The following is a 60,948-nucleotide window of genomic DNA, read 5'->3' as shown; positions in this document are numbered from 1 at the left end:
AGAACTGTCGATAAAATATACGAAACCAGTGACATCGATCTTACTTATATTGTTTAAGCCAAATTTAAAAAACGTCAACGACTTTCGTCACTTTAGGCCTTTCTCCCATATTTACACAGACACGATCTTATTTAACTGAACTACCGTTCAAACTCATTAGAAGTAGATGCATGGAAAACTGCTTGTCTACCCATTTCAAAAAATGCTTTATTGGCAATGGCACGACCATAGATGTGAATTTAATAGAAAACGTGTTTCCGATTATATTCGACGCTTAACAAATTTTAAATTTCGCGCGCTGAAAAGTGGGCCGTGCAGTTTCGTAGTCACGTGATTTTGTATACCATCAAAATAACCGGAAGCACGCTGGCATTCCCGCGTCAGACAACAGATGTGAATGAAATAGAGAGTGGCTATATCAGCGGCGGAGAGTGCGGGATGGTCACAGTCGGCACGGCCTCATTGTCACAACAGTAACAACGTGCGTTTGTTTATCGCCGAATAACGCGGGATAGCAGTGAACGATCGCCAGTGTAGTATCATCATGGGGGAAGAATACGAAGAGGTCCCTGAAGTTGAAGTTGAGAATACTACCAGCCAAGGTGTTAAACTTAAAAAACAACTGGGACTTTTCAATGGAGTGGCTATTATTGTTGGAATTATCATCGGCAGCGGAATATTCGTGTCCCCCAAGGGGGTGTTATTGGAAGCAGGGTCCCTCGGCAGTTCTCTCATCATTTGGGGGTTGTGTGGTGTCATTTGTCTAATTGGTGCCATTTGTTATGCCGAGCTTGGAACAAGCATCTTAAAGTCTGGAGCTGATTATTCTTATATCTTTGAGGCGTTCGGTGACATGCCGGCATTTCTGTATCTCTGGGTTGCCATAGTTATTATCATTCCAACCGGCAACGCGATTACGGCAATGACTTTTGCGAACTATATTCTCCAGCCTGCGTTTCCAGATTGCGGGCCTCCGGACACTGCGGTCAGTCTACTGGCCGCGCTCTGTATCAGTAAGTTCATTTAATTACTTTGTATATTATTTAACCCCGACATACATATGTTCAAGGAGAGCGTTAGTTATACAAGATCGTCAATGTTTATAGGCTTTGTTGTTCGTTTCGTTGCCATTGCATCATCGTGCTTCCGTGTCCACGTGGGTAAAGCTGCACACAACGTTCGACAAGAGCGGTGCCTGTTTTCCTTTGATATTTTCAATACCTGCGCTGTAGGGAGTTTTATGGCTCACAATTGCGCGTGTTATAAACAAAATCTGAGCGCTAAAAATGCGGTTCAACAGGTGGTTGATCTATATCTTTACGAATCCCTTGAGAAAATGACCATGTTTGTAGCCCTCTGAATTTATCAGTGTATGCATGTGGATCTATTTAATTGTTCTCTCGGGGGGCAGGAAGTGGCGGTGACAGCTGGCTTTTTTTCTCTTTCTATATAGTAATAATATTGAACACTTACTTACATAGGTAATATACCATATACAATGGTAAGAAGTTTGCTATGTATGTTACCCTGGGTATACATCAAAGCTATTATTGAGATATAGAAATGGTACCATATGGAAGGATTCTGCTCTAATTGAGGTCTTCTCACATAAATTTTTTTTATCTGTTTTCTTGCATACTCAAAATAATCTGGGTTTCATTGATCAGTGATTTTACTTGAGAATATGAATATTGAAATTTTTTTAAAATTTAAAGTTTGATCATTGGTTTAAAAAACAATCATGGTGGACTTGACGTGCTTACTGTCAGTCATGGATGTTACGGCTATCACAGACAGATAAAAAATACATAAGTAGGGCTGGGTTGTGTCAAAATGTTTTACCGCTGTAGGTCACATGCTCATGATATCAATCACTGGATTGTCTGGTCCAGACTTGATTATTTACAGACCGTCGTCATATAGCTGGAATATTGCTGAGTGCGAAGTTACACACACACAAAAAAAATAGACATGCTAGTCTAATGAGACCATTTCTTTTAATTAAAATGAGTCATACGATTGAATAAAATAGATCAAAATGAAAGCTTGAAAAAGAACTCTGAATGTTGATCAAATACAATAACATTTCAGAAAAGTAATAAGCATAGATACATATTAAGAACTTGATGTTTGGATTACACCTTAACCATATTTAACATATTTATTATGAAAAGATAAATAGATCTATTTGTACATTATTTCTCTTTGTGAATTAAAATGCGTCGGGTATTTGAGTCATCTGTTAGTCACTAATCCTCAGCTGTCACCTTACGGCTTCATTCAGTGTGTAATTAGCCCAGCTGTAAATAGAATGGACTCTGGTAAGGAATAATTTAACCTACCAGCTTCGTCTCATCTACAGCCATATACGGTACTATATTGGCTCAGATCCCAGGAAATTACAACATCTGGAGGATGTGGTATTGTTTAGGCTTTACACTATGTACTAAATACTTGTTATTTTAGTTTGTCTGAATATTATATTTAATATTTGGTGCTAAAATAAACAAGATGAAAGCAATACTGAAAAGTAGAATCTATTGTTAATGGATTTCCGTATTTAAGGCGTTTTCTTGACCAGGAAATATCGTTTGGCCAGATTCAGAATGGTGCTTTCTACGTGCAGTTAATTATAAAGGGGGACTGGGGAAATATTTGGTCTGAGACTTAAAAACTGCGCCTCACTGTGTTTCAAAACAAATATATTTCTTAACATATTTCTTTTCTTATAAGCAGCAAAATCTCTGCACTTGTACACAGCAGAAGTAAATCAAAATTAACTTATCGTTTTTATTTCAACAAAATCAGTAATGGTACTCTTGTGTCATTGGATTTTGTGGTTCATCGATCACTTGATTGTCTGGTTTGTTTACAGGCTGTCTTATAGCAGGTTTCAGCTGTGCTGCGTCAGGCAATAAATACTTACTTTTTTATGCAAATTGTATGAATGGCGGGTGCTGCCGGTAGGGCAGGACATCCTTACCCTTTTTTGCAAACACCTGATATCATCACTGATTTTCAGTGGTCCATTCATATTATTTCCTCAGCTATTTGCCCTTCATGCCAACTGGAATCTGTTTCAGCAGAAAATCTAGGCTGGTTATTCTCTTGCCTTGACGGGGCACGGGTGGCCCAGTCGTCTAAGGCGCCGAGATTCGCTGTGCAGAGTTGTGTCCCTTGAGCACGCCAGAAACCTATGATTGTGGGTTCGAATCCCGGTTCGCCCCGATTATGTTTCTAGGTTTGTCAGCACCATACCCGTGCTCGTGGGTTTCACCGAAGTGGTAAATGTCTGAGACCTGCATCACTTCGGGCTTTCCTCCCACATTAAGCTGACACGCTGTGATATGACTGGAATACTGTTAAAAGCGGCGTTAAACCCAACTCACTCACTCACTCACTCTTGCTTTGACAATTTATTTTTACAATCGGTTTTCTCCCCAGCTATTTCCAACAAACTCTTCGCTTACTGAGCACCATCAAAGAATCTATTCATTTTCACTATTATCATGATGAACACAAACTGTTTGACGTTTGGGTATTAAGGAATTCTTCATGTTTTTCTGTTGTTGGAGGGAGTATGGTTTTACGCCGCTTTTAGCAATATCCCAGCAATTTCACGGCATGGGACAGAAATGGGCTTCACACATTGTACCCATGTTGGGAATCGAACCAAGGGACCGCTTTAACCAGTAGGCTCCCCAGCCGTCCCTCTGTTGGTGGAACACCATATCATCTGAGACAGATATTGCAATTAGAAGTAAACTCTTTCTTTATTAAAATGACAGTGAGTACAGTGGTTCAGTGAACAAGAGACATACCGTATTCGACGTAATAAGCGCCCTGCTCTAATAAACGCCCACGGCGATATTTGCTAATTTATTGGCAAGTGAACAATCCCAATTAGCATCCCTTCCGATTGATCAATGTACACAAGACATATTTATTCGTGTATAATACGCACTCGTGTGTTATATGCACCCTTAATTATGGGCAATTAAATTCTGGAAAAATATATATCTGTCGTATATAAACAGTTCAGACCGTCAGCATAAACTACAAAATTTATCTTTCAATTCTGGTTTTTTTCAGCCAAAATAATATTCTAATAAGAGCCCCCTATTTCTAATTTTGAGAGCGCCCTGGGCGCTTATTACGTTGAATACGGTACTTGTTTGTTTTTAGGGTTAAAGCTTGCAGCAACTCAATCACAATCCGTTACATAATTTTATTAATTACTAATATGATTTCAAGAAAGTGTTATTACAAGCAAAAAATTAAAATTCAAACAATCTATTCTTTTTTACACCACTGTTAATCCGACAGTCTTGCACTCCAACACATCTAATTTGCAACGAATTTATCTGAAATCACTCAATTTTCAGTCTTGTTAATCTGACACAGTGATCAACGTACTCCATGGTCTTCTGCCCACGAGTATACCGACAAATGTTTTCATGCAAGACGAGTTGGCTAGTAGATGCATTTTACATCGGCTGCAGAGATAAACTCACTAAACAATAAACAATTAATAATTAAAATAAACAAAACAGGAATAATCACATCTTTAGAATACCTCTATCTCATTACAAAATGATATGATATTGAATACGTCCTATTATAGGTATCACAATTGAGCATTAATGGCTTGGTGATTATTTTGTTTGACTCAAATGAGAAATGTGACATCTTGGTATATAATTATCCCATGCCATGGAGTGGGACGGGGATATAGGAATGGGTGCTGTCCGTTACCTTTCTTCTCTCCATCACATTTTGTTTCCTGAGCACAACTTAAAGACTTTCCAATATTTCTTGTTTCACTTTGCGCAGCTGTAAGTCCAGCCATGAAACTGGTGTGTTTCGTTTTTAAGGAATTTTGGACATGCATATTAAAGTCAGTTCTTATGAAATGATACATCAACAACAATAATTTTACAGACTGTTGATTCATTAAAAAAATGTCGACAGCGGTACGAAACTGGAGACATCATGCACAGGATTGATGCAACACAATCCCGCCACTTATTATCAGGAATTAATATTCCGTTTGTGGGTGAAGCTTTTCTTTTTTTTTCTTGGTAATCAATCAAATGCCACAGAATCACTTGCAAGGAATCGTGGAAAAATAAACTAATAGTATACACTAGTTATGTCCCAGATTTTTCTTCATTTTTCTTCATTTTACTTATATTCAACCAGAGAGTTGAAAAGTGGCGGAAATGTGTTTTAAAATTTCCATAATCATTATAATTGGTTGGTGGGTATGTAACAAAAAAAAGAAAAGTAACTACAATGTCTAAAATAATCTTTATTATTTGTAAGATGTACCAGCTGAAATCAACGGGTATTTATTTTCAACTCTTTGAACAAGTGACTGTTCCTGCTTGACTGGACGTTTATCCCTTTTTGTTCCCACCGTAAGTCCCTTGGAGATAGATAGTTTCCTATACGGCTGTTGACAACTATAAACCCATGTGGGGGTAATTTTACCTTGTTTGACAAGCCGGCCCAATTACCAGTGTTTAACTGCAGCATCTGACCTGAGCGCTGGGGCTTTCATGGTGGGAAACTAGTGTATCTGAGTTTTCATGGGACCTCTTCGATATCTTTTGCTTCTTTGGTAATGTACTTAGATTTATGGAATCACTAGAAAATACCGTCAACAAAATGTCATAGCTTTGTTTTCTGCATGAATCAAATTCAGGTAGTTATGACTGTCAATTCGCCAGGGAAATTAAATTTGCCTGCTGTTTTGTGAGCCACGCTGAACTGCACGAGTTGGCTGACCTCCAAGTTGAAATATGGCGCCATTGGGGACTTTATTTGAGTATGCCAAGTCAGGCTTCACATGGTTTAATAGCCGCTTGTAAGTGCACAACTCTGCATGTTGTGTATGTCCGAAGCATTACCTTACCCATTTCTGGTGTCCCCCGCCGTGCTGGAATATTGCTAAAAGCGGCGTGAAACCATACTCACTCACTCACTCATAACCTTACCCTGGTCAGTGGATCAGTGTGCTACCGGTTTTCATTGTCAGCTCCCTGGGGAGTATACGATACCTGTGAGGCGCTAGAAGGTTAACCGTCACATTACTCTCTCATCCTACGTGTGACACATTCACTTTGTGTGAACAGAGGCATATTTTGAACACTCTTGCCTAAGGAGACACAACAGCGGGACTGAAGCTCTGGAAACTCAGGCTTAGGAGCCAAACTGCCAAACACGATCACCCCTCAAAGGATTCTCCACGAACAAAGTCGCGTAACTTCGCCATGTTCACCTGATTTGTGACCTTTGTGAAGTACATAATAGCACCTTGACCTGTAGCGGGAGTTAACTGACCTCCACCTTGAAATATGGCGGCATTGGCTACATATAGTTTGACAAAATATTAAACATTCATATAAAATCAGTTGACAAGTTTCTTTATCAATATGAATAATTTGTTTATCGGTTTCCAAACATAGTCATGCATTTATTCAAACCATTTTTTGGTGTTAAATGCCAAACTCAGCAATATTCCAAATATGTGATGTCAGTCAGGAAATAATCAAGTTTGGACCAGACAATCCAGTGATAAAATTCATGTAAATCAATCCATGCAATTGGGATTGAGGCTTGTTCTGTCTTGTCTGTATCAGTCTAAGTTGTATTCCGTGGATCTGTGGTGTTGGAATACTTGCAGAATTGTCCTCTTGATGCAGAAACATATGTACCTATCTTGCAGAAAGTCAATTTTTGTGCAGAACTTGCACAGAATTTTTTATTCTGTGCGGAAATGTACAAAGCAAATTTTTAAGCTGGTCGTCACTATATTTAATTTGCATAGACCCACAACAGGACTACAGAAATGAACCATCACATGTGAATTACTTTTTTTGTATTTTGTGTTTATAAAATAATTTCAAACAGTTTTCTTAAATATTTGTTGAATGTTAAAATAACAAAAGAACATTTTGTGCGATTTGATTGTAGCTACTAGCTACATTTGAATTGGACTTGCATAAAATTTCTGCATGAGCTTAAAATTTGCATTGCCAAAAGTAGGTCAATGAACTGTCAATTCATAACAGATAACTGCAGTTGAAACAATACAGTGATGTCATATAGCTGTATTTTAGTTCATGTTAGTCAACAGCCCACATGGACAGAAGAGATCCTCATGCTTGTAGCTCCTCATGCGGTAATCTGACCGTGGTTGCTGTATCTCTTCACACACGATTTCACCTAACTTAATGAAAACAATATTAATTGAAAGTTTGAATAAAATAAATAAAATATATTACGAACACATGTCCAGATATACAATGAACACGTTTTAATAACAAGATAGTATAATGATGGTATTGAATTGCGTACTTCAGTTCGGTTTTGCAGACTGGTATTTCCGGTGTTATGTGCTTGAGGTGATCAGCTGATAATGTTATTTGAGATGAGGAAAAACATCTGTCAGTGTAAAACCTGAGCTTATTAAAAATGTAAGTACGTTTTGGGGAGCCATGCATTACAGTGCGCTATTACCAAGTTAGCGGTTTATTGAAAGGCACAATAGCGAGGAAAAGCTGTACTTGAGATTTGCGTTCCGTATCGTGGCGTATCGATAAATGGGCCCACATTTATAGTATATCGTACCGTGGGTCAAGTTTCGCGATGCATCGGAATATCGGTGTATCGTTTCACCCTTACAGACTGGGCAGATGATGGTCATCTGTCTCAATGAGCAGAAGAGATCTTCGTGCTTGTAGCCCCTGGTCTGCTGTATGTCAGACTGGGCAGATGTTGGTCAACTGTCTCAATGAGCAGAAGAGATCCTCATGGTTGTTGGTCATCTGTCTCAATGGGCAGAAGAGATCTTCGTGCTTGTAGCCCCTGGTCTGCTGTATGTCAGACTGGGCAGATGTTGGTCAACTGTCTCAATGAGCAGAAGAGATCCTCATGGTTGTTGGTCATCTGTCTCAATGGGCAGAAGAGATCTTCGTGCTTGTAGCCCCTGGTCTGCTGTATGTCAGACTGGGCAGATGTTGGTCAACTGTCTTAATGGGAAAAGAGATCCTCATGGTTGTTGGTCATCTGTCTCAATGGGCAGAAGAGATCTTCGTGCTTGTAGCCCCTGGTCTGCTGTATGTCAGACTGGGCAGATGTTGGTCAACTGTCTTAATGGGAAAAGAGATCCTCATGGTTGTTGGTCATCTGTCTCAATGGGCAGAAGAGATCTTCGTGCTTGTAGCCCCTGGTCTGCTGTATGTCAGACTGGGCAGATGTTGGTCAACTGTCTTAATGGGAAAAGAGATCCTCATGGTTGTTGGTCATCTGTCTCAATGGGCAGAAGAGATCTTCGTGCTTGTAGCCCCTGGTCTGCTGTATGTCAGACTGGGCAGATGTTGGTCAACTGTCTTAATGGGAAAAGAGATCCTCATGGTTGTTGGTCATCTGTCTCAATGGGCAGAAGAGATCCTCATGCTTGTAGCCCCTGGTCTGCTGTATGTCAGACTGGGCAGATGTTGGTCAACTGTCTCAATGGGGAGAAGAGATCCTCATGGTTGTTGGTCATCTGTCTCAATGGGGAGAAGAGATCCTCATGGTTGTAGCCCCTGGTCTGCTGTTTGTCAGTCTGGGCAGATGTTGGTCAACTGTCTCAATGGGAGAAGAGATCCTCATGGTTGTTGGTCATCTGTCTCAATGGGCAGAAGAGATCTTCGTGCTTGTAGCCCCTGGTCTGCTGTACGTCAGTCTGGGCAGATGTTGGTCAACTGTCTCAATGGGAGAAGAGATCCTCATGGTTGTTGGTCATCTGTCTCAATGGGCAGAAGAGATCTTCGTGCTTGTAGCCCCTGGTCTGCTGTATGTCAGACTGGGCAGATGTTGGTCAACTGTCTTAATGGGAAAAGAGATCCTCATGGTTGTTGGTCATCTGTCTCAATGGGGAGAAGAGATCCTCATGCTTGTAGCCCCTGGTCTGCTGTTTGTCAGTCTGAGGTGATGTTGGTCAACTGTCTCAATGGGGAGAAGAGATCCTCATGGTTGTAGCCCCTGGTCTGCTGTACGTCAGTCTGGGCAGATGTTGGTCAACTGTCTCAATGGGAGAAGAGATCCTCATGGTTGTAGCCCCTGGTCTGCTGTACGTCAGTCTGGGCAGATGTTGGTCAACTGTCTCAATGGGAGAAGAGATCCTCATGGTTGTAGCCCCTGGTCTGCTGTTTGTCAGTCTGGGCAGATGTTGGTCAACTGTCTCAATGGCAGAAGAGATCCTCATGGTTGTTGGTCATCTGTCTCAATGGGGAGAAGAGATCCTCATGGTTGTTGGTCAACTGTCTCAATGGGGAGAAGAGATCCTCATGGTTGTTGGTTACATTTTGTTACATCAGGGGTAGCTTTTGTGAAACTTGCCTTACAATATAAGCATACCGGTATATCATATATCATATATATAGTTCCCACAACCCTGGCTAGGAGGATGCAGTTTTGACATTTCCTACATATACACACTTGCAGTCATGTAAACAACAAAGAGCACGAAAAAATATCACCCAAGCACTGCTCATATTACAGTAATTCTGCAACATAGCAGTGTTGAGAAGAAAAGTCGCCCCACATAACCTTTTCTTTATATTAAGGTTTTTGGTTTTGTTTGATGTTTAACACTGCACTCAGCAATATTCCAGCTATATGATGGCGATATGTAAATAATCGAGTCTGAACCAGACAATCCAGTGATTGACATCATGAGCATCGATCCACAGCATTGTTGGACATGATGATATGCAGCGAGTCTGACCCCCCAATCCTGTTAGTCGCCTCTTACGACAAGGATAGTCACTATTTATGGCAAGCGTGGGTTGCCTAAGACTTATTCTAACCCACATCTTAACGGGTCTTATATTAAGTGTATATTAAGTGTAATTTGAACCACAACATTATTTATAGTAAGTTTTACATTGTAATGTGATATACTTTCGAAAATAAAACCAATCGCTCATATACTGCACAATCAATTGTCCCAATCAAATATCACAGTCAATTATCACAATCAATTTTGTTTCCAGCTCTTCTGACATTTATCAACTGTACGAATGTGAAATGGGCCACCCGGACACAGGACATCTTCACAGCTACGAAGGTGTTAGCCCTAATCATCATCATCATCACTGGAGTGGCCAAGCTGGGCATGGGTAAGTCATAATCGGAGTTCATCATCACCCTATGACAGGGGGCGTTCCAGGTTGTCACCTGTCTGTTTGTTGTTTAACGCCACACTCAGCAATACTCCAGCTTTATGAAGGCGGTCTGTAAATAATCGAGTGTGAGCTCATCACCACCCCATGACAGGGGGCATTCCAGGTTGTCACATGTCTGATTGTTGGTTAACGCCACACTCAGCAATACTCCAGCTTTATGAAGGCGGTCTGTAAATAATCGAGTGTGAGCTCATCATCACCCCATGACGGGGCGTTCCAGGTTGTCACCTGTCTGTTTGTTGTTTAACACCACACTCAGCAATACTCCAGCTTTATGAAGGCGGTCTGTAAATAATCGAGTGTTAGCTCATCATCACCCCATGACAGGGGGCGTTCCAGGTTGTCACTTGTCTGTTTGTTGTTTAACGCCACACTCAGCAATACTCCAGCTTTATGAAGGCGGCCTGTAAATTATTGAGTGTGAGCTCATCATCACCCTATGACAGGGGGCGTTCCAGGTTGTCACTTGTCTGTTGGTTGTTTAACGCCACACTCAGCAATATTTCAGCCATATGAAGGCGGTCTGTAAATAATCGAGTTTGTTGGGGTACACTGACACGTGATCAACCGAGTTGCGAAGTCTGACCACCCAATCCATCCCAAGAGCATAGGTTGCTGGTAACCAAGTCTTACCCAGAATTCCCGTGGGGTACTCGTATGTCAATAATTGGGTGGGACTGATTGTTTTTAACTTAAAATGTACAGATCATGATGAGACCTAGTTTTAGGTTGGAGGTCCAGCTTATCTTGTTTGTTGTTTAACGCTGCACTCAGCAATATTACAGCTATATGTCTGGACCAGACAATCCAGTGATTGACATCATGAGCATTTATCCATGCAATTGGGATACAATGACATGCATCAACCAAGTCAGCGAGCCTGACCACCCGACTGTTAGTCGCCTCTTACGACAAGCATAGTCGCTTATCTACCGTACATAACATTTTGATACAGATTTGAAGGACCATGTTAATGCCTTGACTTACCTATGAGATCGGCTTATCTGTGGTCATATACGGTAGTTATTTTACACTAGTATGGGATGAATAGCCTTGCTTCAAGGCTGTTCTGAATGATAAGTCCATTGGTGTATAGTAATGCTATCCTTATATAATTGGCAAGTCTAGATAAGATAAACAGGCAGTACATCTTAAGATGCCAGTTTCTTACAGGGACAACTTGTTCTTATTGTTTATATAATCAAGAAATGATGATTTAGACTAATAGTTTAGGGACTTTTGCAAGTCTATGGAATGAACTGGAGACTAGTTGGATATGACAAATGGCGTCTACCACCTATGCTTTTCTTATGAGGTGACTCGTCTGATCTGAATTGGTATAGGTCCTCGGAACCTGCTTGTCGTAAAAGACGATGTTCCTGTCGAGATTCAGGCTTACAACCAACAGGTTCCCAGTACATGACGAGCAATCATTGATCATGTTTATGCATGTATTGGTTTGTTTTGACATAATCTAACGATACGATACTCAATTCTTGTCACAAAGTTGCACAACTAAATTGTAACAGCCTGACTCGGCTGTGTTTGTTGACTCTGCCCTAGAGGCATGGTTATACAGCCATTAGAGTAGTGGTTATCTCATTGGCTGTTATTCTAGCCTTCGGGTTCATCGGTCAAATCAGTCAGAAAACAATTATTCCTGACAAGTCAAACCTGAATTTATTCTCACTATTCAATCAGATGTAACAAGCTGTGAATTTTCTTGTTGCCAGTGTATACATTCATGTAAACATTTTACAATTGGTTTCGGTACAGAGAAATTATCAAAGGTTTTTATTATGTTTGGAGTAAAATAGCAGTTAAAGGCAGTGCAACACAATGCAGCACCTGCTACAGTGAGAGGTGTTTCTTTTATGATCATTTTGTTACGTGCACCCAGCCTTTGAAATTTTGCGCTGGTCTGCTTGCCTACTTCAGAGCTAAAGATAAGCAGCGTATTTGTGTAAAATACCCCTAAAAAATATTCAAAACCCAATTACTTTAAATTAACTTGCTTGCAGAAACTCATGCATTAAATGAATAAAAAAACAGCTCGTGTAAATACCCAATAAAGCTTTTTCAGCATGCATACAAAGGAGCTAATTACCAAAACACAGTTACGAGCTAATTTACTTTCCGAGTCAAGCCTATATATTTCGAACAGTTATATACATCTAAAACATTTCATTTTTTAAAAATCTTAAACTGTTCTCTAATTTGGGGAAAACCCCAAAAGAGTGATGAATAGATGAGTGAAAAAAAATTGGTAACGCCAATGAAAAATGTAATAACCAAATTAAAATAGATACCTTAGAGTAAAAACTCAAATGCTCAAAAAGTTATCTGGAGCTCTGCTACTAAATTGTGCTGAGTGCAAGTTATAAGGTAAAAATGTGGTCCTCATTGATAAGCAGCATTTGAGGGCTATAAATTGAACCAGTTCTCAAGGCTTCAAGTTTGTAACAAGTTGTAACTGAATAAAACTGATAGAACTTTTACGATGATACGATACATGATACGTTTTTTTCTGTATCGATACAAGATGATACACTTGCTGAAATAAATTACTTACTATTTGTTTAATGTCCCTGGCATTTTGGTCAGTCAGATATTGCAAAATGTGTTTACAGCCAGCTTTTCCTTTTGAACCTGAAATATTTGCGATTTGATGGAAATATGTGTATCATGACCTATGTATCATGATACGTATCGTATCATGACCTTGCTGTATCATTTCATTCCTATTTTCTAAGGCTGGCAACCAATATTTTCTCTTTCTGGAGTATATAGAGTGGCGCCCTGGATTGAAAGTATATGAATAGGGGCACAGTTGGCACAGGTGTCTAAGAGTTGTGTCCCTTATGAGTGCCAGGAACCTACGGTCGTGAATTCCAATCTCAGATTCATCCTGATTAAGTTTCTTGGTCTGGCGACCATTACCATGCAGGTTAGCTTTAGGAGAGTGGTTCACGTGTGAGACTTGAGTCACTTGAGGTTTTCTTCCACAGTCAAGCTGTGATAGAACTGAAATATTGTTCAAAGCGATGCTGAAGCAAACTCACTCACTCAAAAGTTGAAAATGCCCTGATTGTATAGTATGACTCTATATTACCTTTGGCTCTGAAATTGATTTGAAAAGAACCCATTTGTCCCTTGACCCAACCTAGGGCGTATGCACACTAATTATTTATAATCCAAAACAGGAAGTGATGTAAAGCACATGTTCCACATGTATCGTACCACAAAGTAGCCACACTCAATAAGAGTTGCCCGCCCTTGAGTTGCTAATGACAGGTACTTTGTTTACCGAACTTGGTAAAGAAAATTAACATCAATCAATCCTAACTGATGTCTCATAAAAGTTCAAAAGAACAAGAAACATTTTGCGTATGACATATTTAATAGGTTTGTAAGCATGCGCCATTATGATCCATTATAAATTAACTACCACGATAATATAGGGTACCATGCTATTGCCTATATTCATCTTAGTGTCATTAGTCTGTGTTAAAGTATGGGATAATGGTCTTGGTGCTAAGGTTGCTTTGTGTAATGGCCCCGATTGCATTCGGCTGTGGTTGGACAAGCACTCTGCAAAATTGACAAATCAGTCAGACATAGGGTCGATCAATCCTTGGTAATAAGCTTGGAATTGAAGTGAACCTTTCCATTAAAAGTCTGATAACATTTTGTAATTATTTTAAAAAAAAAATGTTCTCAATAAATAAGCTGAAAGCAATAAGGATGTTAGCAGGTGTTCTACATGTGGATGGTAGATTGAATATTTCCATGTATTGCATGAACTTATTATACCTTCAATTGATCAATACATGCTAAATATTCACCTTTATGGTTATTTTTTTCAACCTTTTCAATAGTTAAATGTTTTCTTTTTTAGTCCAGATAATTGTTTGTTGTTTAACGCCGCACTCAGCAATATTTCTGTTATATGAAAGCAGCCTGGGAATATTTGAGTCTGGACCAGACAATTCAGTGATTAACATCATGAGCAATGATCAACGCAGTTGGGATAAGATGACATGCATCAACCAAGGCACTAAGCCTGAACACTCAGTCCGTTTAGTCTTCAGTATGACAAGCATGGATTGCTGAGGACCCCTAGTCATGATATTGGAAGGTGAAATCTGGATGAGCAGTCACCCTCATTTCTCTTGATCCAAAAGTATTCAAATCGATTTGAACCCTGTATCCGAATCTGACTTATTCTGAAACAGTTCTTTGCTTCTTCGAGATATTTTCAACAGACGGTGATTTACGCTGATTGTTATATGCAGGCTGGTGATGACTTATTCTGAAACAGTTCTTTGCTTCTTCGAGATATTTTCAACAGACGGTGATTTACGCTGATTGTTATATGCAGGCTGGTGATACACACAGCCATTGTGGACACATCTAGTAATTGTGAAGCAGTATTGGGGCCATGTAGCTGTTGCTTGTATTATGATAGGCTTTTGTAGTATTGAAAGCTCGATATGCAGTCCTTCGAGTACAGCTTGGGTCACACACAGTTCATCCTTTGAAATCAAGCAGACTAGTTGTGTTGTGAAAGTAAAACAGGGGACGGGATTAACAAACAAAATATCTTTCGTCCCACAGAAGTTTATTCTTGTTTTTATTCCCTCAGAAGTATTTATGCTTTGCTAGTTTCTTTACTCCAACAACAGAACAACTAGCCACCATATAATGCACTTGCTTCACGTGCATGTGCATGTCTCGAGGACATTGCCCAACATGAAAGTGTTGTGAATACATTATTGATCAGGTGCAGATAAAATGTTAGAGTGGTTAAGTTCATTTAAGTGCGTTAGATGGGGATAATTTACTAGCTTTTCGGCATTATAGAATCAGTTTTTTAGGAACCCATCATTTTCCCGAGGCAAGACTGTCCACTTGCCTATATCAAAGCCTAGCTTCCATCCCTCCCATTTCACATTTTCGCACATATCCGTTCTCCAATCAGAGAATGTTTTTTCAAGATCAGTATCCGAAAACATGGTTACTGCTATAGCCACAGACATCTGTTGAATTTGCACTAAAATTATTGCCCAAATTATGTGAACACAATTTTTTTCAAAGTGGTTCAAAGTTTTTCATCAACTCGTCAAAGTACTTATATATATATATATATGACCACGGCATCAATTAAGTCACCTCTTATAACAAGCAGAGGTTGTTGAGAATCAATAATGTTACCCTGAATCCATATAGGGAGACGAGCGTAGGTTGTTGGTAACAATGATGTTACCCTGAATCCCCATAGGGAGACGAGCGTAGGTTGTTGGTAACAATGATGTTACCCTGAATCCCCACAGGGAGACAAGTATAGGTTGTTGGGAACCATGATGTTTCTCCGAAATCCCCACAGGGAGACCGGCAGAGGTTGTTGGAACAATGATGTTACCCCGAATCCCCACAGGGAGACGAGCATAGGTTGTTGGAAACCAATAATGTTACCATGGATACTCCCCAAAGGTCCCATCTTCATCTCCAGCATGCTGCTTGTCTCATTCCACATTTTATCATTTCAGGGTCAACTGAGAGTTTTCAAGAGCCATTTTCGGGCTCCACAACGGATCCCAGCCGTTTCGCCTTGGCGTTCTACTCAGGGTTATTTTCCTACTCAGGATGGTGAGTAAATGTCACCAAGGGTCAACGCAGGGCCACAAACATACGCCTGATTTATGGCGGAAATTACAACAATTGACTCCTGCATTCCACACCCCATATAGGTCACATAGTCAGTTGTCGTACCTTGACTCCTGTTTGCTTGTACAAGTGTGAGAATAATATGTCAAGCCCTGTAGGAGAAAATACACTGGAAGGGGGAGACATTTGAGGAAGGCAGGGATGGAATAATCTTTAAGGACGTTCTCAGGGAACTTTGAACCTGGCATCTGAAAGGGGGAGCAAACTTGTGAATAATCTGTCCTTATTGTCAGGCCACTTTTGGTTTTGGGTCAGATCCTATCTTGGATATTTTAGTGATTTGCCTGAGCATGCTAAAGCGCTCATGCACAATTTTTTTATCACGTATGCAAAATTACACCATACAATTTGGCAACCATTCTGTATACTGAAGTTGATGCTGTTCTGTATACAGCAATACAGAACTGTTGACAATTTGGTTGGTGTTGGCAAATCAACAAATGTATTAGTTAGGTTATCTTCTGGCGTTGGTGTAAACGTTCATGTAACAACATATACATACGGTGCAAATTTACATTTACATTTGCACCTGCTCCAGACATGATTCAAATTTGCTCCTGGTGTAAATATACACCCGAGTAAACGCGTTCCCAAGAAAAGTATGCTCACGTATGTATATTTTACACAGGTATGCAAATATACACACATATGTATGGAGGTGCATGTGAAGGGGGTGTTATACACACGTACGTATAGTTACACGTGCAAAATTACTTACGTGAGTAAATGTTGTGCATGTTTTGTTTGTTTGTTTAACGTCACACCTGGCAATATTCCAGCTATATGACGGTGGTTTGTAAATAATCAAGAACATCGATCCACGCAATTGGGATAGGATAACATGCATTATTAACCAAGTCAGCAAGCCTGATCACCAGATCCCTTTAATTGCCTCTTATGACAAGCATAGCCCCCTTTTACGGCAAGCATGGGTTGCTGAAGACCTATTCTACCCCGGATCTTCACGAGTCTGTTGTGCATGTAAATGAGCTATAAGTTCCAGGTTGGGTCTACAGCAAATCAGAGATGTATCTAGGATCCAAGCTCGGTGCCCTTTGTAGGACAATTGGGAGAAGATCTTGATATTGTTCAAAATGGGATTTTTAAAATAAATTCTGTATTGGGACATTTTTAACGGAAATTGGGAATTTTTACTGGTATTTGCTGCAGACTTGGGGCCAAATATCAACCTCCGAGCAGGTCCAGATAAATACCTTCAAATGTTTTTACAACATACGAGGGGCGTTCAGTGTTTTGCAACTTCAATACGAGACCAAGTCGCAGAATATCTTTTGCACTTTTATTTTTCAATATAATCTCTATTCACCTCAATACACTTATTCCATTTGTCCTTCAAGCTTTTAATACCACTTTTATAGAAATTGGCAGATTGGCCCTTGAACCACGCCTCTGTGGCAGCCTTTATGTCCTCGTCATCTTGGAAGCGTATTCATGATATTGAAAGTTTGATTTAATAAATGAAGTTACAGTAATAATAACTGATGTTTGTGTTTAGCAAGATGACTTTAATTTAACTGGTAACAGGAACAAATAAGAGTTACTTGTCTTTGCCTTGGATGTAATTTTTAAATTCCTCTTACTTTAAGAAAATATTTAAAAGACAGGCGTGCCATGGTTAACATCGTGCATTTACACAAGATTAGTGTTTGAGATAAATATATATTTTTTAGTTAACATTGAGCAAATTAAAAACTGCTGTTGATCTTTCATTGGTTGGGCGAGTTCACTGTTGATGGCAGTTTATATGAATTGTCCCAAACTTGCTAACTTATTTTCTAAGTCATTTTGGGGGCACGGGTGGCCCAGTCGTCCAAGGCACCGCGATTTGCTGTGCAGAGTTGCTTCCCTTGGGCACGCCAGAAACCTATGATTGAGGGTTTCGAATCCCGGTTCACCCCGATGTTTCTAGGTTTGTCAGCACCATACCCGTGCCCGTGGATTTCACCGAAGTGGTAAACGTCTGAGACCTGCATCACTTCGGGCTTCCCTCCCACATAAAGATGACACGGCGTGATATAACTGGAATACTGTTAAAAGCGGCATTAAACCCAACTCACTCACTCACTTACTCTAAATTATTTTGTTAAAGATTTGTGTTGACATGAATGGGAATTATCTAAAAGCGTGGATGGACTTTCGGAAACGTTAAGGGACCAGTCAGTTAAGTTTTACAGAAATGTTTTGTAAGGATACCATATTCCGGGCGAGATCTAAGCATAAAGACCTACCTAACAAGACGTCATTACAATTATATTTGTAATAGATAATGATGGTTACTTTTAAGGAGGGTAGGGTACACCAGGGGACATTGTACCCATCTGGCATATTGATGCCAGGTGATAGAATGCTTTAACTGCCAGCCAGCCCATCACCATATGTTAGAGTGAGTGATTGAAGGTGTATAGTTATATAATCTGTCCGTGTAATACAGAAATTCGGCTTCCTGATGGACAGCTTTGCAGTTATCTTTCTAGGAGTTCAAACTTAGTGTGCTTGGCAGGCATGATCCATGTTCTGATGGCCAGGTCAAGGTGTCCCCCTTGTAATCAATGCCATGTGTGAAATTAGAACATTGTTTCTGTGTAATAGGGGTTATCATAAACTCCTACCCCCCGAAGTGCCGGGTTACAATTGGTCTTCTGCAACCCATGCTTGTCCCCCGTGAAGATTTGGGTTACAATTGGTCTTCTGCAACCCATGCTTGTCCCCCGTGAAGATTTGGGTTAGAATTGGTCTTCTGCAACTCATGCTTGTCTCCCCCCATGAAGACCCGGGTTAGAATTGGTCTTCAGCAACCCATGCTTGTCCCCCGTGAAGATTTGGGTTAGAATTGGTCTTCTGCAACCCATGCTTGTTTCTCCCCATGAAGACCGGGGCTAGAATAGAGGTCTCCAGCAACCCATGCTTGTCCCCCTTGAAGATTTGGGTTAGAATTGGTCTTCAGCAACCCATGCTTGTTTCTCCCCATGAAAACCCGGTTTAGAATAGGTCTTCAGCAACCCATGCTTGTCCCCTGTGAAGATTTGGGTTAGAATTGGTCTTCAGCAACCCATGCTTGTTTCTCCCCATGAAGACCCGTGTTAGAATAGGTCTTCAGCAACCCATGCTTGTCCCCTGTGAAGATTTGGGTTAGAATTGGTCTTCAGCAACCCATGCTTGTTTCTCCCCATGAAGACCCGGTTTAGAATAGGTCTTCAACAACCCATGCTTGTCCCCCGTGAGGATTTGAGTTAGAATTGGTCTTTAGCAACCCATGCTTGTTTCTCCCCATGAAGACCCGGGTTAGAATAGGTCTTCAGCAACCCATGCTTGTCCCCTGTGAAGATTTGAGTTAGAATTGGTCTTCAGCAACCCATGCTTGTCTCTCCCAATGAAGACCCGGTTAGAATAGGTCTTCAGCAACCCATGCTTGTCCCCCGTGAAGATTTGAGTTAGAATTGGTCTTTAACAACCCATGCTTGTCTCTTCCAATGAAGACCCGGGTTAGAATTGGTCTTTAGCAACCCATGCTTGTCTCTCCCAATGAAGATCCGGGTTAGAATAGGTCTTCAGCAACCCATGCTTGTTTCTCCCCATGAAGACCCGGGTTAGAATAGGTCTTCAGCAACCCATGCTTGTCTCCCCCATGAAGACCCTGGGTAGAATTGGTCTTCAGCAACCCATGCTTGTTTCTCCCCATGAAGACCCGGGTTAGAACAGGTCTTCAGCAACCCATGCTTGTCTCACCCCATGAAGACCCGCGTTAGAATAGGTCTTCAGCAACCCATGCTTGTCTCTCCCCATGAAGACCCGGTTTAGAATAGGTCTTCAGCAACCCATGCTTGTCTCTCCCCATGAAGACCCGGGTTAGAATCGGTCTTCAGCAACCCATGCTTGTCTCTCCCCATGAAGACCCGGTTTAGAATAGGTCTTCAGCAACCCATGCTTGTCTCCCTGCATGAAGACCTGGGTTAGAATAGGTCTTCAGCAACCCATGCTTGTCTCCCCCCATGAAGACCCGGGTTAGAATAGGTCTTCAGCAACCCATGCTTGTCTCTCCCCATGAAGACCCGGGTTAGAATAGGTCTTCAGCAACCCATGCTTGTCGTAAGAGGCGACTATCCGAATCGGGTGGTCAGACTCACTGACTTGGTTGATATACGTCAAATCGCAATTGTGTAGATAGATGCTCATGCTATCAATCAGTGGATTGTCTGGTCAAGGTTTGTTTAAATGCAGACAGACATCATATAGCTGGAATATTGCTGAGTGTGTTTTTAAACAACAAACAAAACAAACATTAACTCCTAAATGTATCTGTACATACAGTGATCGCTCGCTATTGCGCTCTTCGATAAAGCGCTACTTCGGTTACTACGCGCGGTAACGCATGGCTCCCAAAATTTATGTACACTTTTAATACTGAGAGTTTTACACAGACATGATAGGATTGTTGTTCATTGTTCATTTGCACATAACACTTCTCATTGCAAAATCAACCGTTTATCGCTGAATGGAGTTCTAATAATCTGTTTGAAAACATCCGTGGCAAGTCCCGGAAATACGATTGTTCTACTAGTTATCTGTTCACATCATACATCCTTTGATCTTAGAAGCGCATGCGTGCAAAAAAGTGAATTTACATATTATTAATTAGTGGGCTCCAATTGAGGCAACACTGTAAACTCACATGTAGTTGCTGTCACAACACGACGGTAATTCCTTTTGATTTGGATCAAGTAACCGTATCAAACCAATTAATCTGGTTTGACATACTTTACTGTATATAAAGTGAATTTATCAAATGGGCATTCTAATTTCAACATCCAAGAAGCAGCAGTGCATTACAAATTATTTCAAATGAGTTAACTAATTGAATAAATTCAATCGATCTGACAAAACAGTGTATTGACAATTTACAATGTTAAACCATCCATTTTTTTATCTTATCTGTTGAATGTTGTTGTTCGTTGTATGAATGTGTTCTAATGCTATATAAATGTATATATTTCTGTATGAATGTGTATCTAATTCTTCATAAATGTATATATTTCTGTGTGAATGTGTATCTATATTTGTATGAATGTGCATGAATGCGCACATGTAATAAATTCTAAAGTACTCATGGAAATGAAAAAAACTGTTTTGCTGGATTTAATAATCGCCACAAAGCTTTACGTAGATGTAAATACGAAATAACAAAACAACTGAAAAAGTACTTATCTGGATTTGCTAGTTTTTATCTCAGTGCTCAATACAAAATGTACTTTACAGGAGGTAATTTGTATGCACTTTCAACATTCAAAAATAAAACTAAGTCCAAATTGACATGGCAGAAACAGGCTACAGGCATTTTGGAAATTAGCCTGGAAAAAAAGTTGTCAAAACAACAATAAAAATAACAGCTATGTTTATGTACATAATAATAATGACATGTAAGTTGTTGTTTGAGAAGGGAATATGTTACTTTTACGTTCTGATATTTTGATGATGATTCACTATCCCACAATGCCACTCACAAATCACTAACCACTGACAATTCACATGCACGTGGGTTTCAAGCACCTGTTTTCACCTGTCGTCAAGGTGTCATAGGTCATGGACATTCACCTTGATCCACTAACACCTGGTTATGCTCAGTTTCACAATAGTCTGTTTTGTTCATATTTTTACACACTTTTACGTGTAAAAAGACATAAAAATCTTTGATATGCTGTATTTGTGCCAAGGCCCAATTAGTACTAATTGAGTTCTTTGAATATTTATATATTTTGTATATTAACTGCATTTATTTAAAATCTGAGATCGAAAAAACATTTTTTTTTCATTTCCGTGAGTACTTTAGTGCTTGTCAAAACTCTCGTTTTCCGTATTTTAAGCAACATGACCAATCAATGCCACTGAAACACTCTGTACTTGAATTGTGATTGGCTCTTCACTCATAGCGTGTGTTACTACCTTTATCGATCGATATTTTCATGGAAGTACTGTGACAGTAAGGGCTTGTAAATAATAACAAACGTCGAAAACACAATGGATATTATATTTATTTTTACTCTATGAACCGTAAACAACTCGTATCATTTCAATGTGCGAGACAAGGCGAAGATCGTGAGATTGGCCGAGCACGCTCCCCTACGACTCCGCCTTGGTTAAACGGCTCATCGTCTATAACGCCCACCAATTATTTGGACCCCCATTGGTAGCGTTGTAGCGAGGGACCACTGTATTTGGACCCCCATTGGTAGCGTTGTAGCGAGGGACCACTGTATTTGGACCCCATTGGTAGCGTTGTAGCGATGGACCACTGTAATACATTCGAGTCAGTAGACTGAGAACCCATGAAGACCCTGGGTAGAATAGGTCTTCAGCAACCCATGTTGGGGAATGGCAGGCCTAGTCGTCTAAGGTGCCGTGATTCGCTGTGCAGATTTGCGTCCCTTGGGCATGCCAGAAACCTATGATTGTGGGTTCGAATCTTGGTTGGCCCAGATTATGTTTCTAGTTTTGTCAGCACCATACCCATGCTCATGGATTTCAGAGTAGTGGTAAATGTCTGACACCTGCATCACGACAGGCTTTCCTCCCACATTAAGCTGACATGCTGCGATATAACTGTAATACTGTTAAAAGCGGCATTAAACCCCACTCATTCACTAACTCAGCAACCCATGCTTGCTGTAAAAGGTGACTATGCTTGTCATAAGAGGCGACTAACGGGATCGGATGGTCAGGCTTGCTGATTTAGTTGATGGATGTCATCGTATCCCAATTGCGTAGATTGATGCTCATGATGTCAATCCCTTGATTGTCTACAATGTCTAGTCCAGATTCGATTATTTACTGACTGTCGTCATATAGCTTGAATATTGCTGAGTGTGGCATTAAACAACATCCAACAAACAAACAATGGACTGAGAAAGTGGGTTTTAAAAGACTTCACTGCAAGTTCCTATGACAGCTGTCCGCCTCCGTGGTCTAGTGGTAGAGCTTCGGCCCGGAGAGTGGAAGGCCGCGTCATACCAAAAGACGTTAAAAGATGGTACTTGTTGTTACCCATTCTGGCGCTCGGCATTAAGGGGCTAAAACAAGGACTGGTCGGCTCGGAGTCAGTACACTGTGTTTGAGTGGGGTATTCATGTTTAACTGCGGCATGGTATCTCAGTGTGCTAGCACTATAAATCGGCATTAGTCTGGACTAGTACAAGCAGACAGACACACACGTGCATGCACGTCGCTATATTAATGCAATAACCTTGGACGCGACGTTAAACCCAATTTCACCTCACCTCCTAGGACAGCTAATTGACCCATACTATCGCCCTTTTTGAAGTGACAAAAGTAAAAAGCTGTTCACTGTTTCACTGAATGTTGAAAGCAGTTGACCCAATTTGTCGACAAATGACTTGTCAGACTACAATACAGTCGGTTTAATCAAGGCCAGCAGGTGGTTGGCGATACAGATGCATTTTACTCGTCCCCCCGTTTAAGGCATTGTTATGTTATTTTTCAGTACTATTGTCACGTACTGGGCAAACCACTAATGAATACACCAATACAATATGCCTAATGTATTCAGTCATTCAACAGGCGACACATGTTTTAAGACAGATGTGCTTTTATTAGGCTTAGGGTATTTGTATCCACTTTTATCCAATTGCAATAAAGGCATTAATCTTCAAAACCGGAAGTGAGTGAGTTTATATAACGCCACTTTGAGAAGTATGTCAGATGTATCATGTGTCAGTGTTCCTGTTTGCTAGTAATTACCAGTTTTGGTTTAGGCCTGGACCGGTAATTCTCAGACTGCCAGTCCCTGTGGACTGGCAAATAAGGTATCTTGTAAATCTTCGTTGTTGAACAAAACATCGTCGATATTCAAAAAAGTATATTTTTCAAACAAAGTCAGCTTGTCTGTTTTCATCAGGGTTTCCTGTTGTGTATGACGTGTAGATCTAATTAAGTTACTTCAGAAATGAGGCCACTGAATTTGTCAGCCATGAAAGTACACTGCATTTAAGTTGATGTTGAAAGAATTAAAACCAGGTAATTTTCATACGAGTTTCATTTGTTCAAAGTTGGCACTGACAAAAATTGGGTGGGACTGGTAATTTTTATAGTTGCCAGTCCACTAGGACTGGCAGTTTCAAAAGCCATGGAAAAACTGTGTGTCAGCTTGACATGGTTGGAAAGCCTGCCTCAATGGACTAAGACGTTTATCACTTTGGTAAAACCCTCCAGCACGGGCATAGTACTAATAGAACCTAGAAACATAATCAGGCCAAATCTGGAATTCAAACCCACAATCGTGGCACCTTTTATCCCGTCTGGAGCAGGTGCAAAAGTAAATGTAAATTTGCACTGTGTGTATATGTTGCAATGTGAATGTTTATGTATACGTAAGAGAATGATTGAATTAATATCTAACACCAAACAAATTGTCAACAGTTGCCACCTTATATGCGTTTAAACAGAGTTGAGCGGATGGTGTTTTATTTTGGTTTCAAGGAGTAAAAACTCTGTGTACAAATTAAATGAAACACATGTTGCTTGAACATTTTCTATGAAGTAACTCTCTTCTCATTCATCTTCGATTGGAAAACGTGTTTTGTGTTGAAAGTCGTGAAAAGATTGACGAATATGTGTGCCTTACCCAATTTACATACTTTATTTACACACCAAAGATGCTTTTCATGTGAACGCGTAGTAAATTTACATATATACACATATGTATAGTAACACATGTGTAAAATTAATTACTTACGTTAGAAAATGTTGTGCGTGTGAACGGGGTATATGAAGAAGAAGAAAATGACTCGGCAAAAATTGTTTTTAATGCCTGTCACTGATTGAGGTAAAAAATAGGCGAAATTGGTTATTCACAAAATTTTATCACAGCTTCTTGAGAGGCATTTAAGAGTTAAGTAAGGATAATATATATGGATAAACAACTTGTTTATTACAATTAGGAGTGATGTTTCGGTGTAGGTTCTAACACTTGCTTGACAACAGTGCTAGGAGCGACATGTCGGCGTAGGCTCCAACACCGTTGTCACAACCTACACTGAAATGTTGCTCCTAATTGTAATAAGGAAGTTTTCAATCCATATATCTTGTTCTAACTTTTATCACAGCTCTCCGTAACAAACAAATAACCCAATAAATTATCTTTTGGTATTGTTTCGTGGGTAGGCGAGTAATTTGAGATTGCCAGAACCAAATGAATGGATTCAGGAATTAGTCTAGGTCTACCTGGAGCTACAGAGGATGTTGTACCTGTTTGACATGATTGTCACTGGTTCACATGATTCATTGATTGTTTCCGTGTTTATTTTCAGGAGTTATTTGAACTTCGTCACTGAAGAACTCAAAGATCCATACAGGTAAGCAATTATTTCATAGTAAATAATAATATTGGGTATTCCAGAAACAAGTGCATGCTTGAAGCGCAAACACCATTATTACCCTGGTCTTGGATCAGTGTGCACTCAATTTTCATTCTCAGCTCCCTGGGGAGAATACAAATCAAGCTGTCTATGACGTGCCTGAAAGTTAACTGTTACATTACCACCCCAACTAACTTGGAACCTATTCACTGCTGGGTGAATGTGAGACATGTTTTCAAAAAAGAATCTTACTGACGGAGACACAAAACCTGTGTTTTAGTGCGGGGCAGAGCCAAAGCATGTCCAATATATCCAATATATTTATTTTGTGGCATTTCATCACAGACACAGAGGTCTAGTCCTTCACTATTTTCTGAAAAAAAAGTAAATCTAGAAACGCATACAAAAGCAAGTCTAGTCAGCTCTATCTAGCTCTCTATTCCACATATTAAATCAGCATAGGTAATGTTTGTTGCGTATTTGATATGCTTGGATTTTATTTTACTGCATATTTCTGATGCGTATTTTACGCAGATACGCAGCTTATCTGGAGCTCTGGACGGTACTAATCTTTACATCTCCATCCATGTTAGGGGCCAGGGTTGAGAGTGGAAGCGTCGTACCTATTCATATGTCATGCACTATTTTCTCTGAAACCACTGGACGAGGCTGCAACTAGGCTTGCATATACCTGGTATTGATTTCAGATTGGTTCACCATATGTGCTGAAACTGTATACAGATGTTTGTCATCTTTACAGGAGAAGTTATAAATGTTCTCTGTGGAGACATTTAAAAACCAATTAATGGCTATTAACATGATTAAGGGTGTGCAGTATTATCGGTATATCGGTAAATTGAGGTTCGTTCTTTCCACTATACGTATCACAATAATATGTTTTAATGCCGAGTATATGGGGTGATTTCAAATAGTGATTTTATCATGTGTTTAATGTTATAAACTTGACAGATACATGTACCTTCACAATGTTGTCGTAATTCAAAAATGCAAATCCGCATTCTGGAGTTCTTCTGAGGCAGTGGTATATGACCAAGTCATCACTGTCCCGGAGCGTATTTATTGAATGAATAAACATTATGCTCTCGAGCATCTTGTTTTGTTCCATTAATGAACTTCAATTTCTGCACATTGATATTTCAAATTGCTGCTGAATTCAAAATTTGGAATAATACAATATTTTGTGATTGCAATACGTCCTTGTGCTTTGTAAAATATGGGGATACACTTTAAACATCAAATACCCATCCCTACACGGCTGTTAATCGGACATCTTTTTTCAAAATGAATTGTATTTGGGCACAGTTGTCGCTAGTATTGGGACTAACATGTACGTTCCATTGTTTTGGAATATTTTGAATTTTAACCTTAATTCAACCATTTCAGCATAAAAATAGTTGGTGTCATCAAAGTGAAACTTGAAACTTGAAAACCACACTTGCCCGATAATGTGTTTCATCAAATTATTTGGCACAGTTGTCGTTCCATTGTTTTGGAATATTTTGAATTTTAACCTTAATTCAACCATTACAGCATAACAATAGTTGGTGTCATCAAAGTGAAACTTGAAACTTGAAAACAACACTTGCCCGATAATGTGTTTCATCAAATTATCTGGATATATTGGAGAGAAATGGCAAAAAGTAGTTTTTCCCCCCACACATGGTTACCATGGAAACCAACCTCAACCTCAAAAAGAAATGGTTCAACAGTATTGTGATAGGGTGTCGGTAGGATGGACCTGGCAAAACTTCAACATCCTACACCTTTTGTTACTGAAGAAAATAGTGAAACACGTTCAAACTGGTCCAAACTGGATGGCAGGTCAGCGTTATTGGCAATTTGGCTGGTCAAAGCCAAGATCACTTTTCATCCATTGTTGTTGCTGTTGAGGCAACACTTGGACTGGGGACTTATAGCACTTCAAACAGGGGTCTCCCATTTCTTGTGAGGGACTACTTAAAAGGCCCATGACACTGTGACCCCTGGTAACCCCAGCTCTGACCATTTCAGTGGAATGACCTTTGCCCTTGTTGCATGCTCTTGAATATCTTATCCTCTGATACTGCTGGATTGGTGTAATTTTGAAATCCGAAACTTTATGATGACATCTTATCTCACTCAAATGCGTGTTATTTCATTGCATGGTGATTTTTAAAGAATATTTCCATGATCAAACTGTAAAGTAGTTTTAAAATCTTGTTCTTAAGAACCGCTGGGGGCAGGGGGTGAACTTTGTGTGAATGTACCTGATGTATTTACACTCAATTATATTGCAGAAATATATTTTTTTCTTTCCCAGGATCTTATGCACTAATATTTCTTAACTCACAATAGATATTTGTACCCCGTGAAGATCCGGGGTGGAATAGGTCTTCAGCAACCCATACTTGCTGTAAAAGGTGACTATGTTTGTCATAAAAGGCGACTTACGGGATCGGGTGGTCAGACTTGCTGACTTGGTTTTATGCATGTCATATCCCAATTGGTCGTATCGATGCCCATGATGCCAATCACTGGATTGTCTGGTCCAGACTCGATTATTCACAGACGACCGTCATGTAGCTGGAATATTGCTGAGTGTGGGGTTAAACAACAAACAAACAAATGTAGCTAATAAAGTTGAAGTGTCATCAGATTATTATTTCACAAGTGAGGTGAGCTACACTATTACTCAAGTTTTTGTATCAACCACGAGGGTAACGAGAGATTGATTCGCAATGTAGTACGTACATCAGAAACCGACATGTCATTATTTTGCTCATATGAAGCATTTTATATTGAGCGCCAAAATAAATATTCAGCAATAATTCCAAGCATTAACAGGAATAATAGTGATGATTTCTCAAAATATGCAAGATATACAAACTGAAATAACAAATACTGTACTGAACAAAAAAGTTATGGTTGATTAATATTTTCGTAGATATTTTGTGTGTGTGTGTGTGTGTGTGTGTGTGTGTGTGTGCGTGCGTGCGTGCGTGCGTGCGTGCGTGCGTGTGTGTATAAGTGCAATCATTTTTGAATGCTTTGTTTAACTCCATTTTACTGCTGCTCTTGCTGTTTTGGTGTGGGAACGAAGTGTAACCACTTTTGCAAGTTGATACAGGGTCAGAAACAGGGTGCTGCTTTCTAAATGTTGCTCAAACTAAAAAGGTGCACATATCACATATCGTCTTTAAACATATATTACAGCCTCCATACTACCTGATCAAGTTACAGAATCGAGGCAGGGTCAATGTCATGTCAATGTGGCCTAGTGTCTCAGCTTTAACGGTATATATGACATGTTCGGCTCTTGTCACCTTCCTGCATTATCGTTCGAAACTGATACATTCATCTCAAAGAAAAAAACTGTTCTGCCCTTGACATTTCGACAGAAGAAAAAGCTCCTCCATTCCAGCACTTGATGAGCCCCTCATTGATAGCAGAGAGTAGACCTGTATGTTTACAGCACTTAACCTATAGTCTAAATATTTCTACATAGCTATTGTGATTTGTGTGGGTGCAATAAAAAAAGCAAGGATATTTGGAAAACTTTATAGAATATTATAACTGATTTTAATAGAAAAAATAGTTCGCTGACAATATTGTCATTGATTTGCATTGTTTGTTTGTTTGTTGTTTAATGCCCACTTAGCAATATTCCCTCTATATGACGGCGGTATATAAATAATCACACAATCCAGTGGTTGACATCATGAGCATCAAACCATGCAATTGGGACAATTGGGACATGTATCAACTAAGTCAGCGAGTCTGACCACCCGATCAGGGTGAGGATGAACACTGGTTATGTCAGGACAATTGACTTGTTTGTTGTGTGTAACTTATTGAAATCATAAGGCCTGTTCATGATTGGTGCTACCAACTATTAGGGGTTATACCATGGGACATTGACAGGGGTTATACCATGGGACATAGATAGGGGTTATACCATGGGACATTGATAGGGGTTATACCATGGGACATTGATAGGGGTTATACCATGGGACATTGATAGGGGTTATACCATGGGACATTGATAGGGGTTATACCATGGGACATAGATAGGGGTTATACCATGGGACATTGATAGGGGTTATACCATGGGACATTGATAGGGGTTATACCATGGGACATAGATAGGGGTTATACTATGGGACATTGATAGGGGTTATGCCATGGGACATTGATAAGGGGGTTATACCATGGGACATTGATAGGGGTTATACCATGGGGCATCGATAGGGGTTATACCATGGGACATTGGTAGGGGTTATACCATGGGACATTGATAAGGGTTATACCATGGGACATTGATAGGGGTTATACCATGGGACATTGATAGGCATAAACAAAGAAGGGTCACTTTTGAACAAAATTAGACAATTTTACTGTTTATGATTAGACAATAATTGCCAAGTACATTGACATTTTTTCAGCGCATACATGACCAAAAAATCAGTAAAGGACTGGTAATTTATTAGGGAGGGCGATGAAGGGTTGAGATAAATAAGAAAATGTTACATGAAATGGGGGTCAGCAAGATGTGATGACAGTCCTAAGAACAATTGTATTCAGTGTTTGAAATAAAAAAAAACATTTACCAGGGTGCCATCAGGGCCCCCAGACTTTAAGAAGCTGGAGGCTCTGATAAAAAACTGCAGCTTATTGTGACAAATAAATCGACACATAAATTTACAAATTTACCCATACAAATTTTCAACTACAGGCCCGACACAAGATCCACCTGTCACGGGCCTACGGGCAGGCGCTTATTTCGACCACTGATCTCATTGTCCCCTTTGTCTTTTTCTGATGACTGTTCAGCGATAGAAACTGTTTGTCCACTAGTCCTCATAATGATAACATGTAGCAAAGCCCTTAAAATGGCAAATTTCTACTTGTCCTTATGATACCTTAACTATTGGGCACTTTGACAAGGACTACAGGACTAGTGCCAAGTTCTAACACTGCACTTGTTCAGTCCCGTCAGCTGCTCTTTTAGTGTTTTATTTCTTACTATTAATGGCAACCTCCATAACCGAGTAGGCCAAGCAGTCATCCCTATGTTGTATATACATAGATCATAAAGTATTTAATATCTATGTAAAGCATATCAATTGTTTATGGAATAAATATGCATTGATATTGTTGCATTAATATCCCATCCCACATGTCGCCATGAATTCCTGTCTGACTATACCCACTGTTGCTTGATGTATGGTACTTTCCCAGAAAATTACTAATATGTCTTGGCATGTATGTTCTTATGCTATCTTATATTTCTGGGTAGAACGAGGTGACCTCGTCATCTGATGCTGCAGTGGGTCTGCAGAGTTGCTTCCCTTAGTTGTGACAGAGACCTTTCAATTCATTAAATGTCCTATCTTTATTCTCGCTACTGCTAAGAAAAGATCTAAGGACATCCCATTATGGCTCATGTCAGAACGACTTTCTATCAGACCAATCAGAGTGTCGCTCTCCAGATCGGGAAAGTGACAATCTGAATGTGTGTTTTTTGTTTATCATGCAACCTGGGGCAGTCGGGTAAAAAGTGTTTGATTGCCGACAAGGGTACAATGTGTGAAGCAAATTTCTGGGTTCCCCCCCCCCGTCGTGATATTGCTGGAATATTGCTAAAAGTGACATAAAACCATACTCACTATCATGCAACCTAGAAAAAATTAACACAGGGTATTCCTAACGACAGCTACAGGCTGTACGTCTATCTCTTGCAGATTTGAAATGGAAGAGACCCACCATTGCCCATGGGAGGTACTACAAAATTGTGTGCAAGAACTATCAAAATTTGGACCCGTGAAGATTCCGGGGTAGAATAGGTCTTCAGCAACCCATGCTTGCCGTAAAAGGTGACTATGCTTGTCTTAAAAGGCGACTAACCGGATCGGGTGGTCAGGCTGGCTGACTTGGTTGATGAATGTCATCGATCCAAATTGCGTGGATCGATGCTCGTGATATCAATCACTGGATTGTCTGGTCAAGACTCGATTATTTATACAGACTGCCGTCATATAGCTGGAATATTGCCAACAAACCAACCAAACTATCAAAATTTGGATGCCAGATTTACAAAAGTTGACCGTAGAATTCTGATGTTTTAGCCGTGGAACACAGTGGAAAGTTGATTATTTACAGGTCGGCGTCACATAACTGCTGAGTGCAGCGCTAAACAAAAAACAACCGCAAACAAATGCGAGCTTAAATTGTCATAAAATGTCCTCAAATTTGACATACGTCCACAGAGCTATGCACAAAAAGCTATGCAAGGCAAAAAGTCATGCCTCCAAATGGTGAATGTCAATACGAGCTTGCACCGCTTTTAGCAATATTCCAGCAATATCACGACAGGGAACACCAGAAATGGGCTTCACACATTGTTTGCATGTGGGGAATCGAACCCAGGTCTTCGGCGTGAACAAGCGAACGCTTTAATCACTAGGCTACCCGACCGCCCTTATCATATCAAGACATCCATAAAGTATCAGCCACTACAAAATGTTTCTGGGTGCACCTGCAAAATGTTTCGAGTACCGATGCAGTGTATTGTTTGAGTCATCTGAAAGACATTGTTGGGGTCATTCAAATGTTATTGTGACGGAAGGTCGGAATGACATCACACTAATGATGTCATAGCTGAAGAATGGCGTGATGAGCGAATTCTTTAACCGCTTAGTAGGCTAGGCTTCCCAACCACCCACCTCAGAATGGCTTGAAAGCAAATTTCTTTCCTTGTCAGAATAGCTCCATACTTATCAGGAGGCTGAACCTCTAAATCCAAGGTCTTTTCAAGCCAAATTGTATGCATTTTCAAAATTGAACTTCCAAATTTAAGTTTTTTGAGCCAAATCTTAGGCTTTTTCGAGCCAAAATTTAGACCTTGTCAAGGCTTAACTTTCAAATTCAAGGCTTGTCAAGCCAAAATGTTGAGACATTTTCAAGGCTGAACTTCAAAATTCAAGGCTTTTCAAGCCTGTGCAAACCTTGGTGTTGCCCTTTAAGACCAGATGTGAAGTGAATGACAAGAGATATGGTTTCCTTGTTGTAGACATTTGAGCAAAGCCTGTAGATGTCTCGAACAGAGTTTGTGATCTGTTTACTGTTCAGAATATATTCTTTGGCATCAAGGAGTTGTTCCTCCCTGTTGGCGTCTGCTGGGAAATCCACTGTGACATATTCAGGTCCAGTGATACTTCACCATGTGTGCAAGCTTCATAGTAGTGCTGGGACGAGTCCAAATTTACTACCTGGGTACCAGCCCCCCTATTACCCTACCCTACCCGGGGACCCACTCCAGGTCTCAGGAGATGTCTCAAAATGTCCGATTGGGAATATTTTTAGCATAGCCCAGGCAAAACGTATTTAGATACATGTATTAAACAATCTGGTCATGCATACACTGAAGTTGACTTAAGTTATATCTTTATTCAACCATATGAAAAATCAGAAGGAATGGGGGCATAGTCAGAACGAAAAGCGAACATTAGTGACTTGTAGTGTAACCATAGAGTTCCAGATAATTTTAGTCATTAGACAATATATCACGTGACTAACCACGGGTCCGGGTAGTCCTATGGGTACCCGGGTCCTACTCTGTACCCACCCGACCCGGGTACCCGAGTGACCCGTCCCAGCCCTACTTCATAGCTACCTTTGAAGGAGGTTTCTACAAACAAGGAGTACTTGGGATTTGTTTTCTTTGTTGTTAAACAGTGCACTCAGCAAGGTTCCAGGTATATGATGGCAGTCTGTAAGTAATCGAGTCGAGACCAGATATCATGATCTGGCAATTACCACTGTAAACATATAGACATGTATGCACTGTCAAGAGTCAACTTCTCTTCAAAATGTGTGTTCAACATCAGGGTATTAATTTCATTTAAGCATTTCTCAAAATCATTTGGAATGGTTGAATACAATGCTCATTTCAAATAAAACTATGCAACCTTTCCAGCTTACGACTCACATGTTAAAATCTGAAGTGTTTTTGACAATGTTCTGTATGAGTTCTACACAAGAAATGACCTTTTGCAAGATCAGTACATTTCTTCACCGAGTAGGGATTTCTGCAAAATATTCCATAATTGCGGAATAGAGTGAGGACTGATAATCAGATCTGAGCCCGATAATCCAGTGATTGATATTGTGAACAACGATCCACGATGGCACACCATCATCGAACCTGACCACCCCATCAATTTGGTCATGTTTTACGATCAGCATAGATAACTGGGGACGATTCTAACCAGGATTCCCCACAGGGCTTTAGTTACTTTATTTTTACACGAGGAAATAGAAATAGCACAAAAATGTGAGGCACGTTTTGGAACAATCTCATTAAAATCAGATCTTAGTTCTCGCTACCGCTAAACAAAGGTCTGAGGACATCCCATTACGGGTCACGTCACACCGACCTTGCGCGAACTTTGACCGACCAATGAAAGACCAATCAGAAGGCAGCTTTCTCTTGCTTACGGCACTAATTTCAAATTGGCGACTACGCGTCGAAACGTATTTTGACAAATTCTCGATTACAAATTTGAAACCTCAACAAAAGAACATTCTGGAATGGCTAAAAGATGGTCTAGATTGTATGGATACAGTCGTTAAACCCCTAACTATCGTTCGGAGTTAAAGTTTTCAAGCCTGCATGATCAGAAATCACATTCCGACTGTCACTTTCATAATCTGGTAAGCGATGCTCTGATTAGTCGGATGAAAGGTTGTTCTGACGTGAACCGTAATGGGATGTCCTCAGATCTTTGTTTAGCGGTAGCGAGAACTGAGGTCTGATTTTAATGAGATTGGTTTTGGAATTAAGCAGCTGTTTGAATGAAGCTTGATGACTACCTTTAAATCCTAAAGAGCTTCCCCAGCAATCCCCTGAATCTAGGAAATGGTGCGTGTGGCTGACATTTTGTCAGAGAAGGACAGGAAGGCAGCATTTTGTTAATGTCAAGGGCCTCATTATACACTTGCAATACTACTGAAAGTAGTAGAACGAATGAATGCAATGCTATCATATCCTTAGGGCAGCTGGGAGTTACAACAGATATTTTTGGAATTAGGGTCGAATCGGAAGTAAGCAGATGGATCCCTCAAAATAGGTCAAAATATTAGTTTCTAGTCTGCAGTCACAGATTCTGGTCATACCCTAAGGATCTCAAAAATGTATTTGGAACTTGGGATATTTATTGCCTTCACTTCAAACAGCTTGAATGGATGCATGTGCAATTTTTTGATCTGACAATATCATATACTTGATTTGTCAAGAGTTTATATAGAAACTTTTTTGTTTGTTTGTTTGTTGTTTAACACCGCACTCAGCAATATTCTAGCTATATGAGCTCAGTCTGTAAATAATCGAGTCTGGACCAGACAATCCAATGAATGATTGACATGATGAGCATCGATCCTTGCAACTGGGATCGATCACATGCATCAACCAAGTCAGCGAGCCTGACTACCCGATCCTGTTAGTCGCCGCTTATGGCAAGCATAGTTTCCTTTTATGGCAAGCATGGGTTGCTGAAGACCTATTCTATACCGGATCTTCACAGGTTATATAGAAACTGAACTAAACTGATCCTATTTTCATTTGTATACTGTTTGGAGTTGTCATAAATACATCCAGTCTTTCCACAAGGTCGAGTGTTATCATCCTTAGCAATAGACCATCAACTGTAGTGCGTAATATATGATCACAGATTTGAGGTATAAAAACCCAACAAATGATTGTCAACACCCAGGCATTAAACTTCACTTGATAGACGTTCTGAAAGTACAGGGCAAAACACCAGAATGCATGACAAAAGAAGCCACTAAACTTGAAAATTTGACATTTTGAGAATTAAGTTTTTTTGGGCGGATATCTCAAAATTTAAGGTTTTTATCTGACAAAACTTTTGCACTGGTCCTTACAATAGTTAAAATTATGCCTATTATGTCACGTCATGAGAAGATTTTCCAAGATGGTGTACATGGTAATGTGCTCAAATATGCTATGCTCCATTGCCATATCATGTTAAGTCAGTGCAGTGGAGGGGCGGTCGGGTAGCCTAGTGGTTTGCTCGTCACGCCGAAGACCCGGGTTCGATTCCCAACATGGGTACAATGTGTAAAGCCCATTTCTGGTGTCCCCCGTCATGATATTGATGGAATATTGCTAAAAGCGGCGTAAAACCATACTCACTCACTCACTCAGTGCAGCGGAAATAATTTACACTGTTCAAATGACAGGTACATTGCTGAGCAAAGCTAAGCTTTTATTTCTGTTTAGTAGTAAACATTTCAAGTTGTCTGCATTGAAAAGAATGGTTATTGTGATTGATTGGGAATGTACTAGGGACCTATTCTGCCTGGAATCCCCACAAGAGACAAGCATGGGGCACTGGGGACCTGTTTTGACCCAAGTTTCCCCATAGAGATAAGCATGGGGTACTGGGGACCTGTTCTGACCCAAGATTCTCCATGGGAGATAAGCATGGGGCACTGGGGACCTGTTCTGACCCAAGATTCTCCATGGGAGATAAGCATGGGGCACTGGGGACCTGTTCTGACCCAAAATTCCCCATGGGAGATAAGCATTGGTACTGGGGACCTGTTCTGACCCAAGATTCCCCATGGGAGATAAGCATGGGTACTGGGGACCTGTTCTGACCCAAGATTCTCTGTGGGGTACTGGGGACCTGTTCTGACCCAAGATTCTCAGTGGGATACTGGGGACCTGTTCTGAACCAAGATTCTCTGTGGGGTACTGGGGACCTGTTCTGAACCAAGATTCTCTGTGGGGTACTGGGGAGCTGTTCTGAACCAAGATTCTCTGTGGGGTACTGGGGACCTGTTTTGAACCAAGATTCTCTGTGGTTTACTGGGGACCTGTTCTGAACCAAGATTCTCTGTGGGGTACTGGGGACCTGTTCTGAACCAAGATTCTCCATGGGAGATAAGCATGGGTTACTGGGGGACCTGTTCTGACAAGTGTTGGATAATGTGGACTATTCTATGGTCCTCAATAGGGGTGACTATTGGTATGGAAATCACTATTGCGATAACTGTGATATTGCAAGTAACTATTGCGATAAATATTGATAGTTTTCAGCGTGTCATTTTAGATGGATTTTAGAGTTGAATTAAACCTTGGAACTGAAGTTTCCTTTGAATGTGATAACCATAACAACAGATGATAACCATAACAACAGATAAAAAGTTTGAGATATGATTTGTGTTTTCTTTACCCTAATAATTTAAAAAAAAGAAACTTTCACATTACCATGTGTGATCAAAAGAAAAACGAATTTGAACAGCGTTGCATGTATTTTATTGATATGGTAAATACAATCAAAACTATCCATATTCCTAACTGAAATCGATACTATTGCTCGGAAACTGATTTAACAATCAATTTATTGACTTTAAGTCCTAACCAATAGCAATATATCATTATTTTGATTTATCGTGACACGCCTAGTCCTAAGGACAGGACACGATGAGACATCTGTCAGCTGACAAAGATGCGCTTGTCTGCAACTGGGAAGGTTTTTGAAAGTCATGCATGTAGAAGAAAAATGCCAGTCTGTGTTTCTCTGTGTTACCCCACTGCACCAAGAGTGGAGCAGCATGACCTACGATTGTGTTTATTAAGTCTGTTGACCTGATTGTAACCACATGGAGATGTCAGACACTGCGAGATCAGCAGGTGATTGATAGACCTCATTGCTGCTCTGGTCAACTGTTATGCATGGGTCAGCATTTGGCAGGAGCACCCAGAAACCTTTCATCGTGTCAAATTACCAAATGAAGACACTGACTATCTGCTTGTTTTGTCATTGGGAATGGGGCTGTAAGTGGGAGTTGTGTTGAGATGTTTGGCATGGAATTGGAGAGTGGATCAGATGAAGCATGTCTGCCCTAGAATTACCCCTACCAATGCCTCCATGGTGGACCAATGATGTTACCCTACCAACACCTCCATGGTGGCCCTAGAATGTTACCCTACCAACACCTCCATGGTGACCCTAGAATGTTACCCTACCAACACCTCCATGGTGGCGCTAGAATGTTACCCTACCAATACCTCTATGGTGGCCCTAAAATGTTACCCTACCAATACCTCCATGCTGGACCAAGGATGTTACCCTACCAATACCTCCATGGTGGCCCTAGGATGTTACCCTACCAGCACCTCCATGGTGGCCCTAGGATGTTACCAATACCAATGCCTCCATTGTGGCCCTACAATGTTACCCTACCAATGCCTTCATGCTGGACCAAGGATGTTACCCTACCAATACCTCCATGACGGCCCTAGAATGTTACCCTACCAGCACCTCCATGGTGGCCCTAGGATGTTACCAATACCAATGCCTCCATTGTGGCCCTACAATGTTACCCTACCAACACCTCCATGACGGCCCTAGAATGTTACCCTACCAATACCTCCATGGTGGCCCTAGAATGTAACCCTACCAATGCCTTCATGCTGGACCAAGGATGTTACCCTACCAACACCTCCATGCTGGACCAAAGATGTTACCCTACCAACACCTCCATGGTGGCGCTAGAATGTTACCCTACCAATACCTCCATGGTGGCCCTAGGATGTTACCAATACCAACACCTCCATGGTGGCCCTAGAATGTTACCAATACCTCCATGGTGGCCCTAGAATGTTACCCTACCAACAGCTCCATTGTTGCCCTAGAATGTTACCCTACCAATACCTTCATGGTGGACCAAGGATGTTACCCTACCAATGCCTCCATTGTGGCCCTAGAATGTTACCCTACCAATTCATCCATGGTGGACCAAGGATGTTACTCTACCAACACATCCATGGTGGCCCTAGAATGTTACCCTACCAACACATCCATGGTGGCCCTAGGATGTTACCCATAACCCATCAATACATCCAGAGGTGGTTACAGTGGAGTTGGTATATGAACCGGCATGTATTTCCAGTCCCAGCAAAACATAGTTAAAACATCATTTTTTAAACTCTGAGTACTCTGGCCTCTGTTTATTGTAGATACCCATTTTGAGTATTTGTCCCAATCTGCAATTCTCTCTTTATGTACAAGCCTTGTTTTGGGACAAGATGATTACCCTGTCAACAGAATGACTGTAACAATAGCTGTCGGCAAACAGTTGCAACGCTAAGGTTGTACTGACTGCCCCTCGAACCATGGACCTCGCTGCCATGTTGAACAGGCTGGCTGTTATCAAGCACGTCACCAGTACCGAAGAGCCAAGAGTATAGCAACATGTGCATCGCATTTAAGTTAGCAATATTTTAGAAAACAAATCGAGTGTACTGGCACTTTGTCAGCACTCAAAAAATACTTCCAAGGTTTATTTTTGAAAGTACAATATGATTTTAAAACTTTTGAATTTTATAGAACAAATTTCACATAATAGAGATTATCACGCGAACATGTGTGTCATACTGATAAAACGAAACGAGTGTCAGAAGTTCCTGAGCGAGAGTGAGGTAATACTTGAATTCTTACATGAGTTTCGTAAAATCAGTAAGATGCACATTTTAGTGTAATGATTTCTTTATTGCCCATTATTTCGTAATCCTTGAGTTCTCCTTTAGAAACATGCCTTTATCACCACCGCTGTCCTAGAAAACCACAATTTGTCGAAAGACGTCAACATTCTTCAGCTATGACATCATTAGTGTGATGTCATTCCGACCTTCCATCACAATAACATTTGAATGACCTCAACAATGTCTTTCAGATGACTCAAACAATACACTGCATCGGTACTCAAAACATTTTGCAGGTGCACCCAGAAACGTTTCGTAGTGGCTGATACTTTATGAGTTGTCTTGATATGATAAGGGCGGTCGGGTAGCCTAGTGATTAAAGCGTTCGCTTGTCACGCCGAAGACCTGGGTTCGATTCCCGACATGGGTACAATGTGTGAAGCCCATTTCTGGTGTCCCCCGCTGGAATAATGCTAAAAGCGGCGTAAAATCATACTCACTCATGATATGATACACGATGCATAATTTCTGATAGACCTGCTAAAATTAATTACCTGAACTCACTACTCATTCATTGTTTCACCCCTACAAAATTTACAACAGTTCTATCCATTTGCAATGACATAAAAAACAAAAGACATCTTTGTTTTGCCCCATAGTATATAAAATGTCTGTTTGTATTACGTGTATTTTTGTGTGTGGCAAATTTGAATATTTGCATGTTTTTTTCTTTCAGAAATTTACCCCGTGCGATCTGGATCTCGATGCCCATGGTGACAGTCATTTACCTGATGGCAAACGTTGCATACTTCTCCGTGATGACGCCTGCTGAAATGTTAGAATCGGATGCAGTAGCTGTTGTAAGTCATCATGGGAAATGATATAAAACCGAAAAGAATCAATGCTTGTTTCTCCAAGTGATTTTCATGCTACAACTGTCTTTGTTGTATGTTAACCAAAGGAGTTATGACTTTCACATTTTATTTTTAAAGGCCTGATAATTATATTAATCAATGTTATAGAAATGACAAAAGTATTGCCAACAATGTTAGCCATTTTTGTCCCTGTTCCTACTCAAACCAAAGGGAAGTAACTCTAGTCTGAAATTGTCATTGTCCTTGCAAATCAATACACAGGCAGATTTGAAATTTGCATAATTTGTTTTATTAATAACTAATTGCAACTATCGATAGTTATGCATACTATCAACAATACTATTGGTAGTTTTTATTTCCTTACGATTTAGTTTTATTGTAGGGTTAACAATGGCAATACATTGATAGTTCAATTTATACTCCAAGTGAATAATCTATATCTTTTTCTGGGAAAGGAGAATCCTCAACAATATTCACTTGACAGCACATCTATCATATTTTTTAATGCTATTTATCTTTGTTTGTTTCTCAGACTTTTGCAAATCGTACTCTAGGAGTGATGGCTTGGGTTATGCCTGTTTTTGTGGCTTGCTCCACATTTGGTGGTCTCAATGGTGCAATCTTCACATCTTCTAGGTAAGCAGAACTTTCTCCCCACTCACCCGACGTAATCTTCAACTGAAGTTTAATCATGTAATATTTTATATTTCATACATTTGTGTCATATAAGATCTTCAGGGGTGAAGTATGTGCAGCATTCCATGTATCTGGGGGTTGTTTTTTGGGCATTTAGGTAAATATTTACTTGCATGTTTTTTTACAGTTAATGACATGGTATGTGTGTACTTCTTCCAGGTTATTTTTTGTGGGAGCACGTCAAGGTCATCTGCCAGGTTTCCTAGCAACCATTAGTTTGAAGACGATGACACCATTGCCTTCATTGTTGTTCGGGGTGAGTGATCCACAAATGTCAATACGTCTTTCTCCTGGGGATTCTAGACTTGAAGTGGTCACAACCTAGGCTGGTTGTGAGATTCGACTTCTGGAGTAATGGTCAGACTCGGTGACTTGGATGATAGCGTGTCATTGTACACACATGGAGCGTTACTCACAATCTCTGGAGTGTCTGGACCAGATTTTAGTACCGTATTTTCTTGAGTATAGTGCGCACCCATGTATAATGCGCACCCCCCTCTAGCGGATTCAATATTTTGGAAAAAAAGAAATTTGAATATTATGCGCAGAAAAAATTACACCGTACCCCTTTAGCGAAGTCCGGCAAACGAACGGGTGATGAGAAACTTTGTCAGTACAAATTCGAAATTTGAGATAAAAATTCAAGGGATTAAGATTACCTTGTGTATTTTCTCGTAAACTAAGCCAGACACACACGTTTTCTTGAAATCTACCGGTGATTCGGTCAAGACACACCCAATGATATAACTTTACAGTATTTTAATGCAAGGATCGGCAAATGTTGTATCTGAAACTATTTTTTTATCAAGAATAATATTCAAATATCTTGTTAATTTGGATGCAGCTTTTACTAGACATATTTAAAATAATAATAACCCTAAGCGAAGCAGCTGATCGCTATTGCCGGGTATTATTTTTTACATGGAACCAGTCTGACAATTCCCCGTCAAGGCTCCCGTGCACGTGATCGCGTGATTGCGAAAATTACGCGTTGACATAGAATCGTCCAACAAAAACAAATATGACTTTTAACGATTCAAAGTATGGCATTTATGATATATGTATCCATTCTCTGTCAACTTAAGTTAGTTTCAAGGTGTCAATAGCGGTAATCTGACCGTGGTTGCTGTTAATAAGGGTGAGTTGTGCGATGTTACGATCGCTTCACACACGATTTTGCCGAAATTAATTAAAACAATATTAAAAGGAATTTTGAATAAAATTAATGAAATAAGTTACAAACATAAGTCCAGATATACTAAGAACACTTTTTATAGCCAGACAGTGTAATTACATGAATAATTTGCGAACTTCAGTATGGATTTGTTGACATGGTATTTCTGATGTTACGTGCTCACGGTAATGTCTTTCCATGGGGGAAAAAACATCAAAACTCATTAACTCGTGTATAATGCACACCCCCTTCACCACAGCTGTGTTTTTTGGAAAAAAAGTGCGCACTATACTCAAGAAAATACGGTATTTACAGACTGCCATCATATAGCTGGAAGATATAAACAACAAAGAAACAAAACTATTAATATATTTCACGACCATGTACAATTAGTGTTATCCAACATTCACTCTTCTGATGTAACATAGGGGCGGTCGGGTAGCCTAGTGGTTAAAGCGTTGGCTCGTCATGCTGAAGACCCGGGTTCGATTCCCGACATGGGTACAATGTGTGAAGCCCATTTCTGGTGTCCCCCGCCGTGATATTGCTGGAATATTGCTAAAAGCGGCGTAAAATCATACTCACTCACTCACTTACTCACTTATGTAGCATAAGGCCACACATTTTTCATTTCTCCTTTCCTGAGCCCTCTCCCCCTACTGAAAAGCAGCCAGTCTAAGAAATATATTAAACATTAAAAATTAGTATTTTTAATATGTCTCCTGCTTCAAATCTGTAAATTCCATGTCTAGATCACTGACCATGATACAAGAGGCCACCTGCAACTCCAAAACTGAATGATTTTCATGAAGAAAAAAAACGAATAAGGTTTTTATCTGACATCAAACTTTTGTACTGGTCCCTAACCAGGTGTTTGGTGTAACAAGCCAATGCTTCACACATTGTACCGATGTAGGATCTGAGGCAGGTGTTTGGTGTAACAAGCCAATGCTTCATACATTGTACCGATGTAGGATCTGAGGCAGGTGTTTGGTGTAACAAGCCAATGCTTCATACATTGTACCGATGTAGGATCTGAGGCAGGTGTTTGGTGTAACAAGCCAATGCTTCATACATTGTACCGATGTAGGATCTGAGGCAGGTGTTTGGTGTAACAAGCCAATGCTTCACACATTGTACCAATGTAGGATCTGAGACAGGTGTTTGGTGTAACAAGCCAATGCTTCACACATTGTACCGATGTAGGATCTGAGGCAGGTGTTTGGTGTAACAAGCCAATGCTTCACACATTGTACCGATGTAGGATCTGAGGCAGGTGTTTGGTGTAACAAGCCAATGCTTCACACATAGTACCGATGTAGGATCTGAGGCAGGTGTTTGGTGTAACAAGCCAATGCTTCACCCATTGTACCAATGTAGGATCTGAGGCAGGTGTTTGGTGTAACAAGCCAATGCTTCACACATTGTACCAATGTAGGATCTAAGGCAGGTGTTTGATGACAAGCCAATGCTTCACACATTGTACCCGTGTAGGATCTAAGGATGGTGTTTGATGACAAGCCAATGCTTCACACATTGTACCCGTGTAGTTTCTAAGGCAGGTGTTTGATGAAGCCAATGCTTCACACAATGTACCCGTGTAGGATCTAAGACAGGTGTTTGATGAAGCCAATGCTTCACACATTGTACCGATGTAGGATCTGAGGCAGGTGTTTGGTGTAACAAGCCAATGCTTCACACATAATACTGATGTAGGATCTAAGGCAGGTGTTTGGTGTAACAAGCCAATGCTTCACACAATGTACCCGTGTAGGATCTAAGACAGGTGTTTGATGAAGCCAATGCTTCACACATAATACCGATGTAGGATCTAAGGCAGGTGTTTGGTGTAACAAGCCAATGCTTCTCACATTGTACCCATGTAGGATCTAAGACAGGTGTTTGATGAAGCCAATGCTTCACACAATGTACCCGTGTAGGATCTAAGACAGGTGTTTGATGAAGCCAATGCTTCACACATTGTACCGATGTAGTATCTAAGGCAGGTGTTTGGTGCAACAAGCCAATGCTTCACACATTGTACCCATGTAGGATCTAAGACAGTTGTTTGATGAAGCCAATGCTTCATACATTGTACCGATGTAGTATCTAAGGCAGGTGTTTGGTGTAACAAGCCAATGCTTCACACATTATACCGATGTAGGATCTAAGGCAGGTGTTTGGTGTAACAAGCCAATGCTTCACACATTGTACCCATGTAGGATCTAAGACAGGTGTTTGATGAAGCCAATGCTTCACACATTGTACCGATGTAGGATCTAAGACAGGTTTTTGGTGTAACAAGCCAATGCTTCACACATTATACCGATGTAGGATCTGAGACAGGTGTTTGGTGTAACAAGCCAATGCTTCACACATTGTACCGATGTAGGATCTAAGGCAGGTGTTTGGTGTAACAAGCCAATGCTTCACCCATTGTACTGATGTAGGATCTAAGGCAGGTGTTTGGTGTAACAAGCCAATGCTTCACCCATTGTACCCGTATAGTATCTAAGACAGGTGTTTGATGAAGCCAATGCTTCACACATTGCACCCGTGTAGGATCTAAGGATGGTGTTTGATGACAAACCAATGCTTCACACATTGTACCCATGTAGGGTTTTAGACAGGTGTTTGGTATGACAAGCCAATGCTTCACACTCAGGGTGAAACGATACACTGATATTCCGATGCATCACGATACTTGACCCACGATACGATATACGATAAACGTGGGCCCATTTTTCGATACGCCACGATACGGAACGCAAATCTCAAGTACAGCTTTTCCTCGCTATTGTGCCTTTCAATAAACCGCTAACTTGGTTATAGCGCGCTCTATCGCATTGCTCCCAAAAACATACTTACATTTTTAATAAGCTCAGTTTTTACACCGACAGATGTTTTTCCCCATCTCGAAAAACATTATCAGCTGATCACCTCAAGCACATAACACCGACAATACCAGTCAGCAAATCCAAACTGAAGTACGAAATACAATACCATTATTATACTATCTTGTTATTAAAACGTGCACATTGTATATCTGGACTTGTTTTTTTTAATATTTTTATTAATTTTATTCAAAATTTCATTTAATATTGTTTTCATAAAGTTATGTGAAATGGTGTGTGAAGAGATACAACAACCACGGTCAAATTACCGCTTTTGACGCATTAAAACAAACTTTAGTTGCTAGAGAATGGATACATTATTAAATATGCCATACTTTGACTCGTTAAAAGTCATATTTGTGGCAATTTGGCGAATATATGTCAACATAACGTTTTCACAATCGAAATACATGTAGCACAGGAAGTCCCTACGGTGACTGGTCAAATTGTTCTAACGTAAAAATTGCCTGCAACAGCAATCACCAGTACCAAAATGCTACACTTGTCGTTCTTTTAATTTTAAATATATATATACCTGCAAATAAGGTAACACGATATTGGAATATCTTATTCCTGATAAAACAATAATTTCAGATACAATTTCTTCGACCATTGCATAAAAATCCTTTGAAGTTGTATCACTGGTGGAGTACATTAATTATTTTCTGGTGTTTTAACTTTTTTATCATTGCGTATTGAGATACGTATCGTATCGTGACCAGAATATTGAGATGCGCATCGTATCGTGGCCTTCCTGTATCGTTGCAGCCCTACTTCAAACATTGTACCCATGTAGGATCTAAGACAGGTGTTTGGTGTATCAAGCCAATGCTTCACACATTGCACCAATGTTGAGGTCAAAGCTGGTTGTTTGCTCCGACCCTAGACCTCTTTGACCACTAGGACCTCCACTGCCCCATATTCCACTTCTGCAGGCAAGGTTCACATGACTGAGTATGCCAATGTGCCATGTCACGGGGTTGATCATGTGTTTCAGTGTATCATGTCTCTGGTGATGCTGTGCAGCAATGATGTGTACGCTTTAATCAACTACGGGTCGTTCGTGGAGTCACTCTTCATTGCGCTCTCTGTGGCTGGCCTGCTGTTTCTCAGATATACCCGTCCAAATATGGAACGTCCAATCAAGGTAAGGCATCGCTGTGAAGCCAAAGTTATATGAAAAGTCTCCACTAGGGGAATGTTATTGATTGTAGGTCTTATGTTTCTGATAACTTTGCTTTAAGAAAATTGTTTCTGTTCCAAATGTTATGGGACCACCTCCGTGGTCTAGTGGTAGATCGTCTGCCCGGGAAGCGGAAGGTCTGGGGTTTGATCCCCGGCTGCGTCATACCAAAAGACGTTAAAAGGTGGGACTTGTTGTTACCCTGCCTTGGTCTTCTGCAAATGATAATGCCCTGAAAAATAGCATTACCCTTATATTAGAAATTGGCACTAGTCCTATGGACCAGTGAAGATCCGGGGTAGGATAGGTCTTCAGCAACCCATGCTTGCCGAAAAAAGGTGACTATGCTTGTCACAAGAGGTGACTAACGGGATCGGGTGGTCAGGCTCGCTGACTTGGTTGATGCATGTTATCAATCCAAATTGTGTGGATCAATGCTCATGATACTAATCACTGTATTGTCTGGTCGAGACTTGATTATTACCTCCGTCATATAGCTGGAATATTGCTGAGTGCAGCGTTAAACAACAAACCAACTGACCAACCTTGCCAAACTGCCCAATAGTTAAGGTATTGTAAGGACTAGTAGAAATGTGCCATTTTTCGGGATTTTGCTGTATGATAATGTTATGTTAAAACAGTTGGTCTCTTTTGCAGTTATTGTTGACATATTTAAAAATATTTGTTTTGTTTGTTTTTGTGTTTATGGAGTTGATTACTGTAAAAACCAGAGTGAAAACTTCGCATGGATTTATGCAGAGTGTACACCATCTTTTAAGTTTGTGCCTCAATGATACTAGTCAGTTCAGTTAACCTATCTCCCTCACTAATCCTGGTTGTCATGGCTACAGGTGAACATCTTCTTCCCGGTGTTCTTTCTGGTGATCTGTCTGTTCCTGCTGATCACGCCGTTGACGTCCAGTCCCATGGAGTGTCTCATGGGCATCATCATGATCGCCACCGGGATCCCTGTCTACTTCCTGGGGGTCATGTGGAAGAAGAAACCAAGGGCAATCCTTAAGTTGCTGAGTATGTACAATTTGACCCGTTGTCAGGTGTATCAATAATATGTCACACAAGCAATCGTTACTTTACTGAGTAGGTACAATTTGACCCGTTGTCAGGTGTATCAATAATATGTCACACAAGTAATCGTTACTTTAGCATGTTTTACTGAGTAGGTACAGTCTGACCCGTTGTCTGGAGTATCAATAATATGTCACACAAGCAATCGTTACTTTACTGAGTAGGTACAGTCTGACCCGTTGTCAGGTGTATCAATAATATGTCACACAAGCAATCGTTACTTTACTGAGTAGGTACAATTTGACCCGTTGTCAGGTGTATCAATAATATGTCACACAAGCAATCGTTACTTTACCATGTTTTACTGAGTAGGTACAGTCTGACCCGTTGTCTGGTGTATCAATAATATGTCACACAAGCAATCGTTACTTTGCTGAGTAGGTACAGTCTGACCCGTTGTCTGGTGTATCAATAATATGTCACACAAGCAATCGTTACTTTACTGAGTAGGTACAGTCTGACCCGTTGTCAGGTGTATCAATAATATGTCACACAAGCAATCGTTACTTTACTGAGTAGGTACAGTCTGACCTGTTGTCTAGTGTATCAATAATATGTCACACAAGCAATCGTTACTTTGCTGAGTAGGTACAGTCTGACCCGTTGTCAGGTGTATCAATAATATGTCACACAAGCAATCGTTACTTTACTGCGTAGGTACAGTCTGACCCGTTGTCTGGTGTATCAATAATATGTCACACAAGCAATCGTTACTTTACTGAGTAGGTACAGTCTGACCCGTTGTCTGGTGTATCAATAATATGTCACACAAGCAATCGTTACTTTACTGAGTAGGTACAGTCTGACCCGTTGTCTGGTGTATCAATAATATGTCACACAAGCAATCGTTACTTTACTGAGTAGGTACAGTCTGACCCGTTGTCAGGTGTATCAATAATATGTCACACAAGCAATCGTTACTTTACTGAGTAGGTACAGTCTGACCTGTTGTCTAGTGTATCAATAATATGTCACACAAGCAATCGTTACTTTGCTGAGTAGGTACAGTCTGACCCGTTGTCAGGTGTATCAATAATATGTCACACAAGCAATCGTTACTTTGCTGAGTAGGTACAGTCTGACCCGTTGTCTAGTGTATCAATAATATGTCACACAAGCAATCGTTACTTTACTGAGTAGGTACAGTCTGACCCGTTGTCTGGTGTATCAATAATATGTCACACAAGCAATCGTTACTTTACTGAGTAGGTACAGTCTGACCCGTTGTCTGGTGTATCAATAATATGTCACACAAGCAATCGTTACTTTACTGCGTAGGTACAGTCTGACCCGTTGTCTGGTGTATCAATAATATGTCACACAAGCAATCGTTACTTTACTGAGTAGGTACAGTCTGACCCGTTGTCTGGTGTATCAATAATATGTCACACAAGCAATCGTTACTTTACTGAGTAGGTACAGTCTGACCCGTTGTCTGGTGTATCAATAATATGTCACACAAGCAATCGTTACTTTACTGAGTAGGTACAGTCTGACCCGTTGTCAGGTGTATCAATAATATGTCACACAAGCAATCGTTACTTTACTGAGTAGGTACAGTCTGACCTGTTGTCTAGTGTATCAATAATATGTCACACAAGCAATCGTTACTTTGCTGAGTAGGTACAGTCTGACCCGTTGTCAGGTGTATCAATAATATGTCACACAAGCAATCGTTACTTTGCTGAGTAGGTACAGTCTGACCCGTTGTCTAGTGTATCAATAATATGTCACACAAGCAATCGTTACTTTACTGAGTAGGTACAGTCTGACCCGTTGTCTGGTGTATCAATAATATGTCACACAAGCAATCGTTACTTTACTGAGTAGGTACAGTCTGACCCGTTGTCTGGTGTATCAATAATATGTCACACAAGCAATCGTTACTTTGCTGAGTAGGTACAGTCTGACCCGTTGTCAGGTGTATCAATAATATGTCACACAAGCAATCGTTACTTTACTGAGTAGGTACAGTCTGACCCGTTGTCTGGTGTATCAATAATATGTCACACAAGCAATCGTTACTTTACTGAGTAGGTACAGTCTGACCCGTTGTCTGGTGTATCAATAATATGTCACACAAGCAATCGTTACTTTGCTGAGTAGGTACAGTCTGACCCGGTGTCTGGTGTATCAATAATATGTCACACAAGCAATCGTTACTTTACTGAGTAGGTACAGTCTGACCCGTTGTCTGGTGTATCAATAATATGTCACACAAGCAATCGTTACTTTACTGAGTAGGTACAGTCTGACCCGTTGTCAGGTGTATCAATAATATGTCACACAAGCAATCGTTACTTTACTGAGTAGGTACAGTCTGACGCGTTGTCTGGTCAATCAATAATATGTCACACAAGCAATCGTTACTTTACTGAGTAGGTACAGTCTGACCCGTTGTCTAGTGTATCAATAATATGTCACACAAGCAATCGTTACTTTGCTGAGTAGGTACAGTCTGACCCGTTGTCAGGTGTATCAATAATATGTCACACAAGCAATCGTTACTTTACTGAGTAGGTACAGTCTGACCCGTTGTCTGGTGTATCAATAATATGTCACACAAGCAATCGTTACTTTACTGAGTAGGTACAGTCTGACCCGTTGTCTGGTGTATCAATAATATGTCACACAAGCAATCGTTACTTTGCTGAGTAGGTACAGTCTGACCCGTTGTCAGGTGTATCAATAATATGTCACACAAGCAATCGTTACTTTACTGCGTAGGTACAGTCTGACCCGTTGTCTGGTGTATCAATTATTAGTAACACATTACTGTGCTAAGTAGGTACAATTTGACCCTTAGTCTCCATTTATATATGAATATTTTGTGTAAATCAAAACATATGTGCATTGCGCACCACGGTGGGATGACACACTGATGTATCGGGGGATTGTGATTTGTTACTTCTCGATACGAGTTTCAATCACAGAGGTACACTAAAAAAAAAAGTACTCACGGAAATGAAAAAAAAATGTTTTTCGACCTCAGATCTTAAATAAATGCAGTTAATATACAAAATATGTAAATATTCAAACAACTCAATTAGTACTAATTGGGCCTTGGCACAAGTACAGCATATCACAGGTTTTTATGCCTTTTTACAAGTAAAAGTGTGTAAAAATGTGAATAAAACAGACTATTGTGAAACAGGGCAGAACCAGGTGTAAGTAGATCAAGGTGAATGTCCATGACCTATGACACCTTGACGACAGGTGAGAACAGGTGCATAATGCCTATAGTCTGTTTCTGCTATGTCAATTTGGACTTAGTTTTATTTTTTAATGTTGAAAGTGACGACAAATTACCTCCTGTAAAGTACATTTTGTATTGTTCACCGAGATCAAACTAGCAAATCCAGACTAGTACTTTTCGAGTTGTTTTGTTATTTCGTATTTACAGCGACGTAACACTTTGTGTCGATTTTTAAATTGAGAAAAACAGGTTTTTTTCATTTCCGTGAGTACTTTAGGTACAAATATCGATACATACCGTACCTTAAATGTTTTCTGTAATAACTGTTACGCCCAACTCTGATTAGCTGTGAAAACCTAAAGATATCAATCCATTGTGCCACACTTGACACTGCCAACTGTAAATTGTCAGTGTTCCCGGTATTTGGCCTTCCTGTCTATATGAAAATATGGCTTACACTAAGAGCATATGAAAGTATCGTGATACGCATCGTATCGTGAACAAGGTATCGTGATACGTATCGGATTGCACATTTGGTGAATCGTCCCAGCCCTACATGGGCTTGAACAGATTATATTTCATGTCATCCTGTGTTGCAGATACGACTACAAGGTTTACCCAAAAACTGTTCTACGCAGCACGAGAAGAACTGAAAGAAGATTAAGCATTAGTGTCCTAGTAGTCTCCGAATTGATGGTCGTAGTTTCCTGGAAGTAACTAGTAAGGATTAACAGACTAATGGACAAGTTAGGCTCCTCAGTAATGAGGTTCTTGACTAATTTAGACTCATTAACAAAGAAACAATGCATTGTATGAAGGGGCGTGGCAATATATTAAGTCTCGAAGTTGCACTTGTTTTTCTGCATGCTGATAACCATGAGAGCCACATTAATATTTATGTCACCAAATAGGACAATGTCTGTGAATGCTTAGGAACTGAACATTTAATATTCTTGGGGTCCTTGGAGTTTTTTAAAAAAAATAATAATTTGGTCCAGAAAATATTTGAAAATACATTTTGGTATTTAAATAGAAGGTAATTTTTCACTGGACATGCTCTTTCGTTGAAATGTCTGAAGCATAATTTGTTTTTGAATCATTTTCTAAGACAATATTTATTTTTCGATTATGTCCCAGGCCTCCTCCCAGAATGTCAAATGGTCGTTCCCTAAGTATCGCTGTTGCAAGTTGCCCTACTAAGACTGAACATTTACATGACATGAGGTAGTACAATTGTCGTACAGAAAACAGCATTGAGAAGGGGAATTTTATTGCCTTGTATCTATCATCAAAAACATTTTTGTTTCATCGACGTTTGAACTAATATTGTTGACGGCTACTCGATTTTTTACAAGTTTAACAAATTGTAGAATTTTTATAAGGCTAAAAAAATAATAGTCTTGGTTCTCAGGCACTGCCTGCATCATCATAAAATTTGCCTCGCGTTTCGTTTTTATTTCCATTTTAAGAAAACCAACAAGATCCTTAAATATTCCAAATCCAATGATAGCCAAATACTGTATTTCAGTATTTTACTCATCAAGGCATACATTTATATTGGGAGGGCCTTTCCCAGCTTGATTGTACTCAGGAGTTTATTTGGTTACATACGGTACTAGTTTGAGCAACAACAACAACACATAAAAAGTCTCTGCATGCCCGCACTATATTTTCAAAAAATATTGTCAGAGAACCAATTCATTTATTTTTTTAAACCTAACCGCCCCTCTTTATAAATTTTCTAAGTACCCAGAGCACTAACTGCGGTGAATATGGTACCGTAGTTTCACCCTGTTTTGTCATGACAAGGTTGAATGGAGCACTCTCTGGCCTGTCTTGGGTAACATTTTGTGTCCACAGAATATAGAACTGTCGTCGCTGTAGATTGTTTTACACGTTTGTATTACCCAACTGAAGAGTTCTGGGTTTTTTCACACTAAATAGGCTACCAACAAGATACGTAAATCTGACTGGCTGGGATTTGGGAATACCATCTATGGGATTCTCGTGCTATTTTTAGTAACTTTCGTTTATATCATACACAGATGTATTTATGTGTTTCATGTGATTGCTTTCTAGCCGAACAAAATGATAGATATTTCTGTTGTGTAATATCCTTTTATGCTCTCTATGGTGTCATGTCAAGGTTTTTGTGGAATGACTGAATGTGTTTGTTAATGCATGAGGCTGCAATGACTCTGGATTTCCTGTTTTGGTGCTTGTGAACATTCACACTGGTTCAAGAGGGTTTAAATCTCTGTGTGTGTGGCAATGATCTTGTAAAAATATTGTTCGAATGTTAAAATTAACCCTCAAAGTATTCTTTTGTGTGTTGATTCTGTTTGAGTTTATATATCAGTTTTGTTATTTTGCTTTCATGTTAAAAATGTTTTGTTTCTTGTTAAAAATCTTTCATGCTTTTTAAGTTTATTATTGGTAATAATGACTTATGAAAGATTTTTTTACCTTTTAAGGAAACTTTATCCAAGTTTTGTTTTGTTTCAGTTGAGAACCACTTTTTAATTTTTAAGAATTTGTAATGTGATAGAGATAAAACATATATCCTTCTACGAATCAAACTGTTGTGATCCTTTTGTAAACACGGGCATTGGGGAGGGGGTGGGGGGACATATGTGTATTTTTGAATCTCCATTGCCGTTTAAAAAACATAATGTATCAATTTATCCAGTATCAGATCTGATAGAATATTAGGGGAAGAAGGTGGGGTTTGTAATTTGTGAAAAGATATACAAGATTGATTCTCAAGAAATATTTTGTGTTTGAAAATGATTGTGTTTGTGTTATATACGGTGATATACCGATGATATTCTTCCTGTTGGTATTTTCATGACCGGCTTTTACAAGATTAGATATACAGGGTGAATATCCTAATTGGCATTTGGCAGTTTTGCTTCCTTCCTTCATCAAAAGTGATGCTACTGCCCTCTGACATGTTATCTGTCTCTTTTGGTGATAACATATCGAAGTATATGATAAATCCATCAACATTCATCAGCTCAAACAATGGACTCTGGAAATTTGGATGATACAAGGGAGATAACTCCTGACTTTCGTTTATTGTTACCACTTATTAAGGGGAAAATAGTTTACAGGGTCCAAAGTAACTCATTCCATGATGAACAATTGCATGTTCATGTCTGTATTCTTGTAATTAGAATAGGCATTCATGTCATATGTTAGTCATTGTACATACAGGTGTATTTTCAGTCTCAATAAAATCAGACCTTAGTGCTCGCTACTGCGAAAAACATCTGAGGACATCACATTACAGGTCACGACCATTCGCAAACGTTGACCGACCAATGAAATGACTCAACCAGAAGTCGACGCTAGCCAATCAGACAGAAGCTTTCTCGGGCAAAACAACACAAGTTTCAAATTGGCAACTTAGAATTCCATTCCAGGCTACGCTTTGAAAAATATTTTGACAAAGTTCTCAATTCAAAATTTGAACACTGATCAAAATAGAATTCTGGAATGTCTAATAGATGACCTACATTTTATGGCAGTACTTCCCATGGGATAATCAAAGTCTTATTCGTAGAAATGTTTATCCCATATTGAAGTGAGAGATAGACAATGATTTTGACATTCATTCGTAAAGCCCATGTTATTCTAGAATACCCTGTGTTAACCTTTTTTTAGGTTGCATGATTAGAAAACACATTCCAACCATCACTTTTCTGATCTGGTAAGCGGCATTCTGAATGGTCGGATGAAATGCGGTTCTGACGTGACCCGTAATGGGATGTCCTCAGATCTTTGTCTAGTGGTAGCGAGAACTATTTCTTTGCTGAGCTATGTATATATCTATGTATATCATATGCAAGTAGAAGATTGTATTGTCAAGATGTAAACTACTCAAAAAAAGTTAAGATCCTTCTGATACTTTCATATACAGTAAACAACGGTTATAACAAACTCAAAGTTTGTTATAACATTGGGTCATTATAAGCACTTATAACAGCATATGTACAGCATATGGCCGGCAACATATCCATGAAGATCCGGGGTAGAATTGGTCTTCAGCAACCCATGCTTGCCATATCTTTCTTAGCCACCACGTCTATTTTGTAGCCTTGCTTGTATTATATCTCCATTAATGTAAGATGGACCTCAAACATCAGACACCTGTTTTATGATATGCTTCAGCAACCCATACTTGCCGTAAAAGGCGACTATGCTTGTCGTAAGAGGTGACTAACGGGATCGGGTGGTCAGGCTCGCTGACTTGGTTGATGCATGTCATCGTATCCAAATTGTATAGATCGATGCTCATGATGTCAATCACTGGATTGTCTGGTCCAGACTCGATTATTTACAGACTGCCGTCATATAGCTGGAATATTGCTGACTTGGCTGATGCATGTCATCATATCCCAATTACGTAAATCGATTCTCATGATATCAATCACTGGATTGTCTGGTCCAGACTTGGTTATTTATAAAGACCATCGTCATATAACTGGAATATTGCTGAGTGCGGTGTTAAACAAGCAAAAACAAAAACTGTTTGTTATATCCGTCAGTTTGTTATAAGCTTGGTTGTTGTATACGTAGTTTACTGCACTATAGTAATTCTGCCATGCCACGGCAGATTAACTAGAGAAATATGAAAGAAGCAGATGGTTTTACACTATTTTTGAGTTGTTTAATTTAGTTTCATTGGTGGTGTACAGTTTTCTTTTTTGTTATTAAGATCATACAAATGTTACTTGTTATTTTGTTACGCAAGTTATACCATTCTGATATGAACGCTCCATAAAAGCATAATGTCGAACAAAACACTTTGTATATGTTGGCCGAGTATGATTGTTAACTCATGGTTATGCGGGACAGTTGTTATGCTCTGACATAAAGGCATAATGGCGTCTCCAGATATATAGCATGGCATGTATAGCATCCTATTCTAGATATTTTGATGTTTTACGTGATATACTCAGTTATTAGAATAATTGCTTTCTTGTCATCAGTGTCAGGACCTGATTAAAGGAGGCATCACAGTGAGATTAGTGTGTGTAGTTCACTCTTAGATGTCCAGGGGAGACTACTTGTTGTTTATTTCTCAAAACTGAAAGGCCCATAGAACATGTATTACAATGTATACGTTGAGAGGCTGTGCACCCAGATTGATTCCTAATTGACATGGCATGATAAATATACATTGATAAGTTATGAACAATATTTGATAAAAAAAAATATTTAAAAAATCTATATTTGGATAAAGAAAATTGTACAGTTTTAGGTACGAGGGGCGTTCAATAAGTTTTGCAACTTCAATATAATACCAAGTTGCAGAATCTCTTGTCATCCTGGAAGCGTCTTCCATGTAGGGCAGATTTCATTTGCCGGTACAGGAAAAAGTCACTGGGGGCTAAGTCTGGGCTGTACAGTTAAATCCCCCACCCTACAGCCCGTACAGACTTAAAAAACCAACAAACAAACAAGCAGTTTATCAAACTTAAGGAATATCATCACCATACAACTGAACTGCAAATCAGCCTTGACACTGCTGTTACCTGACATAATGACTCGCTTCCAGCACCGTTGCCATGGTTTCCTTTGTTTTTCCAATATCTAGTAGGAGTATCTGTCTCTTTGTCTCCTTTCACTTACATGGGTGTTGAATATACCTGCCTTTTACTCATGTCGCCATGTTGAGATTCTTTATGTAATAATTTCTTACAGTTCAAGACTTAGTTTGAAATCGAAGAATGTGTAAACTGTTACCCCCCCAGGATGGTTCGAATCTTCCTCTGACATCACTGCTCTGCCACTGGGGCTGATTTAGGAAAAAGCATTAATTTTAATATTTAGGGATTTTTATTGTGAATATTTTTATGTGCGTTTTTAAGTTACGCTGGTCATTTGTGATATATAAACATCCCTTTAAATGACAATCTCATTAAAATCAGATTTTAGTTCTTACCACCGCAAAACAAAGATCTGAGGCCATCCTATGACCGGTCTCATCAGAATGACATTTCATCCGACCAATCAGAGATAATGGCTCTTTATTATTTACATTTGGCACTGGATGTTTAACTTCATTTTCAAGATACAGAAATTGGATATGTTTATCTGAATACTTCCTTCACTTGTACTGAGGATTTTGATGCCTCAACACATCTAATAGATTAACCTGACGCAAAAAATGGTGTTGTCAGGTCTTCATACAGAGGTATGGTATCAGATTACAAGATCTGATGTTGATGAGATTGGGTGTATTGATAGTTGGATACAGGTGCAACTCCTTCACGGTTGGGCACACGTATATTTATTTTATTAACAAGACTGCCACTTAGATATTATGCATCTATACCTCACATTTGTCTGCCGTATCAGATCTGGATAATTTTACAGAAACCTGATATAAATATATATATATTTTCATGGAGCATTATTGAACAATTTCCACCTCATTTACGCATGGGTATCAGCTGATGTAATTTGAATTTGATTAATACATAAAGGTCTATTTTTTCTGGAAAATTCACGATAACCCCATAATGTCTATATTAAATGTAAATTCCTGAAGACATTAGGCAAGGCTTTAGCTTGACTTTAAGTTTCAAGGTTAGAAACTAACTTGTTTAATTGCGTAGTCTTTATTATTATTATTAAAAAGGGTCTCAACAATTACCACTGGGCATCAGGGCCCACTTGCACAAAATGATCTTAACGCTAAGACTATTGTAAGCCTATGTTAAAGTATGGGAGTTCAGATCATCTTAGCGCTAAGATTGCTTTGTGCAAGTGGGCCCTGGATGCTTTATGAATTTGTCGTTGACATTATAGGGTGTGTGAAACCCTTTTCCATTTCCTGAGTCAGAATCTACTTGCCTTTATTATTTACTTTTGGCACTGAAGGTTTAACTTCATTTTTCTCCCCACAAACATGTCAGTTAGTTTTGGTTTTAGCTATACTACTGTAAGTGTGCTGCAGACACCTCAAGACCCTTACTTGCTGTGCCTTAGGGACCAAATGTTTCAACTTCCAGGAAGGGGGGTTTCAAGAATTTCTAAAATAAATCCTGAAATAAAAATGTCAAAAAAGGTGCTTTAATCTTAATCTTATATTAAGTGGGAATTAACTATATTGTCTGTATTCCATGTAACCTCCCGCCTCCCCCCCCCTAAATTAACAAAATATAAATATGATGGTCCTATGTCCGAATCAATTATGTCCACTAGCACAGGCGATACTCACACCTTGTGTGCTAAACAAGTGTAGCACTGCCAGTGTAGTATATTGGCATTCGTATTACCTAAACACAAATGCAACAAACATATTTTTTATATTACAGAATCTGTATATAGAAATGATATTTTGATTAAATTTTCATGCCAGATTAAAAAAAAAATTGTAAATAGAATTGCTTCTTATTGTTTAGCAAGTCAATGGTAGTGTCTTTATGGTATGTAGGTTTGAATATGAATTTATTGCTTAGCGTGAAGTGTATGACTAAGATCATGGCTCTCTGGTAGATCTGGTCTCAGTGTGGTACATATAACTCGCAGTATATTTCTGGTGGACAGTGTTCTTCCAGTGTGAGGAGGTCGTCCGATTGCTTCTTGTTACAGTATGTATGTATAACAGTATTCCATGTATTCACAGACTTATTAGATTAGGTGGCTAAGCTGGGTTTCTTGCTTGCTTGAGTGGCATCATACCGACGGTGTGGATTATTGCTCATAATATCAATCACTGATGTGTTTATCCAGAAAGTGGAATTGTTTACAGCATGGTCAGTATGAGAGTTATACTATGACAACGCTTATTGAACGTTTATTGAACAGATATTTGAAGAGAGTGATACTGTGGAGTGACATCTAATTTTTGGGTGAGAGACCGAGTGAATATTGTTTGATGTCACATCAGCATACATCCTGTTCATGGACGGTATATTTGTGGGCAGATGAGAGTTAGCTACGGGGTTACATTTACTGTTGCTATATTGGCATTCCAGGCGAATCTTCTTTCATTTAGTGATAACAATGTTCATTCCTCACTTTTAAATGTGGTAACGATTGAGCAGTGGAAATTCTAGAGTATGGTCTAAATTAGAATTTTGCAATGCTAATTATTTTCGCAGGAAATTTCATTGACATATATTTTTATTTATACATAATTTCTAAAGGGGCTGATGGGAGGGGGGTACCTGCTATCTTTCTTAGCCACCACGTCTATTTTGTAGCCTTGCTTGTATTATATCTCCATTAATGTAAGATGGACCTCAAACATCAGACACCTGTTTTATGATATGCTTCAGCAACCCATACTTGCCGTAAAAGGCGACTATTCTTGTTGTAAAAGGCGACTAACGTGATTGGGTGGTCAGGCTCACTGACTTGTTTGGTGCATGTCATCGATCCCAATTGTGTGGATCGATGCTCATGTTATCAATCACTGGATTGTCTGGTCCAGACTCGATTATTTACAGAGCGCCGTCATATGGCTGGAAAATTGCTGAGTGCAGCGTTAAAAAACAAACAAACAAACAAACAAACAAACACATGATTTCCAACCTAAGTTATGAACAGTTTATATAGATCGTTGTAGGATAAACAGTTTATGTACATAGTTGAAGGATAAATAGATGTTATTACGCGAGTGTGTTTGGGGATGGTAAATATCCTGCATTAGTAATAAACATTGTATTTAGCAAGCCTTGGCGAGAATTGTTTGAGAAACATACCCATTATATGATAAACAGGTATACCAATTGATAAACAGATACACAAACTGTTCATGGATAAACAGTTCAATAATAAACAGGTATACAAGCTGGAGAAGAGAGGTGTTTTAACTTGTAGAAGTAATTACATATGATCCCAGATATGCAGGGGCAGTATCCAACTGGGCCTTGTTCATGTGTGTGTGTGTGTGTGTGTGTGTGTGTGTGTGTGTGTGTGTGTGTGTGTGTGTACTGAACATTCTCTCCTTGTTATTCATGATGTGTATAGACTGCTGATTGTTTTTCTGCTAAGGCCAGGCTTTTTTTATTTTTAAGATTACAGATTTTTCAGTCCAGGGTTGGAGGAGGGGGAAAAAAAAGCCAGATGCATTTTTTTTTAAATGTAGAATGCCTCTGGCATACTTTATGAACATATTCTGTGCTCAAAAGATTGCCATTTCTGAAGATAAAGCCACTTGTAACAATAAAAGTTCTACCACTTACAACACGGACAATTGTCAAGGGAGGCTATTCATGTTCGGCTTTGAGATCAACAAAGATCAATTATGTATCTCTTTACTAGTTTACAACGGTAAATTCATATGTTTTTAACTAAAAGGTGATACATGTAATAAAAAACAAACAAACTGACTACGTGGCTACGACAGGGAAAAAATGGAAATCTGATTTATTTTTTTTTAAATTTCTCAAAAATTAGAGTCGGCGGGTCTGTAATCCGAAAAATATAAAATGCCTGGCCTAAATAACTGATATGACCTGGTAATGAAATTGTTAATTTTGTTCATGAAATTTTCCTTGATAGACTAACTTCCGCTTACTTAACCTGAACAAAATATTTTGTATTTGTCCAGATTGTCCCGAAATTTATTGATACGACACAAGTATACATACAAGTAAGTACTGACTGTGTTTTCTGTCTTAATGATTCAATGTGATTCAATTCACTTTTTTTTTGTTTCAAATATTTGTAAATAATGATTCTGGTGTTTTTAAGATGGGACAAGGAGACTGTGTGTTGTGCTACAGAAATTACCTCCCCTGGCTAAAATAGACTGGGAGAAATTAAACCCTAAAATGTGAAATCTCCTCATCGATGTTCCATCAGTTGATGATGTATTAACATCTGTAAAGAAAAAGAAAATAGTAATCGAAATGGTCGTTGCTTGTCCCAACTATTTGACCAAAACATTCTGAAGAAGAAATTTCACATGGTATTGTTTCTGTCCTTGTCCCCCCTTATTTCAAGCCTATGTCCTACATTCCAGAGGCCTGTTCAAATAAGCAATCTTAGCACAAGGACTGTTATAAGATCAGGGACCTTGGCCCATTTAACATGGCAATGTTAGCATTGCAGGCGATACAGCAGTCATTGACAAGATTGCTTTGTGAACGTGGTACCAACATCGGAGCACAGAAAAATACCGTAACATGCAACATGTGTCGTCCATACTTGATATGACCGTCCATGCATAATTGGGACTTGAAATTGAAATATTTTGTTTGAACATTGTAACGAAGATCTACTTTTACATGTTACACTGAATACTGTCCATTTGTGATGTAAGTTTGTCCATCCTTGTAGCATATATGACCTATTTTATACTCTCTACTGTCAGGCAGTGATGCCATGCCTTTTGCGTTCCTGACCTTGTACCATGCATTCTTCTACAATAAACAGTATACAGGAAGGAGTTGGTGTTCTGTTTTCAAGGGTCTTAAGATTGTTGTTTTATGCGTCAGTCAACATTCCAGCAATGTCATGAAGGCTTTAAGCTACAGAGTCCATTGCTTGATTGTGTGAGCAGCCATTGTGTCCGGTCTAGGATACACAGTCAGCCATTGTGTCCAGTCTAGGATACACAATCAGCCATTGTGTCTGGTCTAGGATACACAATCAGCCATTGTGTCCGGTCTAGGATACACAATCAGCCATTGTGTTCGGTCTAGGATACACAATCAGCCATTGTGTCCGGTCTAGGATACACAATCAGCCATTGTGTCCGGTCTAGGATACACAATCAGCCATTGTGTTCGGTCTAGGATACTCAATCAGCCATTGTGTCCGGTCTAGGATACACAATCAGCCATTGTGTTCGGTCTAGGATACACAATCAGCCAGTTTGTCCAGTCTAGGATACACAATCAGCCATTGTGTCCGATCTAGCATACACAATCAGCCATTTTGTCCAGTCTAGCATACACAATACACAATCAGCCATTGTGTCCGGTCTAGGATACACAATCAGCTATTGTGTTCGGT

The 60,948-nt window shown here is 39.7% G+C and overlaps 1 protein-coding gene across 1 annotated transcript; it reads left to right on the top strand.

Annotated features, from left to right (window-relative positions):
* Positions 1-387: 387 nt before the first annotated feature.
* On the top strand, positions 388-51,601 carry LOC139451064 (Y+L amino acid transporter 2-like). Its single transcript, XM_071232866.1, has 10 exons — positions 388-1,013; positions 10,047-10,172; positions 15,788-15,887; positions 25,304-25,348; positions 39,601-39,724; positions 40,272-40,375; positions 40,595-40,691; positions 45,501-45,650; positions 46,538-46,715; positions 50,568-51,601. Exons 1-10 carry the CDS (start codon positions 545-547, stop codon positions 50,630-50,632), a joined length of 1,458 nt encoding a protein of 485 aa, XP_071088967.1. The 5' UTR covers positions 388-544; the 3' UTR covers positions 50,633-51,601.
* The last annotated feature ends 9,347 nt before the right edge of the window (positions 51,602-60,948 follow it).

This window comes from Haliotis cracherodii, unplaced genomic scaffold (assembly GCF_022045235.1).
Source record: "Haliotis cracherodii isolate W230 unplaced genomic scaffold, xgHalCrac1.p SCAF_10, whole genome shotgun sequence".
In the NCBI taxonomy this organism is placed as follows: domain Eukaryota; kingdom Metazoa; phylum Mollusca; class Gastropoda; order Lepetellida; family Haliotidae; genus Haliotis; species Haliotis cracherodii.
Note: the sequence above shows the minus strand (reverse complement) of the source record. Positions and strands in the feature narration are given on the sequence as shown.

Coding starts and splice junctions, on each gene's coding strand:
- LOC139451064 (XM_071232866.1), top strand. CDS start 545: ATGGGGGAAGAATACGAAGAGGTCCCTGAAGTTGAAGTTGAGAATACT. Junction 10,173..15,787: donor AGTGGCCAAGCTGGGCATGG/GTAAGTCATAAT, acceptor TTATCATTTCAG/GGTCAACTGAGAGTTTTCAA. Junction 25,349..39,600: donor GAACTCAAAGATCCATACAG/GTAAGCAATTAT, acceptor TTTTTCTTTCAG/AAATTTACCCCGTGCGATCT.